Below are 72,089 nucleotides of genomic sequence, written 5' to 3'. Positions count from 1 at the left end.
CAGCAAGAGTGAACTCCATCTCAAAAAAAAAAATGAGGTCAGATGGGTTTAGGGTGGGCCCTAATCCAATGACCAGCGTCCTCAAAAGGGACAAGACACAGAGAGAAGAACACCAAGGATTGCTGGCATGCACCAGAAGCTAGCACAGGCACATGGGATGATTTTTTTTCTTCAGAAACTTCCGAGGGAGCAAAGCCCAGGTGACACCTTGATTTCAAACTTCTGGCTTCCAGAACTGTGAGAGAATAAATTTCTGTTGTCTTAAGCCTCCCACTTGTGGTAATTTGTTGCAGTAGATTTGAAAAACCAATACCAATTAGGAAATTTTCTCTTTCTTATAAAGACAGCTGCCATTTTGCAAAAATGTGTTTATCCTCTGGGTGCCTGTAATACCTTTAAAAACTAATTAGAAGACCAGGCATGGTGGCTTATGCCTGTAATCCCAACACTTTGGGACGCTGTGGCAGGAGGATTGCTTGAGGCAAGGAATTGGAGGCCAGCCTGGGCAACATTAGTGAGACTCCATTTCTATTCTTTAAAACAGAAGGTTTTTAACTCATTGATAAGCAAATTCCTCTGTCTTCAGTCCATTATCTCTAAATTAGAAATAATACTCTTTGATATTGTTATAGTCCTCTTCTCATAGAGAATGGAATGTTATTTGACCCAAGATTAATGCTTAATAGGTATGGAGTTTCATTTTGGGCAAATACTTGGAAGGGTTCAAAGAGTGCCTCATACCTATTTCCAAGATAATGTATGTGTATATGAAATAAACTGTGTGTGGATAAGGGGTTTTTAAATAACATTTTGAAATGATTTTGGATTCACAAGAAGTTGCAAAAAAATGTAGAAGGAGGTTCCACATACCGTTCACCTAGTTTCCCCTAATGATTACATCTCGTATATCTAAAATAACAATACCAAAATCAGGAAATTAAAATGGATACAACTCACAGTTTATTCTGATTTTACTACTTTTACATGCACTCACTTGTGTGTGTGTGAATAGTTATATACAATTTTATCATATGTGTAAATTCATGTAACCACTACCATAATCCAGATACAGAACTGGCTGAGTACAGTGACTCACACCTGTAATCCCAACACTTTGGGAGGCCAAAGTGGGAGAAACAGTTGAGCCCAGGAGTTCAGCATCAGCCTGGGCAACATAGTAAGACATTGTCTCTTAAAAAAAAAAAAAAAAATTAATTAGCTGGGCATGGTAGCACACGCCGTTAGTCCCAGCTACTTGGAGGCTGGGGTGGGAGGTCAAGGCTGCTGTGAGCTATGATTGTGCCACTGCACTCTAGCCTGAACAACAGAGTGAGACTCTGTCTCGAAAAAAAAAAAAAAAGAACTGTTTTGTCAGCATAAGGCTCCCTTTGCTTATTCCTTTATAGCCACGACAACTCCTTCCCCCATATCAATAATCTCTGGTAACCACTAATCTGTGCTCTCCATCTACAATTTTGTTTTGAGGCTGTTAAATAAATGAAATCTTATAGTATGTAATCTTTTTTACTCAGAAAAATTCCCTCGCAATCCATCCAAGTTATTGCATGTACCAATAGTTTATTCCTTTTTATTGTTGAGTAGTATTCCATGGTATGGCTGTATTATCACAGTTCATTTAACCATTCATGTGTTGAAATACATTTGGGTTATTTCAGTTTGGGGCTATTACAAATAAAGTTGTTATAAACATTTACATGCAGATTTTTGTGTAAACATAATTTTTCATTTCTCTGGGATAAATGCCCAAGAGTGAAATTGCTAGGTTATATGATAAGTACATGATTTTTGGTTTTTTGGTTTTTTTTTTAGAAAACTGCCAAACTATTTATAAATGCCAGAGTGGATGCACCATTTGACATTCCCAGCAGCAATGTATGATCAGTTTCTCCTCATCCTCTCCTTGTCCTCATCAGTAATCGGTATAATCACTATATTTTATCTTTAATAGTTGTGTAATGATATTTCATTGTGATTTTAATTTGCATTTCACTAATGTAGGTGTTTAATGATGTTAAACACCTTTTTACCTGCCATCTGTATATCTTCTTCAATGAGATGTCTGTTCATATCTTTTGTTCATTTTCTAATTGTATTGTTCAAGGTGTTTGTACTATTGAGTTTTGAGAGTTTCTTCCGTAGTCTAGAATAGACACAAGGCACTTGTCAGACAGATGAGTCTCAAATATTTACTCCCAATTTGTATCTTATCTCTTCATCCTCTTTGTGGGATCTTCCACAAAGCAAAAGTTTTTAACTTTGATGTGGTCCAATTTCTCAATTTTTCCTTGCATTAATTGTTCTTTTGGTGTCAAGTCTATGAACTCTTTGCTTAGCCCTAAGATCCAAATATTTTTATCTATGATTTTTCTGAAAGTTTCACAGATTTGTATTTTCTATTTTGCATGATCTATTTTGAGTTGACTTTTGAGGCTTATTTTGAGGTTCATTTATTTGCCCTTCGATGTCCAATTGCTTCAGCACTATTTGTTGAAAAGTCCATTCTTCCATTGAATCACTTTTGCAACATTGCTGGGGATAGAGTAATGAACAAAACAAAGCCCATGCCAACAATATATACACAAATTTTAGAATGTGTATCATAATGTGAAACAGTGTTAAGTGTTATAAATCAGGGTAGAGTAACAGAGTTGAGAAGTTTGCCCTTTTAAATAGGGTGGTCTTTGAGGATATGAGACATAATGAAGTGATGAGTTGAGTCATACAAATAGCTGGAGGAAAATTATTCCAGGTAGAGAAAACCGAAAGAGAAAAGGCCTCTGTGCTTGGAATGTGCTCAGTGTGTTCAGGAACACAGAAAATAGACCCCTATCGTTTAAGAGGTGGAACCTAAGGCAAAGAATGGAAACCAAGAAAACCAGAGCCTTGTAGATGTCATAGGCTGAGGATAAAAATCCCTTTGTTTGTGTATTTTGGTCAAGATAGCCAAAGAAAGACAGCATAATAAAACCTATCATTGTTCTTGGTTTTATTGGCATTGTCAATAACTTGCAACATGAGTTGTGAAACATCATTTATTCACTTGATAAAATTTGTTGTGTACTTATTATGAACAATAGATTGTGATTAAATGTCTGAAATGCAAAGCAAAATAGAATATGGCCCCTATACTTGCCCAATTCATAGGCAAGTAGGGGCACAGGGATATTCAGTGCCAGTATAATGGCTACAATGTGATCATTAGAGATCATAAATATCCAATGATTCACATATTTATGATAAGTAATGATCTAGATATTTCACAGTAAGAATGCTGTGAAAGCACTAAAGAGGAAGTCTTGGGTTATACAGAGGTTGCCTAGGGGCATCAGTAAGTGTTTAAAGGAATATTTGAATTGGATTTCGTAGAATGACTAAGAATTTGTCAGAAGAGACAAAGAATATTTTAGAGAGCGGAACAGTCGTGGCAAAGGCATGCAACCTCAGGGCTTAATCCTATCTCTGTTACTTAAAAGAGAGAATTATTCATCTTCCATTTATGGAAATGTAATTCTGACGACCAGGATTATCTGTTTGGCTGGGCATGGTTCAACAGAAAGGAACACCAAGATAATTAGAAATTCTGATAACATTGTCACTCTGAGGTCCATTATCTCAAAATTTACTTAATGTACTCAAAATGTTTTAACCCTAAACATAAGCCTAATCATTCTGCTTCATGTCACCAAACCTCTGGTTCAATAGGCAAATGTGCCTGATATTTCTCCTCTGGCCAGCCTCTAGTGATTTCTGCCCTGGGAGTATTGTTAGAAGAATCATTCCTTCATTGCTACAACTAACCATAGTCTGTGATCTCAGATTTGAGGTTCCTACTAACCATTAAAATTAAGTAAGCTTCTTTTAAAAGTATCATCATCATTACTATTTGCAATATGCCGAGAATTGTGCTAAGCTTTGAGCAGGAATAAAAAAGTTTTCCCCCCAGGACCTTCACTAAAGGAACTGACAGTGTTACTAAGGAGACAATCCTCAAAATTATGAAATAATTGGGAAACAATTACGGCCCACAAATATTGACAGAGTAGTACATTCCCTCCAACGGATATAACACATATGCTGAGGACACACTAAATGAAATTCGATGAGAAATTCACTTCTCTACATTTTCAGTATCTTTTTTGAAATGCAAATATCCAGGAAACAGTAGACTTTCTGAGGAAATTCCTGAGATAAAAGGTTCAGATGAGTTCAGGGGAAAGGCTTGATTTTCAAGTTTCACATGGTTCTGGAAGAGGTGAGCATGAAGAGGCTACCGATGAAGGTATTGGTTGTGTTGTATGTCAGCATAAGAGGAGATATTAGAAAGAAGCAAGTAGACACCTGATACAAAGCATGCCTTGCTCAAAATTTTGCACTATATCATAATAAAATTTGCAACTATTTTTAAAAATCAAAAGAAGTTACCCTTTGGACAAATAACCAAAGTTACTTATGTATGGAATAAATATGCAGTTATTAGCCATCAGAATTTAAAGTATTTAATGACATGAGAACCCATTCATGATAAGTACGGAAAACAGCTAGAAAACCAATCATAATCCAAAGGAGGGAAAATGAGAGGGAAAAAAATATACCACAATGTTAATGGTGGTTGTTTCCCACAATATATGGGGTGTATTTCCCACCCTATTGCTTTTTTTAAAAAATTCTATGATGAATATGATTTACTCTAGTATTAATAACAAAATGTATTTAAATGGAAAACAAAATTCTCCCTGACATTAATTTTATGCAGGCTTCCATGGATTTTAGAGATAAACCATTATACCCAGTCACCACTGCTGTGTTGAAAGGTCAACATTGTTTAGGTTGCTTTACCCCAAGTCAATGCATTCCTGCTCCTGACTGCTCCCCTCACACGCCCTGGATGCTGCCTTTGACTCAAGGGAGATATGTGACTTGTCCTCTGTGGCCTCACTATCTAGCTTAGAATACACACTATGTTCAAGATGGAAAGGAATTTTGAAGACTCATGGTTTAAAGTGATATGACGAAATATTCTACAGGAAACGAAGGGTGGACAGAATGCTTCTGAGCCCACAAAACAGAGGAAGTTCAAAAAATGAGTTTCTTTTTTGTTCGAATCTATTGTTTATTTTTCCTGGGTATGATATAAATCAGAGGACAGGAGACTCTCTAAAACACAAGATAAAAAAGATCTGGAGATCTGATGAAATTTACAATACTACAACTCTTTAAACATATTTTTAAATATAGGTATTTGAGATAGGGTCTCACACTTATCACCCAAGCTGGAATGCAGTAGCACAAATATGGCTGATTGCAGCCTCAACCTCTCAGCCTCAGGTGATCCTCCCACCTCAGCCTCCTGAGTAGTGAAGTACAGGCATGCACCACCACGCCTGGCTAATTTTTGTAATTCTTTTGGAGACAAGATCTCGCTATGTTGCCCAGGCTGGTCTCAAGCAATCCACCCACCTTGGCCTCCCAAAATGCTAGGATTACAGGCATGAGCTACTGTACCCAGCAAAATATTTTCAATATCTAGTAGAAAAAAGTTATTTTATCTAACTTAAAATCACAGATAAAATAAATATGAAATGTAAAGGGGTATTTAATACACATGTTGAAGGAATGACCTAAAATTGTTTTGAGTGGTTTTTATAATTTTTAATATCTATTTTTCCATATATATAACACACACATACATGTATACATACACATATACACACAAACACATATATACATACACATATCTATAAATTTAACACATCCACATTACCAATCTTTCATCTCCTTTTATTTTTTATATGACCAAATAAAGAACACCAGCACCTGCCTAAAAAATGACTTCAGAATCCCCCTGTAAACACAGACAGACAGGACCATCTAAGCCAAAGGCACACACATAGTTCCATCCCAAAGCCTGGCTGCCATTGGGTCCAATCTGACATTGCTGCCTGACTTCGTTTTGGCTTAGACACAGAATATAGTCAGAGTATTCAAAGGGTACTATGGCGTTGTGGCGTTGTGTACTGATAAGGTCCTGTCAGTATCAAGAGACTACAGTAACCTCAAACGAGTAGTGCCACGAAACTCAGATCCTCAACATTACTTAGCTTCTCTTCTGCTCTTGCAACAATTCCCAGTGCTGAGTTTCCAAAGAAACAGTGTGGTAGGGAAGCTGGCCACAAGGACCACCTGTTCTGATCATCATTAGAGTATGCTGTAGGGACCTTTCTCAGGTAAGAGGCCAACACAAGTTTAGCAAAATCAGGTGTGAAAACACTAACCATGGAAGTAAAATCCATCCACCCCAGCCACTGTGAAAGAAAACTTACAACTCCACAGAGAACACTTGACTGAGAAACCAAAACGTCCGAGGAAAGAAAACAAATGTGCCTACCTCTAAAGAACATTCGCACAAATTTAAGGCAATTAAAACTTTTTGTTGAGTTTATAATAACTGTACAGCATCAAAATTCTACTGAGTGATTTATACTTCATCTCAAATCATGCAATGTTCCAGCACCTTCATTTTTTAAATCAAGAAATAAAACACCAATGTGAATTACATAGATTCTTTGGGTTTTCAAATACATGCATTCTCCACTTGACATTAGATTTTTCTTCAGAAATTGGAATTTGATCACTGAAGAGCAAGGAGTGATGAACATATTTTCTGCAACCACTCTAACCTCAATGTTACCATCTCCCCCATTCCACATTCACTGGTTTCTTAGTTGGGGCAACCTTAATCTAATTATTTGAGATTTGTGACCACTAGGGATAAGAAAAATGACATGAATTAAAGGGGCATGAAATGAGTTTTGGAAGAATCCATAAATGAGTCTAATGTCCTAAGGATTAAACAAGCGAGAGAGAAAAAAACTGCAACATGACATACAGTCTTTTAAAAGATGTATTTTTGTTTCTGTTTAAGGACTTTTTAATCTTTAAATTCCAAGCTTCTATCTACAAAATGCAGGATATTTACATGCCCTCTGCTTGCCTCTTATTTTGCAAGAATTTACCCTCTTTTTGCAAGATTATTACCCTCTTTCTTAAACCCCAAAATGAGAAAAGTTACTTTTATGTTTAATTTTTTGTACATTCTAGTATCTGTTGAGAAACAAAGCCATGACAAAAAGGAAAAACAGGAACCCCACATCTGACAACAATAAAAAAATTTTAGTTTCAAATATCACTCAATTGGCTGACACATTTCTTTTTCCTATGAGCCAACAGCTGCATGACTCACTGATGTATGTTTTGCCTGCCTTAGCTCTGAGTGGGTTGATGTAAATAGGAAGTGATGAGGAAAATCAAATTGGAGCAAACACATTTTTTCAAGACTGTAACAGGAAGAGATAGGAAGCCCAGGAAGATACTTGATAGGTATTCAACTCTGTAGAAAGGAGGAAGTAGCATGTTGAAGCACTCGGCTAGTTATTTTGAGTTGAACGGAAACGGGATACAACAGAGAAAGGACGCAGATAGGATGCATTTTGTTGCATAGCAACACAGAGGCTAGAAGCTACTGTACATAACTGAGACCATCTGTCTGTATGAAAGACTGAGGAGAAATGGTTTAAAACAAAGAAGAGTGAGGTTAATATGTTTGCAAAGAATAGATGAGGTTTCATATTCCATCTAAAAGGCAAATTTTGTGGTTATATAATAATACCTTAATATTTAAATGTGATTTCAAGGAGTTGTTTTTGTTTTGTTTTGTTTTTGTTTTTTATTAAGATGGAGTCTCATTCTGTCATCCAGGCTGGAATGCACTGATGCGATCTTGGCTCACTGCAACCTCTGCCTCCCAGGTTCAAGTGATGCTCCTGCCTCAGCTTCCTGAGTAGCTGGGATTACAGGCACCTGCCACCATGCCTGGCTAATTTTTTTTTTTTTTTTTTTTTTTTTTTTTTTTGTATTTTTAGTAGAGATAGGGTTTCATCATGTTAGCCAGACTGGTCTCGAACTCCTGATCTCAGGTGACCCGCCCTCCTCGGCCTCCCAAAACGCTGGGATTACAGGCATGAGCCACCGCACCTGGCCAAGGAGTTGGTTTTAATACATGAAACATGATGCCTTGTGCTTCCATCTTGCCTTTGTACTACACTCCCTGCTTTGGTTCAGCCACTTGCCTGGAAATTTCCAGAAAGGTTAGCAGGTGGTTAGGTTGGTGAGGTGGGTAGTGTTTGTGAACTTTGAAAGACCCAATTCAGCCCTAAAAGTCAATGCCCAATAAAAATTGGTTATCTCAAAGACAAATCAATGGGGTGGGGGTGAGAGGTGGGGAGAGAAGCCCACCAAAGATAATGCCCACTTCTGTCCTGTGAGTTCCCCAAAAGACTTCCTGGGGAGTCACTTCTATCACAGACCCCTGACCGAATGGAAAGACAGGGAGCCACACACAAGAGTATTTCCGGCCGGGCACGATGGCTCACGCCTGTGATCCCAGCACTTTGGGAGGCCAAGGCAGGCAGATCACCTGAGGTCAGGAGTTTGAGACCAGCCTGGCCAACATGATAAAACCCTGACTCTACTAAAAATAACAAAAATTAGCAAGGCGTGATGGCACATGCCTGTAGTCCCAGCTACTTGAGAGGCTAAGGCAGGAGAACCACTTGAACCCAGGAGATGAAGATTGCGGTGAGCTGAGATCATGCCATTGCACTCTAGCCTGGGCAACAGTGATCTCAGTCTCAAAAAAAAAAAAAAAGAAAAGGGAAAAAAAGAGTATTTATTTCTTAGGAAGCCCCTAGTACAAGTGGGGAAATGTGAGAAGTAGATAAGTTTACCCATTAGGGACAGGAAGTTCTCTCCAGAAATAATGTCTGATTTCCTGCTGCCAAAGGCTGTCAGCCCTGCTGCTCATTTTGCTTCTATAGAAATATGATAGCCTGTTTCCTTCCCTCTACTCCTGATACTCCCCAAACCTGCCCTTCTCCACACCATAGGCTATCAGCAACACTTTTCCAGAGACTGTGCCGCTGTCGCCTCCTCTTCCCTGGTTGACAGACCCATCCTTGCTTCTCTCCCACAGTGGGGCACAACAGAGGGGACAAAGAATCCATGTAGTCACCCACCAGTGGCATTCTTTCAGGAGAAATTGTGGTCTCTCCCAAAAAAGCATGCATCTGCTTCATAGAAACCTTCACTTTGGCATTACACAAAGCAGAATGCCACCCCAGCAATATTCTAGTTGGAGGAGGTCTTTATACAATACCCATGGGGCAGAAAACCTCAAGGAGAATGCCAAGAATTAGAAAGAACATGAGCCAACACTGCCCTGGGAGAGGATGAGATGTAGGAGTGAATATTAGCCTATTTCCCACTGTTATCCTTTTTGGGGTAATGTTTTTATGTGCAGTATTTTTTGAGTATTAACTTCTTGCACAGTGATGTTATAGATACACAGCACATATAAGAACATGGACTTCAGTCAAAATACTGGGTTCCATGTCACACACCCCTCTTTGCCAGCCTGATGGCCTTTTGGTTTTCTCGTCTGTAAAATGGGCATAATTACACCAAATACATCATGGGTTGGGAAGGATTCAGAAAGACAATTCACACAAAGCATATGCATAGTAAGCATATGCATACACAGTAAACCCTCATTAAATATCACCAATGAGCATTCTGGCAAACCAATTTTGTCAGATAAAGTTAAGAATTTATCCATAAGTTAAGATCTTGGCCAGGCATGGTGGTTCACACCTGTAATCCCAGCATTTTGGGAGGCCAAGGTGGGTTGCTGACTTGAGCTCAGGAGTTTAAGACAAGCCTGGGTAACATAGTAAGACCCTCTCTCTACAAAAAATAGCTGGGTGTGGTGACTCACACCTGTAGTCCCAGCTACTCAGAGGCTGAGGTGGGAGGATCATTTGAGCCCAGGAGGCAGAGATTGCAGTGAGCCAAGATCTTGCCACTGCATTCCAGCCTGAGTGCTACAGTGGAACCCGGTCTCAAGAAGAAAACAAAAGATCTTAATCCATATACAATAACTAAGTCTAAAATGATGCATAATATTTGAAAATCTCTGCAGAAAAAGAAATGTGAAAAATAATTTTCCACATTGAAATATTAAAAAATCAAGATTACATGGCTCGTGCTATTTTTTTAAATGTGCTATTTTTTAGTGTGTATATTAATTAGTAACTCTGCATACACATTGAAAATTGAGCTTCAATTTTTGCTATATTAATCAAAAGTTGATTTATTATAATCAGGCATTTCTTTTGATATGCATGCTAACCCAGAAGAATCTGGATCAAGATTCCTTATAGCATATTAAGTTTTAAGCAATGGAATAATTTTTGAGTTTTAGTCCTAAATTTCTTAAACCTTAAATATATCAGCAATTTCTCAAACTCATGTGTATAGCCTCTTATTTTTACTTAACATAGCTTACATTTATTTGTTATAAAGCTCTCATGAAATGAGACAGGCAACTGAGATACATGTACTCCAGGAGTAGCCACAGCAGAATGGCCAGGTCCCTATGCCTACAGTGCACTAGGAAACCGGGGCATGGTGTGGCTTAATGTTACAAGCACTTTTATCTCCTGCAGAGTAAGATAATGTAAAAAGCCAGGTACTGGGAGTCCAGAGACCAAGTTCAAACACCAGCTCCATCACCTCTAGCTGAGATACACTAGGCCCTCTGCTTAACCTCTCAGAGCCTTGGTTTCCTAATTTTTTATGGTATAAAGAATACTACTTTGTAGTATAGAATTTTTTTAATAAAATTAAATGGGAATATGAAAGTACCTAGCACAAAGGAGGCATTCAACATGTGTTAATTTCTTTCCATCCTACAATTCATAAAACAAATTTCCTGTCCACATTGCTTTATCAGATACTTAAATGCAAGCACTATGTGTTCTTGGTCCTCAAATGACAGAAATGAAGTAACATTAAATGAGAGAACTGTCTCAGTAACTGTCTCTCTCCTGTACAGTAAGGAATTATCCTTGGTACATCTCACATGACTCTATAATGTGTGGGGAATGGGCTCTACAGGGACCACTTCATGTGTCTTAGTCCCTCAAGTGTAAAAAAGAGATGGACCTTAGTTTCCATGCACTGCCTCATTTTATGCTTATTTTAATATATATTTTTCTCATAAGATGATTTTAAAAGTTAGACTGTCTTTTATGCATATGTGATATTAGTTCATATCAAACTGTCTACCATACATGTGGTAGTTCTAGTTACATAATTTGCAGATCAATTTATGTCAACATAAACCTGCCCCCCACAGGGAAATCTCAGAGATTCATACTTGGATCTCCTAAAAATCCTCACCTCTACTGTGTTCCTTATCCCCTACTTCAAGTTACACAGTAGTAATCAAGAAAAGGTGAACTCTGACAATCATACAGGCCAGGAATAAAGTCATGATTAGATTTACTAATTAAGAAAAGATATCTGTGTTAAAATATGTTCATCCTGCCTGGTTAAAAGAAAGCTATTGACCGGGCTTGGTGGCTCACACCTGTAATCCCAGCACTTTGGGAGGCCAAGGCAGGCACATCACCTGAGCTCAGGAGTTTGAGACCAGCCTGGCCAAGATGGTGAAACCCGTCTCTACTAAAAATACAATTAGCCAGGCGTGGTGGCACATGCCTGTAATTCCAGCTACTCAGGAGGCTGAGGCAAGAGAATCGCTTGAACCCAAGAGGCGGAGGTTGCAGTGAGCTGAGATCATGCCATTGCACTCCAGCCTGGGCGACAAGAGTGAAACTCCACCTCACAAAATAAATAAATAAATAAAGCTATTGCTCTGAATAACACTCTCAGTAACGACCATATCAAACCTAACTGCTGTCACATAAAGAACTTTTAGTTACGACTGAAAGGGGTTTCTTTTTCTATAACAGGATTTTCATTACATGAATAACTCCATATTTCAGAGATTTGATATAACATTAAAAGAAACAGGCTTAGTCCACTCAGCCAGTCATAGTTTTAAAGTATAGATTTGATGTCAGATCCAGCAACGTGTTCTCTAAGATAATTTTTCTGAAAAGTTTGGGCCAGACATAGTGGCTCACGCCTGTAATCCTCCAGCTACTTGGGACGCTGAGGCAGGAGAATCGCTTGAACCCAAGAGGCGGAGGTTGCAGTGAGCCGAGATTGCACCACTGCACGCCAGCCTGGGCAATAGAACAAGACTCCGTCTCAAAAAAAAAAAGAAGAAGAAAAAAGAAAAGTTTATAATCAGTAGCACACTAAATATCTCAGTTTTAAAATATGAGTCCTGCAAATTAGTAGGAAAACCCTAATTCCAGTTGGCCAATAATGAAAATTGTGCTTAATTATAAGATGGACATATCTCTAAGAGAGAGAGAAAGAGAGTGTATAGAGAAGGAGGAGGAATGAAATGGGGAGGAGGGAAAGGAAGACTACGAGAGGAGAAGTGGGAGAAAAAGGAGGAAAAAAAAGAAGAGGTTGTGGACAGCATGGACATAAATCTGAGGTTGGACCTCAGAGTCAGCCAGATGAACATGAGTTTATGTTCTGTCTCTGACCCTTGCGAGCTGCAGGACCTGTTACAAGTTATTGTAAACTCCATGCCCCTGAGTTTCCTCTTTTGCAAGGGAACAATTTTTTCTACTTAGTAAGGATGTCTCAGGGCCTGGCACAAAGATGATGCTCAACAAACAAACGGCAGCTACCAGTGTCCATTTATACTGCTTTTACATACATGTATTTTCATATATTTATCTCATGTGCCCCTTAGATTATTCCCCTCTTGAATACACAGCCTATTCATCTCATTCTTCTTCCCCAAAGAACCAAAGACAATCTTCTGTGCACAATGGACCATTGTAAAAGAAGCTTGTGCCTCATTCATAAATGTTTTTTAAATGCTTACATAATAAAAGTCGGTGTTTATTTTATTTATTTATTTATTCATTTCTATTTTATTTTTGGAGACAGAGTCTCACTGCTTCGCCCAGGATGGAGTACAGTGGTGCCATCTCGGCTCACTGCAACCTCCGCCTCCCAGGTTCAAGCGATTCTCGTGCCTCAGCCTCCCAAGTAGCTGGGATTACCGACGTGTGCCACCACGCCCAGCTAATTTTTGTATTTTTAGTAGAGACGGGGTTTCACCATGTTGGCCAGGCTGGTCTTGAACTCCCAACCTCAGGTGATCCGCCCACCTTGACCTCCCAAAGTCCTGGGATTACAGGCGTGAGCCACCCACGCCAGGTTGGTGTTTGTCTAGAAGTTTATAATCTTGTACATTACATGATTTCGTCACCGGTAGAGGGTCATGACTGCAAGTTGTCCAGGTTCTTGGCGTTTTGAACAAAGAATTGGACAAAACGCCCAGCAAAGCAAAGAAAGGATGAGGCTATGAAAGAAGGAAAGCAAGGACTTATTGAAAACGAAAGTACACTCCAAGGTGTGGGAGCGGGCCGAGCAGCAGCTCAAGGGCCAGATAGGGAATCTTCTTGGGTCCAAATACCCACTAGAAGTTTCCCACTGGCCACTTCATGCTCACCTCATGTAAATGAAGTGGTAGCCCGCAATCAGTCTGATTGATTACAGAAAACAGCCAACCAGAGGCTGAAGTGAAGTTACAAAGGTCGCACTCCTGTACAAACATCTGATCGGTTGCAAAACCAGTCAGAGGCTAGGGTGAAGTTACAAATTTATACTTCTATGCAAACGAAGGCTCAGCCTGCACTCAGTCTGATTTGCTGCGGACAGCCAATTTCCCACCTGCCGCTCAGAAAATGTTCGGGGGACTTGCAAACTGAGTAGCCTCTGGTCCTTTTGTTACTTAGACAGGAAAAGTTAGGGTTTTCCTTTCAATTTCATTCTAGGAAGTCAGCGTGAAACAGCCTTAGGTTCCCTGCCTCCAGACCCTATTCTCCTGCCTCAATTTGCATCCCTTCCTTTTGGGACTGAGTCCCAACCTCCCCAGCCCCGCCCCATCCCACCCCAAGAAGAAGGCAGAACAAGTATTACTATCCGCATTTTACATCTAAACTTAGGGTGCCAAAGGCTAAGGGATTTGCCTCAGCTGTTGCAGGCAGCAAGTGACTTGGTCTTCTGGCCCTGAATTCTTGCTCCTCCTAGGGCAAGCTGGGCTTCTCCTGGGAGTCTGAGTTTACAGAAGCTGATGCTGCCTAGCACCCATTTAATCTCCTTCACTTCCGTGGATAGTGTGCATGTGAGTACCAGTTATTACTATGCACAATGTAATGGAGCATTTAAAAAAGAAGATACCATCTTACCCTAATGATCACCTTTCTGCCTATGGTCAGATTAAAATCCCCAAGAAAAATAGAGTATTTCAGAAGATGAAGCACAAATAGCTTCCCTTGTTCACAGCATTTGATTCTATTTTATTTCCTTTCCCTAATACTGTTTGAAATGAGCATACGGCTAAGCAGTCATTTTCTGAGGCATCCAGTATGTAATTGTTGAGGAAATAACTTTGTTGAATCTGTCTTAGCTAATTTATTGTCATGTACTGTGCTGGGCTGAATTGCTACAAATAGTGACATTGCTGGGTTCGTGTAGAATGCTGGGCTCCCCACCCCCACTCCCCCAGAGCACCTCCACCTCCTCCTCTAGTGTGTATGTACTGGGTTTTTACATGAAGTTTGTTTGAATAAAAGATGTTGCAGTTTTTTTTAAGGTGGGGTTGAAATCTATTATTCTAGATGATTATAAATTTAACCAAAAGAGAAACTTGAAATGGAAGCAAGAGTCCCTAGACATAAAAAAGAACAGGACACTGGATGATAACAAGAATAAAATTTTGCTGGGCAGGGACAGTGGCTCATGCCTGTAATCCCAGCACTTTGGGAGGCCCAGGTGGGCAGATCGCCTGAGGTCCGGAGTTCGAGACCAGCCGGGCCAACATGGAGAAACCCCCATCTCTACCAAAAAAAAAAAAAACAAAAATTAGCTGGGTGTGGTGGCGGGTGCCTATAATCCCAGCTACTCAGGAGGCTGAGGCACGAGAATTGCTTGAACCCAGGAGGCAGAGGTTGCAGTGAGCTGAGACTGCGCTACTGCACTCCAGCCTGGGCGACAGAGCTAGACTCTGTCTCAAAAAAAATAAAATCTTGCATTTTTAAATTATTTACTTTGTAGAGGAGCATATTAAACCTTGCAGATATTAATTTAGTTCTTACAGTTTCTTTCAGTTAACACAGAATTTTTCTTTCTAGAGTAGAACTGTGGAAACTGAGGGACAGCGAATTGCAATATACCTGCAGGAGTGTTATGGAGCAGCTGTTTGATTTCTGCCCTGCAGTGCTCTCAAGAAGCAGAGAAGAAAAGCAGAGAGTTAACTAGCTAGGGGCAGAGGTGACCCAGAGCAGGCAGGAGGCAAGCTCCTGTGACTCATTTGGGGCTGTAGCCCTTAGACCAAGGTTTGACAAGTGAGGGCAGTGGGAAGTTGCATAAACAGACCCACCACACATTGTGCGGCTTCTCCAAGTGAGAGGAAGAGAGAAGGAAAAGCCGATGTCTACCTACCCAGACAGCCATCTCACTAAGTGGGGCAGTCTCTGCATCTGTTTCCTGATGTACTAATGATGTCTTCCTGTGGTTCCCCGCCTTTTTTCTTCATGTCAATTATTTTGCATGTCTTTTTAATGCTGCCTTTTTAAAAGCTTCTTACATTTGTCTTTTTAAAAACAATATAAATTAAAATTGTATACAAATTAAATTCATTTATATGCTCACTTAAACGTTCCCTGAGTACTTATTCTATACAAACAGTGTGTGCCAGGGATATGGCAATGAAGGAAGCAGAGACAGTCCCTGCCTCCGTGGAGGAGTCTGTGTCTGTGCTAGGAAGGTAACAGGCTGCAGATAGCCTTGCTTTCATTTTCAAGAAGCATCCATTTTTTTAAATCAAATTAATACAAATCTTACCTATATTAATGGGAAAACTTCAGTGTTTAAAAGTTATGGCAAAAAAAAGTTTAAATTTTTACTATGTACTCAAAGGAATTCAAAGGAAACAGAGGCTCCTCCGTTTTGGTGGACGAAATCCACCCAAACTGGATGCCGTAATAAAGTCCCAAAAACCTCCATTATCTTACCTTAAGCATTTTTTCTTTTTTTTTTTTTTTTTGGAGACAGGGTGTCATTCTGTCACCCAGGCTGGAGTGCAGTCGTACCATCACAGTTTTCTGCAGCCTCGATTTCCCAGGTTCGAGCAATCCTCTCACCTCAGCTTCCCAAGTAGCTGGGGCTACAGGCGCACACCATCACGCCCAGTTGATTTTTTCTGTTTTTTGTAGAGACAGGATTTTGCCATGTTGCCCAGGCTGGTCTCGAGCTCTTGGACTCAAGTGATCCTCCCACCTCAGCCTTCCAAAGTGCTGGGATTACAGGCATGAGCCACTGTGCCTGGCTCTTAAGTATTTTTGACAAGACAGAGGCATTCAAAGTGTGGTCTCCAGACCTGTATCATCAGCATTACTTGGAAACGTGTTTGAGAGGCACGCTGTCTCGCCCCAGCCTAAACCTACCAAATCAGAAACTCTAGGGGTAGGGCCCAGCAACTCGTGTTTTAGTAATCCCTCCAGGTGCTTTTGATACATAATAAAATGTGAAAGCCATTTCTATAAACTGTCAATCAAAGCCACTCCTAATGACAAGGCTCTATGCCTCAACAGGTTGCTATTCCCCACACCTGGAACTGTTTAAATATCATTTATAGGCCAATTTTTAGCACCTGGTCCTTAGGCATGACAAATTTGAGAATAAAACAAGCTTTACTAGGGTTCCCTATGAGCTCTGAGTTCTGCTTTGAGCAACCTCATCCTTTTTGTATTCGCTTGACCAAGCCTTGCTTTATTACTCAGTTGCAATAACCCTGCCATATTATTCTTTGTAGCCTGTTGCAATAGTCCCAGCTAATATCGTGACCTCCTCATTTCCTAAATACACTAGGTGACAGCCTCCTAGCCTTGAAAACCAAGGTCAAGGTTTACCATTTCATACCTGTCTGCCAAACTTCAGTCTGATTCCGACGTACTATAGGATCCATTGCCTCCTGCTTGCTATGCAGTCTCTGTGAGTGGTGTTTCGTCACATGTTAAATCTTCCACCTGCTGATGGTAGCCATTGCTTCCCTGCCCACTTGGACCTCTGCCTGCAATGTGACTTTCCTAAGGTCACAGGTATTCATGACAATCAGTTGAAACACCCACCTGGCACTGGACAAGAGACCCGAAGCGTGTTCTATTTGCAGGTCTTAGAGACTAGTGGATAAACATCTTCCTATAATTTTATTCGAGAAATAAAATTATATTGTAGGAGATGAAACAGTAGATAATTGTGGTGCATAGGAAATCCTGTATCAAATATCTAATATTCTACAATATATGGAAGTTTTATGGGAAAAACCGTATTGACAATCCAACAATCTACGTATTATTTACAGAACAAAGATTACCTTCAAAGTACCACCTTGATTCAATTACCTAGACTGAGGTTCCCACAGTCACTGGTAGAGTTCATGTCTATGTCATTCTCTGCTGCATCTCAGTATCTAGCACAATATGTGGCAACATATAAACACCCCAAAAGTAGGTGTTGAATAAATGAAGGCATAGTCTATTCCCCTTTTCTTGCTTTCCAGCTATTTTTTTCTTTAAGAGACAGGGTCTCCCTCTATCACCCAGGCTGGGGTGCAGTAATGCAATCATAGATTACCACAGCCTCAAGCTCCTGGGTTCAGGAATTCTCCCACTTCAGCCTCCCAAGTAGCTTGGATTATAGGTGCAAGCCACTGCACCCCACTAATTTTTTATGATTTTTTGTAGAGATAGGGTCTTGCTATTTCATCCAGGCGGGTCTCAAACTCCTGGCCTCAAGCGATCCTCCCACCTCAGCCTCCTAAAGTGCTGATATTAAAGAGCTAAGCAACCATGCCAGGCCTAGCTAATTTTCAAATTAGCTTTATCATCATGATCACCTATTTATTAAATATCATTATATGAAACGTTAGAGCTGAAAAGGAATGCTAATTACACAAAGAGAACAAACAGAAAGGAGTGGGTTAAATCGAAACACATGTACACTGTCCTGGGAGTCAGACAACCTGGATTCATCTCTCAGTTGAGCCACTGGTTAACCAAATTACCTGAGCATGTAATGTAATGCCTGGGTGTCTCACTTTCTTCATCTGAAAAAGTATGAAGCTGGATTCCCCTTCTGGCTCTATCATTCTAGTATCATAAAATGGACCAAGTCCCCCTGACTTTTTGTTACAGTGTATAAATAATGTAATTATTATAAACTAGACTGCCCAGTGTTATGTTCAGCTAAGAAAATCCTCAGTGAAGGTTTAATGTTGAACACCCCGATACACATGAGAAAAGTGGAAGACACTCATTTTTTTCTAGCTGCTATCAAATGTTTATGCATGCTAGTTGTTCTAAAATGAGAAACTGGCCTAATGCTCCCCCACTGTGCCTAATGCAAGTAAAGATACAGGGAGTTTTTGTTGTTGTTGTTTTGTTTTTTAATACTGCTTAACTGGCTTTCTGGGTGAGTGTGGTGGAGGAGAGGAAATAAACCCCTTATTTGCAATGTTTGCCAATTACTGTGGTATAAACTCCCACTATGATCAATTTCAAGCTACCAGCATGAAGCCACTGGAGGCGGAATTGGGAAGAGATGTACACAGTTCCGTCTCCAAGGCCAGAACAAGCCAGTTTCAACACACCACTGGCTGAATCTCACCAATCATTTTATTTATTTATTTATTTTGATGTATCTGAGTATTTTTAAGTGTTTTAAATTTTATATGTGTATTCTAGGAATATGCACTCAGATTCTTTCATTAGGCATGTGTTATTAATAACATTCATCTTTTTTTATTTTTAATATAGAGACAAGTTCTCTAAGTTAAAGAGAAAGTGGAAAGGAGAAAACAGAGACATCAAGGATAAGAATAAATATTATTGGGTTTAGACCAAGCACACTTTGAAATCAGGTCAGGACAACCTCTCACACCGTCAAATCCCCTTCATATGGCCTGTCAGACTGCATACAATTCAGCCCCTCCTACTTATCCAGCCTATCTCCTCCCCAGTTCCCTCACACACTCTGGACACAGGGACCTGCTAGTCCGCAGAGACACCAAGCTTGGTCCCGCTCCAGGGCATTTGCACAGGCCCTTCCTCTGCCTAGAATGTCCTTTCCCCTATTCTTGACATGGCTGACTTCTATACATCATCCAGGCCTCTACTCAAATAACACCTCCTGTCCATGCTATTCAATATTGCCTGCCAGTTCAGTCACTCTCTACACTCCTTCCCTGATTTGTCTCCCAACACTTATCTGAAATTATAGGGGTTTTTTTAGTGGAAGGATGGGGTGTGGAGGAAGAGGGATTTGGGGGTTTATTTTTAACTTTTTATTGTCTGTGTTTCACACTCCAAATAAGTCCTTTAATAAGAGGGTTTAGGTTCATCTCTACTCCATAAATACTTGTAAAATAAATCAATGAATGAATGAGTGTACAGTTTTTCATTATCCATTTTAGGGGACAAAAGTGTAAAAAGGCTTTAAACAAAAGGAATCAAAATGATTTAGCTAAACTACATAAAATAGGCTCCATAAAGAAAGGTTAAAAGAGGATGGGTGCAGTGGCTCACACCTGTAATCCCAGCACTTTGGGAGGCCAAGGTGGGAGGATCACCTGAGGTCGGGAGTTCAAGACCAGCCTGACCAACATGGAGAAACCTCGTCTCTATTAAGAATACAAAATTAGCCAGGTGTTGTGGCTCATGCCTATAATCCCAGCTACTCCAGAGGCTGAAGCAGGAGAATGGCTTGAAAGTGGGAGGCAGAGGTTGTGGTGAGCCGAGATCGCACCATTGTACTCCAGCCTGGGCAACAAGAGGGAAACTCCATCTTAAAAAAAAAAAAAAGATACTTACATCATGAATAATGACAGAAATGCAAAATAACCCACAATAATATTCTATTACACACCCACCAAGAGTAACATAAATTTAAATTTCTACCACCACCAAGTATGGCCAGCAAGGGAGGTACAGAACTCCCCTGCACTGCTGGTGGGGGTGTGATTTAGTGCAACCACTTTGAAAAACATTTGGCATTGCCTAGTAATGTTGAAAATGTATATGTCCTTTACCTTTACAATTTCAGTCATAGTTATATGCCCTGTCCCATACCATACTATAAGAATGTTCATAAGAGCATTATTAGTAACAGCCTGTAATAGATGAAAAATGAAAAAATTACATATAGTGTGATTCAATTTACATAAAGACAAAATGAAAATACTGTATAATATTTAGGGATCACTAAAGAGGAATGTGTTTGGGGAGGGGCATACAGGAGACTTTTAAGATACTGGCATTGTTCTTTTTCTCCATTTGGATAGCAATTACAGAAGTGTTCCTTAATTTTTTTTTTTTTTTTTAGACAAAGTCTTGCTCTGTCACCTATGCTAGAGTGCAGTGGTGTGATCTCAGTACACAGCAACCTCCACTTCCCGAGTTTAAGTGATTCTCCTGAGTTCAAGTGATTCTCCTGCCTCAGCCTTCCAAGTAGCTGGGATTACAGGTGGGTGCCACTATGCCCAGGTAATTTTTGTATTTTTAGTAAAGATGGGGGTTTCACCGTGTTGGCCAGGCTGGTCTCAAGTTCCTGACCTCAGGTGATCCATCCAACTCGGCCTCCCAAAGTGCTGGAATTACCCAAACGTGAGCCACCATGTCCAGCCAATGTTCCTTAATATTTTTTAAACCATATATATGTTTTACACCTGTTTGTGCTAATATTGTGTTACAGCCCCCATTTCTCAGTGGCATATAAGGACAACCATGTGTTTTTCTTGCTCCAGGGTGTGGAAGGTTGGCTGGTCTTGACTGCAGACTGTGGGTTGTGTTCAGGTCAGCTCCACATGCCTCCTCGTGCTCCCTGGACTAGCATCTGCTCAGAGCATGTTCTCAGGGTAGTTGGCAGAAGCACAAGGAACCAGGGCAAATCAGAGGAAGATTTAAAACCTTTGCTCACATCACAGCCATTAAGATTCTGCCACAGGGCTGGGCACGGTGGCTCACGCCTATATTCCCAGTACTTTCGGAGGCCAAGGCAGGCAGATCACTTGAGGCCAGGAGGTTGAGACTAGCCTGGCCAACATGGTAAAATCTCGTCTCTAATAAAAATACAAAAAGTAGCCGGGTGTGGTGGCGCACACCTGTAGTCCCAGATACTTGGGTGGCTAAGGCAGAAGAATCGCTTGAACCTGGGAGGTGGAGGTTGCAGTGAGCCGAGACTCCAGCCTGTAGTGAGACACTGCACTCCAGCCTGGGCAACAGAATGAGACTCCGTCTCAAAAAAAAAAAAAAAAAAAATCATTACAAGTTCAACATCATTCCCCATTTGCCATTAGGGAAAGGAAAATCAAAGCCACAATAAGATACAACTGAACACCCACTAGGATGGCTACAATCAAAATGACAGACAATAATGTGTGTTGACAAGGATGTGGAGAAATTGGAACCCTCTTACACTGCTAATAGGAATGTAAAATACTTCATCTACTCTGGAAAACAGATTCATAGTTCCTTAAAATGTAAAAGAGTTACCATATGACCCAATTCTACTCATAGGTATATACCAAAGAGAGAAATGAAAACATATATACAAATTTGTACACAAACGTTCATGGCAGCATTATCATAACAGCCAAACAGTAGAAATAACCCATACATCTATCAGCTGATGAATGCATAAACGTGGCATGTCCATAAAACAGGATATTATTTTTCCATAAAAAGAAATGAAGTGGCCAGCGTGGTGGCTCACACCTGTAATCCCAGCACTTTGAGAGGCCAAGGTGGGTGGATCACCTGAGGTCAGGAGTTCAAGACCAATCTGGCCAACATGGTGAAACCCCGTCTCTACTAAAAACACAAAATTAGCCAGGCATGGTGGCACATGCCTGTAGTCCCAGCTACTTGGAAGTCTGAGGCAGGAGAATCGCTTGAACCTGGGAGGCAGAGGTTGCAGTGAGCCAAGATCATGCCATTGCACTCCAGTCTGGGCAACAAGAGCAAAACTCCGTCTCAAAAAAAAAAACCAAAAAAAGAAAAAACAGAAATGAAGTGCTGATACATGCTACAATATGGACGAACTTTAAAAACATTGTACTGAGTGAAAGAAGCCAGACACAAAAAAACCACATAGTGTATGATGCTACTTACATGAAATGTTCAGACTAATCAAATCTGTAAAGACGTGGTTGGTGTATGAGAAGGGAGGAATGGCGAGTGACTGCTAATGGGCACGTGGTTCCTTTTTGGGAATATGAGAATGCTCTGGAATTAGATAGTGGTGACGGATGCACAACATTGTGAACATGCTAAAATCCACTGAATTGGACACTGTAAGTGGTGAATTTTATAATATGTAAATTTTGTCTGAATAAAATATTGGACTCCATTGGCCAAAGTAAATCAATGAGAGAAGAAAATACATGTCCTCCGCTTAATGTAGGAGGGACTGAAAAGTCACACAGCAAAGGCTTGGCTATATAATCCGTAACTGGAAGAAGTGAGAAGTAGGAAAAATGATCCAACCTACTAAAAATAATTTTATGTGTTTTTATGAATTTAAACATTTCTTCAAAATTTTTAAAGCAGGATTCTAAACAGAGAAATTTGGGAATGTCTAAACTTAAATATGTGTTGGGGGGGGCAACATATTTCCTGTAGAAATCCTTGTTTTGGGAGCTTTTTGAAATAAGATGGAAATAACCCATATAAAACTTCATTAATTCAAGATGAGAAACAATTGGAATTTGTGAAGTATCTGAATTATAAACATTCTTGAAGTTCACTTTTATTCTGTTCAGGTACAAACAACATAAACTAATCCAGAGGAAAAAAAAATAACCTGGTAGAGATCTTTAGAGAATTAGTTTAGTGAGAAGATTTTGAATTATAATTAGCACGTAAATTATCCATGCATAAATCGTGCTTCTGAAATGCTTTGTGGAATTTTTTAAGTGCCTCAAAATATTTTATTCTGTTGAACAACTTAAAAATCTCTTCCTGCCTCCTAGTTTTATTTACATATTTAATGTGTGTTTTCTGCAAATTAAGTGTTTGCTTAGCAAAATAAATCTCAGTACTGCTCCTGACTCAACCATCGCCAATTGGAAATTACTCAAGTTTCAATTCTACTTGGTTTTACTCAAAGTAAATCACGGTAAAACACTGAATGGGAGGCCAGGTGTGGTGGCTCATGCTTGTAATCCTAACACTTTGGGAGGCCAAGGCTGGAAGATCACTTGAGCTTAGGAGTTCAATACCAGCCTGGGCAACATGGAGAAACCCCATCTTTACAAAAAATGCAAAAATTATCTCAGCATGGTGGCATGTGCCTGTAGTCCCAACTACAAGGAAGACTGAGGCAGGAGAATCACTTGAGCCTGAGAGGTCAAGGCTGCAGTGAGCCATGATCACGCCACTGCACTCCAGCCTGGGTGACAGAGTAAGGCTCTGTAAAAAAAAAAAAAAAAAAAAAGCAGTTGTATTAGTCCGTTCTCACACTGCTGTAAAGACATACCCGAGACTGGGTAATTTATAAAGAAAGGAGGTTTAATTGACTCACAGTTCCGCATGGCTGGAAGACCTCAGGAAACTTACAATCATGTTGGAAGGGGAAAGGGGAAGCAGGCAACTTCTTCACAAGGCAGCAGAGGAGACAGCGTGTGAGAGCCCAAGAAAAACTATCATTTATAGAACCATCAGATCTCATGAGAATTAACTCACTATCATGAGAACAGCATGGGGGAAACCACCCCCATTATCCAATCACTTCCCTCCCTCTATACGTGAGGATTACAATTTGAGATGAGGTTTGGGTAGGGACACAGAGCCAAACCATATCAGCAGTGAATGGGAATAACAAAAGATTATAAATTCAGCTCTCAGAATTAATGTGCCTGGATGTTCTGATTCCTGATCCAGTGTTCTTTTCCATACACCTGGCTTATGCTGGCCAATGTTAATATTCACCTGAAAACAAAATGCTCTCCTACACAGAAATTTTTCTGTGAAGCACAACTCATTAAGTCTTCTTGGCTTTATCTAAAACTGATCTGATTGTGTTACAGTTAAACTCATACCTCTCTCATCTCACCATAACCTAAGTTATCCTAGGTAGTTAGAAGCCAGTCTGAAAATGATCAACATGCTCCAAAGGAATCATTCTTTGGTTCAAGATCCAAGAGAAACTGGGTAGAACCTCTCTACACACAGAACCCTACTAAATTGCAATTACCACCTTCACATTCACTGCTCAAAACTCAGCTCTTAAGAAGGGGGTGCACCATGGGCTCGAGAACCCTTGATTTCACGGGTTACCAGAAAATATCAAGAAGGAAAATGAGCAAGGTAAGGAAAGAGAGAGCAGCAAATGTGTTAGAGGCAATTCATATACTAACAGACAGCAGAACTACTATAGTATTGAAACCAAAGAGAGAGAAGAAATGCAAGAAAACAATTAAAAGAAAAAGATGAGACACTCCCTAGTCCAGGGCCGAATAGCTAGGCTAGTTCTGTCCTTTCCAATAGGAGGCCTCTACTGCAAACATGCTCTGCCAGATCCTCAGTCAGGCAAAGAAGCACCTGAGGTTAATCCCTCTCCTTGAATTTATTGAAGCTGGAGGTACTGGAGCAACACTGGATGTCTTGCATCTGGCATTGTTCAATCCAGGTGTTAATTGAGACAGAAACCATAACCCAGAACACTGGAACAAACTGGGTCCCAATGATTGATACAAGCTCTATTCAGTGAATGTGGATTATCACAAACTGAAGAAGGTCCAGATTTCTTTTTTTTTGTTTGTTTTTGTTTTTGTTTTTTGTTTTTGAGATAGGGTCTCGCTCTGTCGCCCAGGATGGAGTGCAGTGACGCGATCTTGGCTCACTGCAACCTCTACCTCCCAGTTCAAGTGATTCTCATGCCTCAGCCTACAGAGTAGCTGGGACTATAGCCATGCACCACCACACCTGGCTAATTTTTGTATTTTTTAGTAGAGATGGCGTTTCACCATGTTGGCCAGGCTGGTCTCAAACTCCTAACCTCAAGTGATCCTCCTGCCTCAGCCTCCCAAAGTGCTAAGATTAAGGCATGAGCCACTGTGCCTGGCCAGAGGTCCAGATTTCTAAATAAAATATTTCACCATAAAGCTGCTTAGAATGAAGGTTTTCCAGAAGCCACTCACAAAATTTTCCACTTATGTAGGAAATATTTCTCCTCTAAATGCATGAAATCATGTTGATGTGTTGGAGATCACACTGATTAATAAATATCTGAAACTTAAAAAAAAAGGAAAAAAGAAACCCATTTTTCTGACAATTAAAACAAAAGGAAACTGAAAGAAAGCAAAAAGGAGGAAGAAACTGACAAATGCATAACAGGAAAGGCATACACTATTTTTTCTTTTCGAGATGGAGTCTTGCTCTATCACGCAGGCTAGAGTGCAATGGCACAATCTTGGCTCACTTGGCTCTCAGGTTCAAGTGAGCGTCCTGCCTTAGCCTTCCAAGTAGCTGGGATTACCGGTGCATGCCACCATGCCCGGCTAATTTTTTTGTATTTTTAATAGAGACGGGGTTTCATCATGTTGGCCAGGCTGGTCTTGAACTCATGACCTCAGGTGATCCTCCTGCCTCCACCTCCCAAAGTGCTGGGATTACAGGTGTGAGCTACTACTCCTGACCTGCACACACTATTTTATGTTATAAAGATAATGTGGACAAAGTACCTGATCACACATGGTAAAAACTCAATCATATTTGTTGAATAAATAAATTAATGACTGACTCACTTTGAAGTAACTGCAATAAAATCAAACTCACTATTTTATCTCCAAAACTCATTATTTGCTGACTTCCCTTCTTCTGTAAAAATGTCATCATTTTATGTTACTCAAGTCAAAACCCTGGAACCATCTCTGCTGTTCTTTTTGCCTCTCCCCTCTCAGCTTCGATTGTTTAAGGATAACTAATTCTTCCCTCATCAGGTCTATTTTATTCATCCCTTTCTGTGGACTCTGATCACCTGAGTCCATATCTCAATATGGATTAAACAAGCATTTACTGTATGCACATTACATGTCCTGAACCCGTCTACTAGTTATATATCCTACACCAGTCTATAATTGGAGTTACTTCTTGCCTTCAATGAGTTCAAATCAGACATATAAATAATACAATATGACAAAAGTAACCATGGAGCTATTTATAAGGAAAACGCTAGTTGACCAACTCAACCAATTTATAATCATCTTCCCTGTCTTGTTCTCTTTAATCTCTTCCCTTTCAGATAAAATTTTTTGCTATGTGTACCTTGAAGGATTACTATGCACCAGGCATTTCTGTAAGTAACAAGTGTTTTACATAATTCACCTCATTCACTCCTCACAATAGCTCTAGAGATAGGTGGTGTTATTATTTAATACCTCCATTTCAAAAATAAAGGAGCAGTGTTTTTTAATCACAATTAAAAATGAAATTTTTTTTCTCACCCCAGTTAGGACAGCTATTGTCAAAAAGACAAAAAATGATAAATGAGGGTGAGGAAGTAGAGAAAAGGGAACTGTCACACACTGTTGGTGAAAATGTAAATGAGCACACCCACTGTGGAGAACAGTATGGAGCTTCCTCAAAAAACTACAAACAGAATTACTGTATGATCCAGCAATCCCCCAGTTGGGCATTTATCGAAAGGAAAGGAAATCATTATATCAAAGAGAAGTCTGCGCTCCCATGTTTATTTCAGCCATATTCGCAATAGCCAAATTATTGAATCAACCTAGGTGTCCAACAACAGATGAACAAATAAAGTAAATGTGGGATATATGCACAATGGAATACTATTCAGCCATAAAAAAGAATGAAATCCTGTCATTCGTGGCAACATAGATGGAACTGGAGGAAATCCTGCCATGTGAAATGAGCCAGAAACAGAAAGTCACACATCACATGTTCTCACTCACATGTAGAAGCTAAAAAAGTTGATCTCATAGAAGTAATAAGTAGGACTGAGGTTACCACAGGCTGGCAAAGGGATGGAAAAAGGATGAATAGGGAGGGATAAGTAAGGATTTGTTAAAGGATGCAAAATTACAGCTAGATAGGAGGAATAAGTTCTAGTGTTCTATTCCACTGTAGGATGACTACAGTTAACAATAATATGTTATATAGTTTCAAATACCTAGAAAGAGGATATCGAATGTCCCCAGTACAAAGAAATGGTAAATGTTTGAGATGATGGATATGCCAATTATCCTGATCTGATCACTATACACTATATTTATTGAAACATCACTATGTAGCCCATGAAAATGTACAATTTGTCCATTTAAAAATTAAAATAAATAAATCATTTTAAAAATCAAAAAAATCAATTTTTTAAATGAGAGAAATAAGGCCCAGAATGAATAAATTACTCGCCAAGTTTACACAGCAAATAAATAGCCAAGGCAGTGTGCCTAATTCATTCAGCACCCAGACCCTTCACCACTGTATTGTACTGCACGTTATCACCAGACTCATTTTCTTTTTTTTTTTTTTCTTTTTTTTGAAACAGAGTATCACTCTGTCCCCCAGGTTGGAGTCCAGTGGTGTGACCTTGGCTCACTGCAACCTCTGCCTCCCAGGTTCAAGCAATTCTCCTGCCTCAGTCTCCTGAGCAGCTGAGATTACAGGCATGCACCACCATGCCCAGTTAATTTTTGTATTTTTAGTAGAAATGGGGTTTCACCATGTTGGCCAGGCTGGTCTCCAGTTCCTGACCTCAGGTGATCCACCTGCCTCGGCCTCCCAAAGCACTGGGATTACAGGTGTGGGCCAACATGCCCAGCCTGGATTCAGTTTCTTAAACTATTCTGTCACTTGCTCTTCCAAAACCCATTTTCCACAGAATCAAATCCTTAGGAATTTTCAAGGCCCTTTTTATCTAACCACAACCCACTATATTAACCTTATTACTTCCCAATGCAAGCTCCATTCTCTTCAGGATGAACTCCATATTATTTCCACATGTATCGGCTCATTTCAACCTGCTCCCTTTCCAGCCTGACTTGGCCTCCTCCTCTCCAACTGTTTAAATTTTGTTTGTGCTTCAAGACCCAGTTTAAGTCACTTCTCCATAAAAATTTTCTCAACCACCAGAAACCCAGCTTCATGACCCTCTCCTGTGAAGTCTCAAAGCTTACTATCTGCCACAAACAGAATATTTAATTATATACTACCTTACACTGCTATTTAATTTACAAGTGTCGGCTGGACATGGTGGCTCATGCCTGTAATCTCAGCACTTTGGTAGACTGATGAGGGAGGATTGTTGAGCACAGGAGTTTGAGACCAGCCTGGGCAATGTAGTGAGACCCCATCTCTGTAAAAAAAAAAATTAAAAATTAAATTTAAATTAAAATTTACAAGTGTCTAAAACTTAACTATGAACTCCAAGAACCAAGGATCCTAATCTTACATTTCTTTTTTATTATTTTTTTATTTATTTTTTTTTTGTGGTTTTCTTTTTTTTAATTTTTTCATTATAGTTTAAGTTCTAGGGTACATATGCAAAACGTGCAGGTTTGTTACATATGTATACATGTGCCATGTTGGTGTGCTGCACCCATTAACTCATCATTTAACATTAGGTATATCTCCTAATGCTATCCCTCCCCCCTCCCGCCACCCCACAACAGGCCCCGGTGTGTGATGTTCCCCTTCCTGTGTCCAAGTGTTCTCATTGTTCAATTCCCACCCATGAGTGAGAAAATGCAGTGTTTGGTTTTTTCTCCTTGTGATAGTTTGCTGAGAATGATGGTTTCCAGCTTCATCCATGTCCCTACAAAGGATATGAACTCATCATTTTTTATGGCTGCATAGTATTCCATGGTGTATATGTGCCACATTTTCTTAATCCAGTCTATCATTGTTGGACATTTGGGTTGGTTCCAAGTCTCTGATATTGTGAATAGTGCCGCAATAAACATACATGTGCATTTGTCTTTATAACAGCGTGATTTAAATCCTTTGGGTATATATCCAGTAATGGGATGGCTGGGTCAAATGGTATTTCTAGTTTTAGATCCCTGAGGAATCGCCACACTGACTTCCACAATGGTTGAATTAGTTTACAGACCCACCAACAGTGTAAAAGTGTTCCTATTTCTCCACATCCTCTCCAGCACCTGTTGTTTCCTGACTTTTTAATGATCGCCATTCTAACTGGTGTGACATGGTATCTCATTGTGGTTTGATTTGCATTTCTCTGATGGCCAGTGATGATGAGCATTTCTTCATGTGTCTGTTGGCTGCATACATGTCTTCTTTTGAGAAGTGTCTGTTCATATCCTTTGCCCACTTTTTGATGGGGTTGTTTGTTTTTTTTCTTGTAAATTTGAGTTCACTGCAGATTCTGGATATTAGCCCTTTGTCAGATGAGTAGATTGCAAAAATTTTCTCCCATTCTGTAGGTTGCCTGTTCACTCTGATGGTGGTTTCTTTTGCTGTGCAGAAGCTCTTTAGTTTAATTAGAACCCATTTGTCAATTTTGGCTTTTGTTGCCATTGCTTTTGGTGTTTTAGACATGAAGTCCCTGCCCATGCCTATGTCCTGAATGGTATTGCCTAGGTTTTCTTCTAGGGTTTTTATGGTTTTAGGTCTAACATGTAAGTCTTTAATCTATCTTGAATTAATTTTTGTATAAGGTGTGAGGAAGGGATCCAGTTTCAGCTTTCTACATATGGCTAGCCAGTTTTCCCAGCACCATTTATTAAAGAGGGAATCCTTTCCCCATTGCTTGTTTTTGTCAGGTTTGTCAAAGATCAGATGCTTGTAGATGTGTGGTATTATTTCTGAGGGCTCTGTTTTGTTCCATTGGTCTATATCTCTGTTTTGGTACCAGTACCATGCTGTTTTGGTTACTGTAGCCTTGTAGTATAGTTTGAAGTCAGGTAGCGTGATGCCTCCAGCTTTGTTCTTTTGGCTTAGGATTGACTTGGCAATGTGGGCTCTTTTTTGGTTCCATATGAACTTTAAAGTAGTTTTTTCCAATTTTGTGAAGAAGGTCATTGGTAGCTTGATGGGGACAGCATTGAATCTATAAATTACCCTGGACAGTATGGCCATTTTCACGATATTGATTCTTCCTACCCATGAACATGGAATGTTCTTCCATTTGTTTGTATCCTCTTTTATTTCATTGAGCAGTGGTTTGTAGCTCTCCTTGAAGAGGTCCTTCATGTCCCTTGTAAGTTGGATTCCTAGGTATTTTATTCTCTTTGAAGCAATTGTGAATGGGAGTTCACTCATGATTTGGCTCTCTGTTTGTCTGTTATTGGTGTATAAGAATGCTTGTGATTTTTGCACATTGATTTTGTATCCTGAGACTTCGCTGAAGTTGCTTATCAGCTTAAGGAGATTTTGGGCTGAGACAATGGGGTTTTCTAAATATACAATCATGTCATCTGCAAACAGGGACAATTTGACTTCCTCTTTTCCTAATTGAATACCCTTTATTTCTTTCTCCTGCCTGATTGCCCTGGCCAGAACTTCCAACACTATGTTGAATAGGAGTGGTGAGAGAGGGCATCCCTGTCTTATTCCAGTTTTCAAAGGGAATGCTTCCAGTTTTTGCCCATTCAGTATGATATTGACTGTGGGTTTGTCATAAATAGCTCTTATTATTTTGAGATACGTCTCATCAATACCTAATTTATTGAGAGTTTTTAGCATGAAGGGCTATTGACTTTTGTCAAAGGCCTTTTCTGCATCTATTGAGATAATCATGTTTTTTGTCTTTGGTTCTGTTTATATGCTGGATTACGTTTATTGATTTGCATATGTTGAACCAGCCTTGCATCCCAGGGATGAAGCCCACTTGATCATGGTAAATAAGCTTTTGATGGCTGCTGGACTCGGTTTGCCAGTATTTTATTGAGGATTTTTGCATTGATATTCATCAGGGATATTGGTCTAAAATTCTCTTTTTTTGTTCTGTCTCTGCCAGGTTTTGGTATCAGGATGATGCTGGCCTCATAAAATGAGTTAAGGAGGATTCCCTCTTTTTCTATTGATTGGAATAATTTCAGAAGGAATGGTACCAGCTCCTCCTTGTACCTCTGGTAGAATTCAGCTGTGAATCTATCTGGTCCTGGACTTTTTTTGGTTGGTAAGCTATTAATTATTGCCTCAATTTCAGAGCCTGTTATTGGTCTATTCAGAGATTCAACTTCTTCCTGGTTTAGTCTTGGGAGGGTGTATGTGTTGAGGAATTTATCCATTTCTTCTAGATTTTCTAGTTTATTTGCGTAGAGGTGTTTATAGTATTCTCTGATGGTAGCTTGTATTTCTGTGGGATCTGTGGTGATATCCCCTTTATCATTTTTTATTGCATCTCTTTGATTCTTCTCTCTTTTCTTCTTTATTAGTCTTGCTAGCGGTCTATCAATTTTGTTGCTCTTTTCAAAAAGTCAGCTCCTGGATTCATTGATTTTTTGAAGGGTTTTTTGTGTATCTATCTCCTTCAGTTCTGCTCTGATCTTAGTTATTTCTTGTCTTCTGCTAGCTTTTGAATGTGTTTGCTCTTGCTTCTCTAGCTCTTTTAATTGTGATGTTAGGGTTTCAATTTTAGATCGTTCCTGCTTTCTCTTGTGGTCATTTAGTGCTATAAATTTCCCTCTACACACTGCTTTAAATGTGTCCCAGAGATTCTGGTATGTTGTGTCTTTATTCTCACTGGTTTCAAAGAACATCTTTATTTCTGCCTTCATTTCGTTATGTACCCAGTAGTCATTCAGGAGCAGGTTGTTCAGTTTCCATGTAGTTGAGTGGTTTTGAGTGAGTTTCTTAATCCTGAGTTCTAGTTTGATTGCACTGTGGTCTGGGAGACAGTTTGTTATAATTTCTGTTCTTTTACATTTGCTGAGGAGTGCTTTACTTCCAACTATGTGGTCAATTTTGGAATAGGTGTGGTGTGGTGCTGAAAAGAATGTATATTCTGTTGATTTGGGGTGGAGAGTTCTGTAGATGTCTATTGGGTCCACTTGGTGCAGAGCTGAGTTCAATTCCCGGATATCCTTGTTAACTTTCTGTCTAGTTGATCTGTCTAATGTTGACAGTGGGGTGTTAAAGTCTCCCATTATTATTGTGTGGGAGTCTAAGTCTCTTTGTAGGTCTCTAAGGACTTCCTTTATGAATCTGGGTGCTCCTGTATTGGGTGCATATATATTTAGGAGAGTTAGCTCTTCTTGTTGAATTGATCCCTTTACCACTATGTAATGGCCTTCTTTGTCTCTTTTGATCTTTGTTGGTTTAAAGTCTGTTTTATCAGAGACTAGGATTGCAACCCCTGCCTTTTTTTGTTTTCCATTTGCTTGGTAGATCCTCCTACATCCCTTTATTTTGAGCCTATGTGTGTCTCTGCATGTGAGATGGGTTTCCTGAATACAGCACACTGATGGGTCTTGACTCTTTATCCAATTTGCCAGTCTGTGTCTTTTAATTGGAGCATTTAGCCCATTTACATTTAAGGTTAATATTGTTATGTGTGAATTTGATCCTGTCATTAAGATGTTAGCTGGTTATTTTGCTCATTAGTTGATGCAGTTTCTTCGTAGCCTTGATGGTCTTTACACTTTGGCATGTTTTTGCAGTGGCTGGTACTGGTTGTTTCTTTCCATGTTTAGTGCTTCCTTCAGGAGCTCTTTTAGGGCAGGCCTGGTGGTGACAAAATCTCTCAGCATTTGCTTGTCTGTAAAGGATTTTATTTCTCCTTCACTTATGAAGCTTAGTTGGCTGGATATGAAATTCTGGGTTGAAAATTCTTTTCTTTAAGAATGTTGAATACTGGCCCCCACTCTCTTCTGGCTTGTAGAGTTTCTGCCGAGAGATCAGCTGTTAGTCTGATGGGCTTCCCTTTGTGGGTAACCCGACCTTTCTCTCTGGCTGCCCTTAACATTTTTTCCTTCATTTCAACTTTGGTGAATCTGACATTTATGTGTCTTGGAGTTGCTCTTCACGAGGAGTATCTTTGTGGTGTTCTCGGTATTTCCTGAATTTGAATGTTGGCCTGCCTTGCTAGGTTGGGGAAGTTCTCCTGGATACTATCCTGCAGAGTGTCTTCCAACTTGGTTCCATTCTCCCCGTCACTTTCAGGTACACCAATCAGACATAGATTTGGTCTTTTCACATAGTCCCATATTTCTTGGAGGCTTTTTTCATTTCTTTTTATTCTTTTTTCTCTAAACTTCTCTTCTCACTTCATTTCATTAATTTGGTCTTCCATCACTGATACCCTTTCTTCTAGTTGATCGCATCGGCTACTGATGCTTGTGCATTCGTCACGTAGTTCTCGTTCCATGGTTTTCAACTCCATCAGGTCATTTAAGGACTTCTCTATTGTTTATTCTAGTTAGCCATTCATCTAATCTTTTTTCAAGGTTTTTAACTTCTTTGCCATGGGTTCAAACTTCCTCCTTTAGCTCGGAGAAGTTTGATCATCTGTAGCCTTCTTCTATCCACTCATCAAAGTCATTCTTTGTCCAGCTTTGTTCCGTTGCTGGTGAGGAGCTGCGTTCCTTTGGAGGAGGAGAGGCGCTCTGATTTTTAGAATTTTCCGTTTTTCTGCTCAGTTTTTTCCCCATATTTGTGGTTTTATCTACCTTTGGTCTTTGATCATGGTGACGTACAGATGGGTTTTTGGTGTGGATGTCCTTCCTGTTGGTTAGTTTTCCTTCTAACAGACAGGACCCTCAGCTGCAGGTCTGTTGGAATTTGCTGGAGGTCCGCTCCAGACCCTGTTTGCCTGGGTATCAGCAGCGGAGGCTGCAGAACAGCAAATATTGCTGAACAGCGAATGTTGCTGCCTGATCATTCCTCTGAAGTTTCATCTCAGTGGGGTAACCGGCCATGTGAGGTGTCAGTCTGCCCCTACTGGGGGTGCCTCCCAGTTAGGCTACTCGGCGGTCAGGGACCCACTTGAGGAGGCAGTCTGTCCATTCTCAAATCTCCAGCTGTGTGCTGGGAGAACTACTACTCTCTTCAAAGCTGTCAGACAGGGATATTTAAGTCTGCAGAGGTTTCTGCTGCCTTTTGTTTGGCTATGCACTGCCCCCAGAGGTGGAGTCTACAGAGGCAGGCAGGCCTCCTTGAGCTGCAATGGGCTCCACCCAGTTCGAGCTTCCCAGCCACTTTGTTTACCTACTCAAGCCTCAGCAATGGCGGGCGCCCCTCCCCAAGCCTCGCTGCTGCCTTGCAGTTCGATCTCAGACTGCTGTGCTAACAGTGAGTGAGGCTCTGTGGGCGTGGGACCTTCTGAGCAAGGCACGGGATATAATCTCCTAGTGTGCCGTTTGCTAAGACCATTGGAAAAGCGCAGTATTAGGGTGGGAGTGACCTGATTTTCCAGGTGCCATCTGTCACAGCTTTGCTTGGCTAGGAAAGGGAATTCCCTGACTCTTTGCGCTTCCCGGGTGAGGCAATGCCTTGCCCTGCTTCAGTTCACGCTCAGTGCACTACACCCACTGTCCTGCACCCACTGTCCAACAAGCCCCAGTGAGATGAACCCAGTACCTCAGTTGGAAATGCAGAAATCACCTGTCTTCTGCGTCGCTCACGCTGGGAGCTGTAGACTGGAGCTGTTCCTATTTGGCCATCTTGGAAGCACCCTAATCTTACATTTCTTTATATCCTCCTCCCTATGTCTTTCACAAAAAGGTATTTAAATGATCAAAGAAAGAAATGAATGAATACTAGGATGTTAATAAACAGCTGACAACTTGGCTAACACTATTTGAGGGTCATAGGAAATGAAAATAGAAGATTAACGCTTGCTGAAAAGATAAAATGCATATCGGCAAGAAAATGTTACCAAATAACTATAGCATTGAGTATATATACATACTAGCAAAATTAATTCTTCAGTAGACATAAGCATATTATTAAATATGATATTATCATAACTACACTAATGAAAACGGCCATACAAAATTTCAGCCTAATATAGTATTTAGCCACAGAGTTATACTTTTTGTGTGTGTGTGTGACAGAGTCTCACTCTGTTGCCCATGCTGGAGTGCAGTGACACGATCTCAGCTCACTACAACCTCCGCCTCCCCAGTTCAAGCGATTATCCTGCCTCAGCATCTCAAGTAGCTGGGACTACAGGCACCCACCACCACGCGCTACCAATTTTTTTATTTTTATTACAGACGGTGTTTTGCCATGTTGGCCAGGCTGGTCTCGAACTCTTGGCCTCAAGTGATCTGCCCACCTCAGCCTTCTGAAGTTCTCAGATTATAGGACTGAGCCACTGTGCCCAGTCAGAGTTATACATACATTTATTTATTTATTTATTTATTTAGAGACGGAGTCTCCCTTTGTCGCCCAGGCAGGAAGGCAGTGGCACCGTGTCGGCTCACTGCAACCTCCGTCTCCTGGGTTCAAGCTATTCTCCTGCCTAAACCTCCCAAGTAGCTGGGATCACAGGCACCCACCACCACGCCTAGCTAATTTTTATATTTTTACTAGAGATGGGGTTTCACCATGTTGGCCAGACTGGTCTCGAACCCCTGACCTCAGGTGATCCACCTGCCTGGACCTCCCAAAGTGCTGGGATTACAGGCGTCAGCCACCGCACCTGGCCAAGTTATACCTTTTTAATAATATTAAAAGGTGTTCAGCAATGTAAATAATTAACACAACTAAGATTTGTTGTCAGAATTTTCAGTCTAGTGATCGCTTTGCTTTGGCAGCATACATACTAAAACTGGAAAGATACAGAGAAAATTAGCTTGGCTCCTACGCAAGGATGACACGCAAATTCATGAAGCATTCCACATTAAATTTTTTTAATAAAGTAAAAATATATACATTTTAAAAGAGGCCAGGCTCAGTGGCTCATGCCTGTAATCCCAGCACTTTGGGAGGTCGTAGTGGGTGGATCACTTGAGGTCAGGAGTTTAAGACAAGCCTGACCAACATGGCGAAATCCTGTCTCTACTAAAAAGACAAAAATTAGCCAAGAGTGGTGGCACACGCCTGTAATCCCAGCTATTCAGGAGGCTGAGGCAGGAGAATCGCTTGAACTCGGGAGGTGGAGGTTGCAGTGAGCCAAGATTGCGCCACTGCACTCCAGCCTGGGTGACAGAGTGAGACTCTGTCTTAAAGAGAAAGAAAAGAATTTTCAGTCTAGGCATCAGGAGAAAAGAAAAACTGAGAAACAACTGTTTGCCACAAGGTATTTCTTTCTTTTTTTTTTTTTCTTTTTTTGAGACAGGATCTTGCTGTGTCACCCAAACTGGAGTACAGTGGTACAATCAGAGCTCACTGCAGCCTCCACCTGCCAGGCTCAAGCAATCCTCCCACCTCAGCTTCCCATGTAGCTGAGACTACAGGTGCATATCACCATACCTGGCTATTTTTTTTTTCTATTTTTTTGTAGAGATGGTTGGGTTAGGGGGTGGGGGTCTCACTATGTTGCCCAGGCTGGTCTCAAACTCCTGGGCTCAAGTGATCCTTCCGCCTTGGCCTCCCGAAGTGCTGGGATTACAGGCGTGAAGCACCATGCCTGGCCTCACAAGATATTCCTTATTCTTACCCCACTGAAGACAGCAGGAAAGGAAAGACACAAGTAAGATATAAGGAAGAACTCCCTTGTTCAACAACGTACTTCTGAGAAAAGTTACAGAATCATTTTTTTGAAGTCTCTAAAAAATGGGATATAGTTATAATTATTTCAAATGTCCAAGGCATAAATTAGGTGATTTCTAAAGAACATTTCCAAATTCTTCTTTTTTCCTAAGACATGAGAGTTGGGAACTTTTAAGCCGTACCTCAACCATTGGACCGCTCTTTCCTGTTGCTGATTCTCCCTCCTAAGTATTGGAAGAACTTGATATTCCTCATAATACACCCAATACCCATTACCCAAAAAATAGTGTTCTCTGAGTTGTGGATCTCTTAAAGTTTCCTGCAGTGTGAAGCCAAATCACAGTTCCCATGTCAAGTATTCAGCAATACACCCAACACAGCAACACGTTTAAGCTTTAATCAGAATGATGCAATTTCTGCCATGCAAATAGAACCTACTTCCTATGGAGTATCTGATATCAGTGTATTCTATTTGCACTAATAATACCTTATTTTATCTGCATAATACATTGCACTTAACCTTCCTTGGAAATAGTGTGTTTTCTATTTCATAAATTGGTTAAAGATAGCTCGTTCATGACAAGGATTTGATTTGTTTGAACCCTGCTACTATACTTTGAGAGCCATAAGTGAAAATTAGGACATTATAGCCAAGGTAAAAAGCACATTTATTGTAGTCATTGTCAGCCCTCTCAACCTGAGAAGGAATTGTTCCTTGACACATAGGATGGGGGAGAACATGGTGTGTATTAAAATATGTGTGTGTGTGTACAGGACTTGTCACTTATTAGAAGCTACGAATATTGAAGGTAGTATCACTTCCTATATAATTATAAATTGTATTTTTATAATTATAATTGTAATTATATTAAAAATTATTTAAAAATAATTATCACTATTATTTCTGTCATAAGAATTATTAATAGAAAAGGCAAAGAGCACAAATTCACCCAAAATGAAGTAGAGTTAAAAAAAAAAAAAAGTCAGAAATGCACTTTAAGGAGAGTGTCTGGTTCAGAAACTTACAATGAACTGATTTGATTGAATTTTTTTTTCAAATCAAATATGTCTTTAGAATTAGTTCCTGGAACACCTGGGTCTTCAGTTTTGTACAGTTCCTCTTTTCTTACGCACCCTCTACCTATCAACTCCTACTCTCAAAAAACAGTAAGACATCAGTTTTAAACAAATGTGATACCTCTCCCAGAGGCATTTACTCTTTAAGCCCTCCAGGCATTTTGAAGACATTTTCAGCAACAGTAGGCAACTGAGGACTTCCAGGAAAAAAAAAAAAAAAAAGTAGATTTAGTCATTTCATACTAAAACTACAGTTTTAAAAAGCACAAAGTTTTGTAAAAGTCATAGCTCACATTAACAGATGGAACTGGAGGCCAGCCGTGGTGGTTCACACCCGTAATCCCAGCACTTTGGGTGGCTGAGGCGGGCCGATCACTTGAGGTCAGGAGTTTGAGACCAGCCTGGCCAACATGTTGAAACCTTGTCTCTAGTAAAAATACAAAAATTAGCCTGGTGTGGTGGCATGTGCATGTAATTCCAGCTGCTCGGGAGGCTGAGGCAGGAGAATCTCTTGGATCTGGGAGGTGGAGGTTGCAATGAGCGGAGGTTGCAGTGACCCGAGATTGAGCCTGGGTGACAGAGCAAGATTCTGTCTCAAAAAGAAAAAAAGTTTTGAAAAATTAGAAGCATGAGGGATAACTGGCAGCAGAATCCCCAAGTTGGCAGTAGGAAAACATGGAAAGCAACCCAATTTAATCAAAAAGTCTCAGGAATTGGTGGCAATAGTTATCCCAGTAAGGGGTGAAAATGAGCCAAAAACAGAAGAATTGTTTGCACGTTTGTTTGAGAAGCAATTAGACCCTGGGTCCCCTGCCCCACTAGGTACAGTTGCGTGACTGTCCTCCCCACACTCCTGCAGAGGGGTGAAGTTGATTCTCTGGGCTCTGGACTGGACAATGCCAGGCACAGTTGAGGAATGAGTATTATATTAACAAGAAACTTTAGTGAAATACTGGCCAGCGGTGGTGGATCAAGCCTGTAATCCCAGCACTTTGGGAGGCCAAGGCGGGTGGATCACCTGAGGTCAGGAGTTCAAGACTAGCCTTGCCAACATGGTGAAACCTCGCCTCCACTAAAAATACAAAACTTAGCCAGGCATGGTGGCAGGTGCCTATAATCCCAGCTATTCTGGAGGCTGAGGCAGGAGAATCCCTTGAACCCGGGAGGCAGAGGTTGCAGTGAGCCGAGATCGTGCCACTGCACTCCACCCTGGGTGACAGAGTAAGACCTTGTCTCAAAAAAAATAAAATAAATAAGAAATTTTAGTGAAATACTATCAACTGAAGATTGGAACCACCACTGCTTCCCCTACTTGGCTACCAAAACAATGGCAACCAAGAAAGAGATTAGAATATTATTTTCTAACCAACTCAAAGGGAAAAAAGATAATGAAATTGGGGCTTGCCCAATTAAACAAGCAGTCAGCTCACACTAGACTAAAGTGTATAGAACAGCAATAAGCAACTGCACACAAAACTTCCAATCAGTGTTTTGGGTTTTTTTACCCCATTCTTAATTGTGAACAAGACCCAGAAATCACTAGGCAGCTAAGAAAAAATCTCCAACATAGGAAGAGAGAGTGAGGGGAAAAAGACAGCATGAATGAAAAAGAAAGAAGAATGAAGGCAGAGTGAGCAGGAGCAGAATACATAAATGAAAAATAAAACAACTTAAAGAGAATAGTCTATGCCAAGATAAAAACTTCAAAGAAACTATCATTAATTTCCTCGGAGATATGAGAGTATACTGCTACAAGAAATAAGAAAGGATGGTATTAAAAGGCAACTGTCAGAGAAAAAGAGCTCTTAATAACAATTTTTTTTTTTTTTTTGAGACGGAGTCTCGCTTTGTCGTCCAGGCTGGAGTGCAGTGGTGCAATCACGGCTCACTGCAAGCTCCGCCTCCCAGGTTCAAGCAATTCTCCTGCCTCAGCCTCCCAAGTAGCTGGGACTACAGGTGAGTGCCACCATGCCCAGCTAATTTTTTGTATTTTTAGTAGAGACAGGGTTTCACCATGTTGGCCAGGATGGTCTCGATCTCTTTTTTAAAGGATAAAAATAAACAACTCAGTAGAAGAGTTTTAAAATATAGTTAAGGAAATATCTATGTAAGTAGAGCAAAAACACAAAACAAAAAGTGGAAAAAGTAAAGGGAAGCTAAGAAAATTCAAAGATATTCCATCCACAATACTAGATATATGAATAATAGGAGTTGTAGAAATAGAGAAAGAGAATAGAAATAAAGAAATCATCATGGGCTAGGCACAGCTGTAATCCCAGCCACTCAGGAGGTTGATGGGAAAGAATCATTTGAGGCCAGGAGTTCAAGATCAGCCTGGACAACACAGTGAGAGCCCATCTCTACAAAATAAAATAAAATAAAAGTCAGCCAGGCATGGTGGCATGCACTCATAGTCCCAGCTACTCAGGAGGCTGAGGCAACAGGATTGCCGGAGCCCAGGAGGCCAAAATTACAGTCCGCCCGCTCTGAGCTCTGATCACACCACTTCACTCCAGCCTGAGTGACAGGGTGACACCCTGCCTCAAAACATATATATATGTTGTTTGTTTGTTTGTTTATATATATAGCCTAAGAAATTACCGTGGATATAGTACATGAAAATTCTCCAGAATTGAAGGACCTGGGTACCTGGATTGAAAGAAGCAGTCAACTGCTCAGGACACTTGAGTGGATAAAAATAGACTATATTATAGCACATGATTGTACAACTTCAGAACACTGGAAATAAAGAGCTACAAGATGAAAAAAGGAGGTGGTATGGAGGACCCACATGAATGGCTTTGAATTTCTCAACAATACTACAAGCTAGATGACAACAGTGTTCCATACCATGAGAATGTTTAATCAAGTGCCATTTTTAAACATATCAAAATTTATTGTATGGAGGTAAATAAGTACTTAAAGGGAAATGTTTTAGCTGTGAAAATGTAAATTAGAACAGTAAAATAAAGGCCTGGTGCAGTAGCTCACACCTGTAATCCCAGCACTTTGGGAGGCTGAGGCAGGAGCATTACTTGGGCCAGAGTTCAAGATCAGCCTGGCCAACATAATAAGACCATGACTCTACAAAGAAATTCAAGAATTAGCTGAGTGTGGTGGCATGTGCCTGTAGTCCCAGCTACTCAGGAGGCTTAGGCAGGAGGATCACTTGAGCCCAGGAGTTCAAAGTTACAGTGAGTTGTGATGGCACCACTGTGCTACATCCTGGGTGACAGATTGAGACCTTGTCTCTGGAAAAAGAAAAGAATGGAAAACAAAATATTTCAAATAGTCTAAGCTTCCATCTGAAGAAACTATAAACAGAAGAGCAAATTAAATTCAAAGCAAGGAAAAGAAAGGAAATAAAATTAGAGTGGAAATCAATGAAATAGAAAACAGAAACAATGGAGAAAAGTCAATGAAAACAAAGGTTGGTTCTTTGAAAAGATCAATAAAATTGACATGCTTTTAGTTAGACAACCAAAATCCATTTAAGTACTTACTCTGATATGAGCTGTGTAAAACAGTTATACATACGCTCTACCTCTGATAGTTTTATATTCTAAGTGACTATAAAATAACTTATACGGAAGTTAATTAGACCAAAAAAGATATCGTAAATTCAAGGGTGATGATGGTCCTTGACAGTAGGATGATACCTCAAACCTTTAAGGCCTATGAGTGGCATAAGGTCACTCCCAAACACGTAAGGATGGTTTTATGACCCTTGTTTAACTTTTTTTTTATAGATGGGGTCTTGCTATGTTGCCCAGGCTGAAGTGCAGTGGCTATTCACAGACACAACTATGGCACTTTAACCTCAAACTCCTAAGTTCAAATGACCCTCCTGCCTCTTGCTTCAGCCTCCCAAGTAGCTAGGACTATGGGCACACACTATTGCATGGCTTTATCTTTGTTTAAGTTCTGTTTTCCTATATATGTGTTCAACTGTACCAGATAAGGGGGAAACTCGATTTAAAAATAGTAGGCAACAGAGGAGTATATATTCTATAGATATTAAATAGATTTGTTATGTATATTTGATATATTCAGATAATTTTTCTTTCATTATTTCACCTTTGTATTTTTCAGTCCATAAAGTCTATGTAATGCCTAGAAGGTTCATTCAATTTTTTTCCCCTACTTAAATCAATATCCATGGCTACAACTGATCTTAGAGCATTTTTGGAATATCAATGGTGGTTTTCTAAAATTTTTATGACTTCAGTTGGAGTTTTGCTTCTTTCTCCTTTTGGTTTAAATTCTGGGTTTTCTGAGTAATAATCTATCATCTGGCCTCCCTGTATGTGCCTTGAGTTTCTTCATCTTACACTGATGTAATTCTTTTGTGGATGAGAAAGGAGTGGGAGAAACAACTGAAAAGAGGCCAGGTATGGTGGCTCACGCCTGTAATCCCAGCATTTGAGAGGCTGAGGTGGGAGAATTGCTTGAGCACAGGATTTCAAGCTTAGACTGGGCAACATAGTGAGACCTTATCTCTCCAAAAAAATTAATTTGCCATGCATGGTGGCACATGCCTGTAGTCCCAGTTACTTGGGAGGCTGAGGCGGGAGGATCCCTTGAGCCTAGGAGATAGAGGCTGCAGTAAGCCATAATTGCACCACTGCGCTCCAGGCTGGGCAACAGAATGAGATCCTGTCTCAAAAAAAAGACAACTGAAAAGATGAAAAGTAAGGAGTTGTGAAAACTACTGTTTCTTTCTTCTGTGTGTGTACATATGTGTGTGCATGTTTGTATGTGTATATGTATTCAGATATGTGTGCATAAACACAGTTCCAGTTGCAGGGCTGAGAAGCAATCAGCTATATATGTGTGTCATACATATATACACAACTATATACAAACACATACATGCACACACACAGGATAAAGAAAGAAAAATCACAAGAATATTACAGAATAGAGGAAAAAAGGGGATGTGATTGGAGAGAGCCACAGAGGGGGATTCTATGGTACTGGCAATGATCTATATCTTTCTTTCCTTTTTTTAGAGCCAGAGTCTTGCTCAGTCACCCAGGCTGGAGTGTAGTGGCATGATGGCATGATCATGGTTCACTGCAGCCTCAAACTCTTGGCTCAAGTGATCCTCCCGCCTCAGCTTCCAGGGTAGCTAGGATTACAGGAATATGCCACTATGCATGTTTACTTTTTGTAGAGATGGGGTCTTACTATGTTGCCCAGGCTGGTCTCCAAATCCTGGCTTAAGCTGTCCTCCCACCTCAGCCTCCCAAAGCCCTGGGATTACCACTGAGCCCAGCAATATCTAATTCTTTATTTATTTATTTATTTATTTATTTATTTATTTATTTTGAGACGGAGTCTTGCTCTGTCGCCCAGGCTGGAGTGCAGTGGTGCAATCTCCACTCACTGCAAGCTCCGCCTCCTGGGTTCACGCCATTCTCCTGCCTCAGCCTCCCGAGTAGCTGGGACTACAGGTGCCCACCACCATGCCTGGCTAATTTTTTGTACTTTTAGTAGAGATGGAGTTTCACCGTGTTAGCCAGGATGGTCTCAATCTCCTGACCTTGTGATCCACCTGCCTCGGCCTCCCAAAGTGCTGGGATTACAGGCGTGAGCCACCGTGCCCAGCCTATATTTTTATTTTTTTGAGGTGGAGTCTCGCACCATCACCCAGGCTGGATTGCACTGTCACAATCTCGGCTCACCACAACCTCCACCTCCTGGGTTCAAGCGATGCTCCTGCCTCTGCCTCCCGAGTAGCTGGGATTACAGGCATCTGCTGCCACACCTGGCTAATTTTTGTATTTTTAGTAGAGGCGGGGTTTCACCATGTTGGCCAGACTGGTCTCAAACTCCTGACCTCAGGTAATCCAGCCACTTTGGGCTTCCAAAGTTCTGGGATTACAGGCATGAGCCACTGCGCCCAGCCAGATGCAGGAACTGTTAATACACATTTTAGCCACTGAACCATTGGCATAGCACTGTTAGGTTTTCCTTGTAACCTCTTTGTAGGCCCGCTGGATCTGTTTCTCATCCTTCAGTCTCCCTGCCCTGGGATTGTTTCTCCCTATAAAGCATTCATGCTTATATCTTGTTCAGGCTCTGTTGTTTAGAGAACCTTGGCTAAGCCATGAGCTGTTTACTTTTTTTCTCTCTGTTTTTTTTGAGACGGAGTCTCACTCTGTCTCCCAGGCTGGAGTGTAGTGGTGCCATCTGGGCTCACTGCAACCACTGCTTCCCGGGTTCAAGCAATTCTCCTGCCTCAGCCTCCCTAATAGCTGTGATTGCAGGCATGTGCCACCACACCCAGCTAATTTTTTTTTGTATTTTTAGTAGAGACAGGGTTTCATCATGTTGGCCAAGCTGGTCTTGAAGTCCTGACTTCAGATGATTTACTGGCATCAGCCTCCCAAAGTGCTGGGATTACAGGTGTGAGCCATTGTGCCCGGCCTTTTCCTCCCTTTTGTGAGACTTGCCTGTGCATAGTCTTAGTCTTTGTCCTTTTTCCTTTTGGGATATTTATATTTTGTCTAATGATTTGCAATAGCCCTTCATCAGTTGGAGGCCATTAAGTTTTGTTTTAGTATGTTTTAAAATTAAAAAGTACTATTTATTTTTATTTTTTTGCATTTTTGGGATACTTTTTTGTTTTTATTATTTCCTTACGTTTTAATTGTGAACTCTATTAAAATATAGAAGAGTATCCAAACATACATCAACCAATAGCATAATAATAACATGCTAAAATGAACAACTGTGTAATTATTTGTTAAGAATTAGATATTGCTATTTTGAAAACAGTAAACAAGTCCTTATTTCCTCTATAAATCATATTCCCCTACAGTCCTATCATCTTATGGCTCCAGGGAAAGGAGTTCAAATGCTGCATCCACATGGGGAATGATATGACCTGACCATACAGAAAGGGGAAAAAATAGAGAAAGCCCTTCATCTTCTAGAGACGGAGCAAAGTGGTCAGAATTCAACGGGTGAGACGAAGTAAATCTAAATAAACATGACTAGGTCTGAGAACACTAAGGCTCATAGTAGACATATAGAAATAGCATTGGCAGAAAGAGGGTTCTAGCAAGGTAGACATAATCAACACTGTGCACAATGTACAGAAGAGCCAGAGGTTCCCACCTGCTCAGGGGAGCAAGGACACGCTGGAAGGACTTAAGAAATGGCAGGGACTTTGAGCCAGAATGCAGCAGCCACAGGACCAGAGACTATGGTGGAGTCCAAGCTCAGCAACAGCAGATGCTAACACACACCAAAGACCAGATGAGACTAGTTCTATCGCTGATGGTTTAGTGAGAACATAGGTTGACACACACAGGGAAAGGCAAAGGACACCTCAGCTGGAGACAAGCAAGAACTCAGAGGACAGCATGTGTATCTTGCCTCCATCACCTCCCAACCCCCAGATGCACTTCTCCCATCACATGAGACAAGTTGGCTTTCCTCCGCACCCTGATGCCTCGCGAGGAGGAGCCAGGAGTGGAGAGAAATCTTGGAAGTCTGAGTTAACCTGAAATGGGCGTAACTGGAAGAAACTGAGCCAACACAGATTGTCAAACAGATGTTCCAACCACAGCATCCATTGCTACCCATGCACAGAAGCTATACATTTTTGGCATAATATGAATTACAGACTATTACATTTACACCAAATTACAGTGAAATTTGAAACTCATTTTGAAGATTCAATGAACATGACTTAGTGATAGTTTGGATATTAAAGTATGAGAGAAAAGAAGAGTCATTTATGGCCCACAGATACCTAGTTTGCTTGCTGAACAGGAGATAATACCATTAACCAAGATCTAAATGGAGAACATTTGAGATAGGAATAATAGGAAAAAAAATTAACCAATCTAATTTTGAATCTGTTGAATGTAAGGGTCTTTGGCACATCCTGGTAAATGTTTCAGGAGGCAGCTGGAAATTCTGATTCAGAAAAAGGTTTTGGAAGTCCATCATCAGGAACAGGTAGAATTCTTGTGCTTCTGTAACCAACCCTCTGTAAATTTTTTTGTTTTTTGAGACAGAGTCTGGCTCTGTTGCCCAGACTAGAGTACAGTGGCAAACCCCGCTTACTGCAGCCTCAAACTCTTGGGCTTAAGCCATTCTCCCACCTCAGCCTCCCAAGTACCTTGGACCACAGACACACACCACCACACCTGGCTAATTTATTTTATTTTATTTTATGTTATTATAGAGATAGGGCCTCACTTTGTTGCCCAGGCTGGTCTTGAACTCCTGGACTCAAGGGATCCTCCTGCCTTGACTTCCCAAAGTGCTGGGATTACAGACTTGAGCTACCATGCCCAGCCCAACTCTCTGTAATTAAGCTCTAACTGGGTGGTAATCTCATTCCAATTACAAACTCCAAGAAAGTAAAAAAAAAAAAAAAAAAAAAAAAAAAAAAATATGTCTTATAGATCCCCAATTCCCATCAGATTCTGCTGAGCATAGGCTAAGGCCCTGTGGATACCCAAGATCGAGCTATTAAACACTTGCTTTCTCGGTGGGTGGTAAACAGTGAGTACAGGTGGTATTTTCAGAATAAAAAGGATCTCAGGTTGGCAGAGATAGTTGCTCCTTTTATGTGCCTTCCCTTGAGATGGTGAGGTGCTTGTGCTGTGGAAAACAATGCCTGTAGATCTTGGAAGGTGTGCAGATATGAACCAAAGGCTCTCTTGAAATCAGAGGTCTGAAGTTACAGCCTAACACCACCCACCAAATGAGTCATTCACAGCTCTTTACACAGTTCCTTCCACTCACACAAGCAAATAGAAGCAAAATGCTTCTAGTTTGTCTTAGTCAATATATTGTGAACATGTTAAAGGCATAATCTATAAATATCCTAGAGATTCATCTTAACCCACTCCACAATAGAATGAAAGGCTACTAGGTGTAGGGTCTATCTTGGATCATTGTTTATTTAAACACTTCAGAAGGCAATAGACAGAAGAAAAGTTCACAGAGTAGGTTCAGAAATAAAACATAAATGGGGCTCAAAGCAATACACTCACATACTCCTTTTAGTTTAGTTACACAGAACTCTTTGCCTTTCTCCCAAAACTCTTACTCCCAAACATATGCTGTTTCCTCTGCCTGAAAGACCATTAGGTTTCTTTTTTCTCTGGAAAACTCCAACTCATTCTTCAAGACACAGCTCAAAGTTCCTCCCTTCTGAGACGAGTTCGCTAGGCAGGGTTGGTGACACAGTGCTTCAACATAGGGGTTTTTTACATTCCATTGCCACCTATTTATATTTGTTTTGGCCAGGCATGGGGGCTCATGCCTGTAATCCCAGTACTTTGGGAAGCCGATGCAGGTGAATTGCTTGAACTTAGGAGTTCAAGACCAGCCTTGCCAACATGGCAAAACCCGTTCTCTAAAATAAATAAATAAATATATATATACATACACACACATATATATACATATATATACACACATATATATACATATATACACACACATATATATACATATATACACACGCACATATATATACATATATATATACACACACATATATATATACACATATATACAAAAATTAGCCAGGAGCAGTGATACGTGCCTTTAGTCCCAGCTACTTAGGAGACTGAAGTGGGAGGATGGCTCAAGCCCGGGAGGCAGAGGTTGCAGTGAGCCAAGACTGTGCCACTGCATTCTAGCCTGGGCAATAGAGTGAGGCCCTATTTCAAAAGAATAAAAAAATTTCCCCTACTAGACTTTGAACTCAAGGCTAGAGCTATAGGGGAGGGAGACCATTAGGACAAATATCTAATGCATGCAGGACTTCAAACCTAAATGATGGTGGCCAGGCGCAGTGGCTCACGCCTGTAATCCCAACACTTTGGGAGGCCGAGGCGGGTGGATCATGAGGTCAGGAGATTGAGACCATCCTGGCCAACATGGTGAAACCTCATCTCTACTAAAAATGCAAAAAATTAGCCAGACATGGTGGCATGCACCTGTAGTCCCAGCTACTCAGGAGACTGAGGCAGGAGAATCACTTGAACCTGGGAGACGGAGGTTGCAGTGAGCCAAGATCGCGCCACTGCATTCCACTCTAGCCTGGTGACAGAGCAAGACTCTATCTCAAAAAAAAAAAAAGAAAACCTAGATGACAGGTTGATAGGTGGTGTACCAAACCACCATAGCACATGTGTATCCATGTAACAAACCTGCACGTTCTGCACATGTATCCTGGAACTTAAAGTAAAATAAAATAACAAAAATTACAGGCTGGGCACAGTGGCTCACAGCTGTAATCCCAGCAGTTTGGGAGGCCAAGGCAGGCGGATCACCTGAGGTCAGGAGTTCAAGACCAGCCTGACCAATGTGGTGAAACCCCGTCTCTACTAAAAATACAAAAAAATTAGCTGGGTATGATGGCAGGTGCCTATAATCCCAGTTACTTGGGAGACTGAGGCACAAGAATCACTTGAACCCCGGAGGTGGAGGTTACAGTGAGCTGAGACCATGCCATCACACTCCAGCCTGGGCAACAAGAACAAAACACCGTCTCAGGAAATAAATAAATAAATAAAATAAAATAAAATTATAAAAAACTAATAAAGGGAAAAAAAAGACTAGAACTATATAATTCATTATTTTTTAAACCCAGAACCTAAGTACACATGAACTAAGGTAACTTAGATTCTGGGTTAAGTTCACATGTACTAAGTAAAAAAATTACTACACATTGTTAGCAGAAGCTGCTCAGTAATTTGAATTATGCCTCTGGTCCTCTACTCCAGGTCTGTAGTCTGATGCCTTGGAATCAACTTACACAGAGAGGAAAGAGTGAATTCAGGTATAAGTTATACAACTCATTGACTGTAACCTCTCTCTCTCTCCCTGGAAAATATAAAACACTGTGCAATAAACACCATATGCAAATGTTTGGCAGATTTAATTATAATACTAAAGTTTCTAGAGAAGCACGTCTGATATTCCTTCATTAATTTTCTGAGTATTTGAAGACAATAAAAGGTGGAAGGTATTTTTGGCTTTATCTGACAACATTGTCATAATGCATTTTGACATTTTTAAATGTATTTGAAGCTGATGAAATGGAAATTTTGGATTTTGGCAGTAGAGAAAGAATTTGAATTTCAGCCAGTGGATTCCCAAGATAAGTATTAGTGACTTATATTGAAAATGTAACTGAATACAGGGTCAGCTGCTAGCAGCTCAAAAGCCAAACTTGAGAGACAAGGGTTGGTGGGAGGAAAAGTAGGTTTGTTTGGAAAGCCAGCAAAACCAAGAAGATGGTGAACTAGCATTCTAAAGTATCATCTTAATCAGTACGAATTTCAGGTTCTTTTTATGTTAAGGGCAGGGGAAGGCAAGGGGGTTGGGATCAAGAGGTAACCAATAAACACAGACATCTGGGTGCCAGCCAGGGTCCAGTGAGGTTGGGAACTTCATTGTCTTTGGTCAGGTCACAATGCTCCTATAAATCTTTAAGAAAACATAGTTCATTGTTTACATATTTCTCTTTTAATCCCAGAGTTAGCCCTTAAAACTACATTATTGCTATTTTTGTATATTATCTCAGTGTTCTAGAATTATCCTTGCCTATGTGCAGGAATGGGTAAATGCCACCTAAACAATACTGGAGTTAGTTATGGTAGTTTTTTTTTTTTGCTGTTTCACTGTTACAATTCTCCACTGTCAAAGACTCATTCCACAATCTTGTGAGATTAGGGACACTGGGACATTTTCTCTCAACTGGCTACTTCCAACTGAACAGGGCCAATGTACTGCAACTGTGGAATGAAACCATTTGACTTGGCAAAGAGCTGATATTCAGGTCCTTGTAAGAAAATGGGCTGGGCACAGTAGCTCACACTTATAACCCCAGCACTTTGGTAGGCTGAGGCAAGAGAACTGTTGAGTCCAGGAGTTTGAGACCAGCCTGGGCATCACAACAAAAGCTTGTTTCTACAAAAAATTTAAAAATTACCCAGGCATGGCGGCACATGCCAGTGGTCCCAGCTACTTGGGAGGCTGAGGTGAGAGAATTGCTTGAGCCCAGAAGTTCTACACTATAGTAAGCTGTGATTGTGCCACTGCACTCCATCCTGGGCAATAGAGTGAGACTCTGCCTCAAAAAAAGAAAAGAAAAGAAATCAGACATTCAAAAACAATTTCAAGGTCCCCTCATTGTCTTCACTGTCAGAGGGTTAAAACGTCTTTACAAGGCTGGGCGTGGTGGCTCACACCTGTAATCCCAGCACTTTGGGAGGCTGAGGCAGGTGGATCACTTGAGGTCAGGAGTTCGAGACCAGCCTGGCTAACATGGCAAAACCCCGTCTCTACTAAAAATACAAAAATTAACCAGACATGGTGGTGGGGACCTGTAATCCTACGTACTCAGGAGGCTGAGGCAAAAGAATTGCTTGAACTCAGGAGGTGGCGGTTGCAGTAAGCTGAGATCACCCACTGCACTCCAGTCTTGGTGACAACAACAACAATAAAAAGTCTTTGCAGTGGCTACACAGGTTATAGTTCATTACAATGTCATGTTAGACCAACCATACTCAACCATAATGTCATGTATGATTGCATTTTAACCAACTGAGAGGTGACTTGTAAGTAATCTATTACAAATAATAAAATACCAACATTTATGTATGATATTTTATACATAAATTACTGTATACCCAAGATAGTCCCTATCAATATATTATTATTATTATTCCTTGGAATTTGTTATTTTTTCCAAATTAGAGATGAAAAGTTATAGTTACAGATAATTCTGTAGGAAATATATGTAAACTGCCACCTACCCTGTCTATAACGTGGTCCATAGTTAGGAAGTAGCACTAGCTTCAATGGAAATTATGAATTATTTAAGTGCTTTGTTTCTCCACAATTTGAAGGTGAAGAAGAGATTTTTCAAAATGTAAGTATGCTCATAAGGGTAAGTTACATCTATTAATGTTGATATGTATGTTAAGACAGAAAACAATAAGTACCTTAAAATTCTAGAATGCCTATTAATGAAAATAATGGCGTGAAGAAATAAATTTCTTTAGCCAGTAGTCTTAACCTAATTCCATGTTTCTGTTATTTTGGGATTAGAAGGAGAATTACCTTGAGGGAGGGATGTCTAAACTTAGTTAAAGATAAGAGCTCTGAACTCAAAAAACTTTTGTTTTTTGTGATTGGTGTTTTGGAGTTTTGTTTTGTTTTGTTTTGTTTTAGACAGGGTCTCACTCTGTCGCCCAGGCTGGGAGTACAATGGTGCAATCTCGGGTCACTAAACCTCCACCTCCTGGGCTCAATCAATCCTCCTACCTCAGCCTCCCCAGTAGCTGGGAGTACAGGCACTGACACCATGCCTATTTTTTTTTTTTTTTTTTTGAGACGGAGTCTCGCTCTGTCGCCCAGGCTGGAGTGCAGTGGCACGATCTCGGCTCACTGCAAGCTCTGCCTCCCAGGTTCACGCCATTCTCCTGCCTCAGCCTCCCGAGTAGCTGGGACTACAGGCGCCCGCCACCACGCCCAGCTAATTTTTTTGTATTTTTTAGTAGAGACGGGGTTCCACCGTGTTAGCCAGGATGGTCTCGATCTCCTGACCTCGTGATCCGCCCGTCTCAGCCTCCCAAAGTGCTGGGATTGCCTGACTAATATATATATATATATACACATATATATATGTGTATATATATATATATATATTTTTTTTTTTTTTTATCATTCTTGGGTGTTTCTCGCAGAGGGGGATTTGGCAGGGTCATAGGACAACAGTAGAGGGAAGGTCAGCAGACAAACAAGTGAACAAAGGTCTCTGGTTTTCCTAGGCAGAGGACCCTGCGGCCTTTCGCAGTGTTTGTGTCCCTGGGTACTTGAGATTAGGGAGTGGTGATGACTCTTAACGAGCATGCCGCCTTCAAGCATCTGTTTAACAAAGCACATCTTGCACCACCCTTAATCCATTTAACCCCGAGTGGACACAGCACATGTTTCAGAGAGCACAGGGTTGGGGGTAAGGTCATAGATCAACAGGATCCCAAGGCAGAAGAATTTTTCTTAGTACAGAACAAAATGAAAAGTCTCCCATGTCTACTTCTTTCTACAGACACAGCAACCATCCGATTTCTCAATCTTTTCCCCACCTTTCCCCCTTTTCTATTCCACAAAACCGCCATTGTCATCATGGCCCGTTCTCAATGAGCTGTTGGGTACACCTCCCAGACGGGGTGGTGGCCAGGCAGAGGGGCTCCTCACTTCCCAGTAGGGGCGGCCGGGCAGAGGCGCCCCTCACCTCCCAGACGGGGCAGCTGGCCGGGCAGGGGCTGACCCCCCACCTCCCTCCTGGACGGGGCGGCTGGCCTGGCAGGGGCTGACCCCCACCTCCCTCCCGGACGGGGTGGCTGCCGGGCGGAGACATTCCTCACTTCCCAGACAGGGTGGCTGCCGGGCAGAGGGGCTCCTCACTTCTCAGACGGGGCGGCTGCCGGGCGGAGGGTCTCCTCACTTCTCAGACGGGGTGGCCGGGCAGAGACGCTCTTCACCTCCCAGATGGGGTCGCAGCCGGGCAGAGACGCTCCTCACATCCCAGACGGGGTGGCGGGGCAGAGGCGCTCCCCACATCTCAGACGATGGGCGGCCGGGCAGAGACGCTCCTCACTTCCTAGATGGGATGGCGGCCGGGAAGAGGCGCTCCTCACTTCCTAGATGGGATGGCGGCCGGGCAGAGAGGCTCCTCACTTTCCAGACTGGGCAGCCAGGCAGAGGGGCTCCTCACATCCCAGACGATGGGCGGCCAGGCAGAGACGCTTCTCACTTCCCAGACGGGGTGGCGGCTGGGCAGAGGCTGCAATCTCGGCACTTTGGGAGGCCAAGGCAGGCAGCTGGGAGCTGGAGGTTGTAGCGAGCCGAGATCATGCCACTGCACTCCAGCCTGGGCACCATTGAGCACTGAGTGAACGAGACTCCGTCTGCAATCCCGGCACCTCGGGAGGCCGAGGCTGGCGGATCACTCGCAGTTAGGAGCTGGAGACCAGCCCGGCCAACACAGCGAAACCCCGTCTCCACCAAAAAAATACGAAAACCAGTCAGGCGTGGCAGCGCGCACCTGCAATCGCAGGCACTTGGCAGGTTGAGGCAGGAGAATCAGGCAGGGAGGTTGCAGTGAGCCGAGATGGCAGCAGTACAGTCCAGCTTCGGCTCGGCATCAGAGGGAGACCGTGGAAAGAGAGGGAGAGGGAGACCGTGGAAAGAGAGGGAGAGGGAGACCGTGGGGAGCGGGGAGAGGGGAGAGGGGAGAGGGAGACCATGGGGAGAGGGGAGAGGGGAGAGGGGAGAGGGAGAGCAATATTTTTTAAATATATTTGTGGAGACCAGATCTTATGATATTGCCCAGGCTGGTCTCATACTCGTGGGCTCAAGTGATCCTCCAGCCTCATTCTCCCAAATTGCTGGCATTATGGATGTGACCCACCACACCCAGCCAAGAGCAGCCAACTCTTAAAATTTTCTCCTTCTTTCCCAAGAGGAGGAGAACTTGTGGCTGTGCTTTAGACATTATAAATAAATGTAAGTTAAAATTTTGTAGTTATTTATAGAGATACTTGATAGTTTTGTACCTCTCTAAATATTTTCCATTCTCCGGGGCTGAAAAAAAAAAGAAAAAAGATTTGATTTCCAGGGAAATGGTGTTGAAGGGGAATTTTATCTGTATTTTATTACCAGTATTCTGAAGTTATTCATGCAATGTAAAAAAATTAAAGGATCACAGTTGTTATTTTAGAAATGTTCCCTCCTCACCTATTGTGTGTCTTGCCCTTTGGCCTCCTTCATTTTTCTTGTCTTTTATGACTTCATGTTGCTACTCTCGTCATCATTTATCCCTTTCCTTTTGATCCATCCCATAAATTACCCCCTGCCCTTGGTCTGAATTTGACATCACCAAGACCAGGTTATGCCTCTCTACTCTTCATTTTCATTCACTTTCTTTCCTGTGGTCCTCTTTGCCCTCTAAATCCTGTACCTTCTACAGAATCCTTGAGGTCAACACTGAGATTCAAGTGGCAAGAGATAATGAGTTTTAAATGTCAAATGTTCTATGAAAAAGAAAACTTTAAAGATGTATTTTGACTTAAACTCTTTTTTCTTTGATATATTTCTACTGTCATAAGAAGTTATGATTTCAAAGAGCTAGAGATCTATTTTCATCCATGAAAGATGTCTCATCCTACGCAAAGGTCACCAAGCTTTAGGAAACATTGGGAGATGAAAACATATGCTTTTGAGAACATAATAAATACATCCTATTGAAAACAAATTTTTCTATACTTTTCCATAATTTTTAATTGTTTATGATTACTACTTAATACTTACTGAGGTTTCAGCTGAAATTTTACTGTAGAACAGCCAGCTTCCTTTCATACTAAAAAAGCAAGCGTTTATCAACCACTTACTATATACTTGTCATTGCTCAAAGCATTGGGAGATACAGAAAAATAAATATATAATCTCAGAGGTCTCAGTCAAATAAGAAAAGCAAGTCTATAAATATGTAAGCAGCACAGTGTAATAATACATGCATACTCCAATATTTGCCAAAACAATGATGGAACCATGGTGTTAGGAGATGCAGAGGTAGATTAGACATGGATCCTGCCCTTAATGAATTTACAGTCTAGTGAAGAAGAAAAGATAGGTACATGACAAATAAAACAGATTAGAAAATGAAACCTTGTTAAATTTTCTTAAAGGGGCTGTGAAATTTTGGAACAGGAAACTTTTATTTACAACTATGGGAAATCAGAGAAGATTTCATAGAGATAATGATATGGAAGCTGGACCTTGAAGACATAGCAGTGGGAACTCTATTGTTTCCACTTAGTATTGCTGTGAACCTAAAACTGCACTAAAAAATAAAGTTCAGTGCAGAGCACGGTGGCTCAAGACTGTAATTCCAGCACTTTGGGAGGCCGAGGCAGACAGATCACTTGAGGTCAGGAGTTCGAGACCAACCTGGCCAAAGCAGATTATTTAATCTCTCCCTTCTTCCACTCATAGTAGCAGCTTCTATTGGATTGATACACACTGAAGAAGTTTGCCTGGGCTCCACCCCAAAGAACTGCAATCAGCTTTCACAATTCAGTTGGTCACAGTTGGTGCCATATTGGACACTCCTCAGCCCACCTACCGCCCTGGGTGAGGGAAGTGGGGAAGATCTCTTTTGCAGAACTTTCCTGGAGGTACAGAATTTCAGGTTCTCCTGATAATAGTTAGGCTCAACCAGTTTTTAGGGCATCCTCATTAGGCATATGCATGGCATGGGAAATGGGATACAGAGACCTCCTTTGAGACACTATTCATACTACAGCTTGCTAATCAGGGTGCTAAAATATACTGGTAAACAACAAATGGATTACAGGCATGCTGAGAGATACTAATCTCCTTGGCACCCACAGCAACTAAGCTGGCGTGTCGCCAAGAGAGTCACCCCCAGCCTTAAGCAGCCTTCTTTGAGGATCTTCAGAGAGTTGAAGGAGCATGAGCAACTGGGCTGGGAGCAGGGGCTCAAACCTATAATCCCAGTACTTTGGGAGGTCAAGGCAGGAACTTGAGGCCAGAAATTCCAAACCAGCCTGGGCAACATAGCGAGACCTCCATCTCTAAAAAAAAAAAATTTTTTTTAATTAGCCAGGTGTGGTGGCACATGCCTATGCTCCTAGCTACTGGGGAGTCTGAGGCAGGAGGATCACTTGAGCCCAGGAGTTTGAGGCTGAAGTGAGCTGTGACTGCACCAGTGCACCCCGTCTATTACTTGGATATTGACTTTAGGAGCCAGCTCTCTACATTATTTCAAAATAATAATAGAGCTACATTTTAAAGAATGTGCCTGCCTTTTTAGAGTGGTCACTTAGAACACACCAATACCAATGAGCATATAGACGTATTTAATATATGCAACAACAAAGATTCAACTACTGTCTGCCCAGTGCTTGCCATCAGCCTTGTTGCCATCCTCCACCCTCATCTTGCTGGAGGGAATGCTCTTAGGAACCTATTACATAACTCTTCCTGCAGCTCCATGAACCCCTTGTTCCAGGAGTTTGGATGGGGACTCCTGACAGGCACTGGACAGCCAGCAACTTAAATATCTGTCATCACGTAAGTCAGACACACCTCCCTATTTGCTATTAATGGTTTCTAAGTGACCATCCCAACAATGCAAATGCCTTCTGCAAAATTTTGCTTTATTATTATATCGAAATACCTGGTATGGAAAAGTTTTATAGAAATCACATTATCATAAGAAATTTCAGTGTTACAATTATAAGGAGAAGATAAGGAAAGGCTATTATTTCCAATATAATTCAAGTGTTATAATTATTTTAAATAATTGTGAAGATTGGTTTAAATTTTGTCATATATTTGTGGGAAGAGAATCTATTGTTGAATATAAAAATATTGAAGAGAATATTATTTAAAAGTCTTAATCAGAAATTACATAAAGCCATTCAACTATAACACCTAATATGAAAAACTTACAGTCACGAAAGCAACTTTACGGCCTCATTAAAAATTATGAAAATAGAGCTTCCAGATAGCTGAATACATGGAGGTTCCTGGAGGGTGGTGCACCCAGGGAGGGTATGGAAGCTCCATTCCCCTTCCCCCATATCTTACTGTATGCATTTCTTCGTCTGTATCCTTTGTAATATCCTTTATAATAAACTGGCAATTTTTTTTTTTTAATTTAAAATAGAGAGAAAGCCAGGCGTGGTGGCTCACACCTGTAGCCACAATGCCTGGCCGGTAAATGTTTTTTACAAGGAAGCCAAAAACCTAGAAAGAGACGTTTGCTTTATTGATATTGTCTGCAATGAAATTCCAGAGCACTACGACAAAGAATCTGAGGATCCTAAACACTTCAAGTCAGAGAAGACAGGATGGGGACAGTTAAGGGCAGGCTGAATAGATAGACATCAGCCCATCATGTGCTTCTACAAGCTGGAGACCACCAGTGAGGTTGGAGGTCTGGAGGCTTCAGACCAAAGTAGGGCAATTTGTACACAAGTCAGTCAAAGACGACATAGGCTTTTGCACGGGTTGATGAATGGTACGTGATAATGGATGATGTTCAGGAATATGAAAAAAACATGCCTGAGCAAACTAACATAAAAAGTTTGCAATCAACATTCCTCGCCTGCAAATGACATAGTGAGTCATGCCCAAACAAGTACATGACAACTGATGAAGTCTGATAATTTGAACTAGCCATTCAGGAAGCCATCAAGAGGAAAATTGGCATTGTCCCACCTGCAATTTCTAGCTCAAGCGTTCCCCGACTGCCTTCTTCTGGCAGCAGTCCCCTTCTAGTGCTTCATCACTCCGTCACCCCTCATTCCACAGATGTACCTGAATTGCTGTCAGGTCCCAAATATTGGCCCCAGAAAAAGTCTGCCCCAGTAATGCTCATGCTTCCAGACCCTGAGAAAAAAAGCCACCCTGAATGTACTTGGCACATACTCTTCAGATAAACGACGTCAGCGTAAATCAGAGTTACTTCATATGGATATCTCATGGGGTTTTATATTTTCATTTTGGCTTGTTTTAAAAAAAAAAATCTGATATAGAAAAAGATGCTTTGTCACACAAACATGTTCCTTCAACCTCTGAGTGTGCATATGATTAAGTAATTTCACATATGATTCCCTAAGTATGCCACACAGCATCACATAAGATGTTAGCTGTAAGATTTGCAAGGGACAGAAGGAATCTTCTGTGGTCATAGCAGTAAGCCTGGGAGGAGGCCTTGTTATTGGGCATTTGATGAGGTTTGCAAGGACTCTGAGCATAAATAAGAGGCCGAGCACGGTGGCTCACGCCTGTAATCCCAGCATTTTGGGAGGCTGAGGTGGGCGGATCACCTGAGGTCAGGAGTTCGAGGCCAGCCTGACCAACATGGAGAAACCCATCTCTACTAAAAATACAAAATTAGCCAGGCTTGGTGATGCAGGCCTATAATCCCAGCTACTTGAGAGGGTGAGGCAGGAGAATCGCTTGAACCCGGGAGGTGGAGGTTGTGGTGAGCTGAGATCGTGCCATTGCACTCCAGCCTGGGCAACAAGAGTGAAACTCCATCTCAAAAAAAAAAAAAAAAAGAATTAATAAATGAAAACTTTGCACCACTTTGTTACAAGGTGTGGTAATACATAGTAAAGGTGGCTGGGCACGGTGGCTCACACCTGTAATCCCAGCACTTTGGGAAGCCAAGTTGAGTAGATCACTTGAGGCCAGGAGTTCAAGACCAGCCTGGGCAACATGATGAAATCCCGTCTCTACTAAAAAAAAAAAATACAAAAATTAACCAGGTGCAGTGGTGCACATTTGTAATCCCAGCTACTCGGGTGGCTGAACCCTGGAAGGCGGAGGTTGTGGTGAGCCAAGATCACACCACAGCACTCCAGCCTGGGTGACAGAGTGAGACTCTGTCTCAAAAAAAAAAAAAAAAAAAAAAAAAAGTAAAGTCAATTTCCACTCATCAAACCTGAAATTCTCCAAAATACTCTCAGGCATAATATACTTAATTGTTAAATTTTGAACTGCTGATCATCAATATTTGAATGCCAATAGTTATTAAGGTCCCTATGTTGTTAAGTGTGACTCAGGATTTGGGGCCTAATAACTCTTTAAACTTTTAAAAATTTTAATTATCAATCTTTAGAGGCTCCAAGTGCAATTAATGATAACTTATTTATGCTTTCCACAGAATTTAATAAAGATTCCACTTAGAATAGAAAAAGAAGATAGTGCACAAAAGGATTTGGTTAGAAATTGAATCAATTTATGGCAATGAACTGCTTCCTGCTCTGTATCAAGAAATGATTCATTTGGCTGAGGATGCACTTCCCTGCAAAGGGGAAACCAATATTGTGCAGTGGAGACGCCTAGGTTTTGAAGACCGACAGACTGAGCTCAATTCTAGCTTAAAAATTTGCTACGTGTATAACCTTGGTCAGCACCTCCAAATGTCAATTTTATTAATTGTGATTTACCTTTTATTTAATCAACAAAAAATGCTTAAGGGGCACCTTCTTTGTACTGGGTATTATTCCAACTGCTGTAAATTCAGCAATAAAAGATACCTGTCCACCACAGAATTTACTTTTTAATCCTTTTTTTTTTTTTTTTTAATTGAGACAGAGTATCATTCTGTTACCCAGGCTGGAGTGCAGAGGTGTGATCTCGGCTCACTGCAAGCTCTGCCTCCCAAATTCAAACAATTCTCCTTCCTCAGCTTCCCGAGTAGCTGGGATTACAGGTGCACACCACCACACCTGGCTAATTTTTGCATTTTTAGTAGAGATGGGGTTTCACCATGTTGGCCAGGCTGGTCTTGAACTCCTGATGTCAAGTGATCCACCCGCCTTGGTCCTTGATACAAAGTAAGTGCTCAGAAATGTGAATTTTTTCCTATTTCTCTAATATACTACCTTTTCAAAATTCATAAACATCTCAAAGCAAAAAAAAAATATCCACTTGTTTCTGTCTTTTAATAAATAACTAAAATAAAAATTATGAAAATATTTTATTGGTTTTCTATTTAATATGTCCCCCAGTGCTGTGTAATTTCTCTTCTCTTCATAATCATTTAATATAAACAATAGTGAGTTGTTCCCCTGGCTTCACATAGACACCCTAAGTCTTCTTCAGTTTACCCCAGTGTGTGGCACAAATATCACTTTGGGGCCAGGAGAAGTGGCTCATTCCTGTAATCCCGGCACTTTGGGAGGCCAAGGTGGGCAGATCATTTGAGGTCAGTTGTTCTAGACCAGCCAGGTCAACATGGCGAAACCCCATCTCTACTAAAAAAAAAAAAACATACAAAAATTAGCTGGGCATGGTGGTGCACATCTGTAATCCCAGCTACTTGGGAGGCTGAGGCATGAGAATCACTTGAACTCGGGAGGCAGAGGTTTCAGTAAGCCGAGATAGTGCCACCACACTCCAGCCTGGGCAACAGACCAAGACTTGGTCTCCAAAAAAAAAAAAATCACTTTAGTGTGTGTGCCATGACATGGAAAAGCTTAAGAGACACTGATTTATACTGATACACATTGACCATAAGATTTGCAGAAAATATGCAAATGAGGAACATTTGCTAGAGTATGGATATCTTTATCAGTGCATTCCCTGGAAAGGCTAGCCTTCTCTTGTAACTATTTGGAAATGAAGCAGAAATCCTGAGATTTATAGAGTAACCTTGATTCTTCAATTCTTTCTTCTCCCAATTCCTAAGTAACATGTTCTCATCTAATTCTTTTCGATTTTTCAGATCTTGCCAGTAAACTAAATTGATGGATTTTCTGCTTATCTTATATCCAGTATTCAACTATGTACCTGGGAAGAATACAGAAAAAAAAAAAAAAATGGTACCACAGACACTTAGACTTTGAACCAACCTTAACCACAAGAGTTAAGGAATGGGGGTCCCAGAAGGGAGGTTGGAAATGGTCTAAAATGGAACAGGTACATGAGAAGCAACTTTACACAAAAGATGAGGGCAATGCAGCCCCAGAGTAAACTGTGACCCACTGTAAGAGAGCAACTTAAAATGCAGCTCACAGCATATGAAATGTCTCCAGTTGAATTCGAAGGACTAAAGCCCAGGACAAAGCAAAGAGAGAAGCCTAGGATCTTGGCCTATGTAATTTTCTGTGACTCCAAGATCAAGTAAATAAATAATGGGCAATAACCGACTTCATTTGGAGCCATTTAAAATGATTGCCTCCTTCAGCAGTGGTGTAGGACACCCAGCACACAGATAGGACCTGACAGGCAGGCGGTCAGGAGATGGCACTGAGCGTGAAGCTATTGGTAGGAAGGTATCCGGGAAAGGAAAAGCACTTGCCTGAAATCCCCAAAGCTTTCTCCATTAATGCCTGTTTTAAAATGCCCAGAGCATTTCTGTGAACTATTAAGGGGAGGCAGAGTTACCTAATGAGGCTGTTAAATTCATTAGTTGTGTGCTTGATCTATGTCTGCTTCAAATGTGCATTGGAACAAGGCCTAGGATGTTAAGTCTGTCAGAGGTCATAATCAATAGCAATGTGGTCACTCGGTCCTGAGCCATAGTGAAAGGTTGAAGTCTCCTCCTAAACCCTTTCTTTGAAAATGCAAATGGTTAATTACTGTCATTTGCATCTGCAGCTATGCAAGCTATGATAATGATGTGCTATAATGAAACCTATGCCTCCGGCTATAAGCTGATGACCTGAGGGGCTGAGGGAAGATTCTCTCCACCTGTGCACAGGGATTTCAGATTCTAAAGCATGTTAGAAAATTTGGGGAATTGTTCATAATTTAGGGCAAGCTTCTAACGGTAGACAAGTTATGTTGGATCTTACTTTCATAACTTCCAGGAATTTTACATGCCAGGGTTTGTTAATCTCCATGTTGTCAAACACTCACAGAATTTATTTGGGTCAAATACTGTTTAATCATGATTGGATCCTAATTTATAAGGCGCTATCAAAATATGTGCATCAAGGACACCTTGATTCAAGTCTATTTTTTTCTATTAGACAAAAAAAAAACACAACTCTGCTCTTTATATAAAGACAATGATATCCTTAATATTCTCTTTTTCTTTTTCTTTTTTTTTTTTTGTGATGGAGTCTCACTCTGTCACACAGGCTGGAGTGCAATGGCGCAATCTTGGCTCACTGCAACCTCCGCCTCCCAGGTTCGAGTGATTCTCCTGCCTCAGCCTCCTGAGTAGCTGGGATTACAGGCATGCACCACCATGCCCGGCTAATTTTTAGATTTTTAGTAGAGATGGGGTTTCACTACGTTGGCCAGGCTGGTCTCGAACTCCTGACCTTAAGTGATCCGCCCACCTCGGCCTCCCAAAGTGCTGGGATTACAGGCATGAGCCACCACGCCTGGCCAATATTCTCAATATTCTTTAAGTAGAGTTGTCATAATTTTCTCAAATCTTGGGCTCTCAAGTTGCATATTTATTAATCACGTCTTAGAAATGGAGCTTTCTTTGTGCTAATGCATTCTTAAATAATCAGTTGTATATTGTACAAAGCAAGCAGCTTCATAACAGGCTTAAAAATAACAGGGTGTGTTAAAAAAAGTGAAAAAATCTATCAATCGTTTAGGGTGTGTTAAAAAAACTGAAAAAGTGTATCAATCATTTAGGGTGTGTTGAAAAAAAGTGAAAAAATCTATCAATCTATCAATCCAAAACAATGTTACTCATCTTGATATTTCAAAATATTAATTTTTCACTTATCATCCGGAAATGTGGGAGTTGGATAGCCTTCTCTTAGCCGTTTTGACTATTTTGTTAGGCAAATTTTAATAACTGTTTCATCAATTGCAACTTTGTTTATTGCATTAGTCACAGTAAAACTTTGGAAAGGGGCCAGGCAGGCTGAGGCCGGTGGATCGCTTGAGCCCAAGAGTTCGAGACAGCCTGGGCAAAATGGTGAAACCTCGTCCCTACCAAAAATATAAAAATTAGCCAGTCTTATAAGCCAGTCTCTAAATAAATAAATAGATTAACATTTTAGGCCAGGTATGGTGGCTCACACCTGTAATCCCAGGACTATGGGAAGCTGACAGGGGAGGATCACTTGAGGCCAGGATTGGAGACCAGCCTGGCCAACATGGCAAAACCCCAACTCTACTAAAATTACAAAAATTAGCCAGGCGTGGTGGCAGATGCCTATAATCCCAGCTATTCAGGAGTCTGAGGCAGGAGAATTGCTTGAACCTGGGAGGCAGAGGCAGTGAGCCGAGATCACGCCACTGCACTCCAGCCTGGGCAACAGAGCAAGACTCTGTCTCAAAAAAAAAAAAAAAAAAAAAAAAAAAAAAGACTTTGGAAGAATTTGAAGGTGAAACAACACACTGGGATTTTTGTTATTGTTGGGAGTGGAAGAGACGGTTGCTCATTTTTATTTCATTTTAACCCTCAAAAGATTTTTTTAAGACTCCTAAATTTCATTCTTTCTTTTCTCTCGTTCCATGTGTCCTTTCCTTCACCTCTACTGTTTTCTTATCATTGTGGCTCTCTTCTTATATCCTTACCATAATCATAATAAAAGCTACCATATAGTGAATGGCTAATATAACCCAGTCACTTTATGCAGAAAAGCCATTTATCTAAACTTTTTTTTTTTTTTTTTTTTTTTTTGAGATGAAGTCTCACTCTGTTACTCTGTTGCCCAGGCTGGAGTGCAGCGGCGCGATCTCAGCTCTCTGCAACATCTGCCTCCTGCGATTCTCCTGCCTCAGCTTCCTGAGTAGCTGGGATTACAGGCACGTGCCACCATGACCAGCTAACTTTTGTATTTTTAGTAGAGACGGGGTTTCACCAGGTTGGCCAGGATGGTCACGAACTTCTGACCTCAGGTGATCTGCCCGCCTTGGCCTCCCAAAGTGCTGGAATTACAGGCGTGAGCCACTGTGCCCAGCCTTATCTAAACTTTTAATACAAATGTTGACAAGCAGAAGTTAAGTAACATGATGAAGACATTCAGGATTTGAACCTAGATCATTTTTACTATGAAGCCTAGACTCTCTCTACTTCTACTGTTTTTCTTTTTTGTTTTTTTAGAGACAGGATCACTCTATGTGGCCCAGGCTGGAGCACAGTGGTGCAATCATAGCTCACTATAGCCTCGAGCTCCTGGGTTCAAGGGATCCTCCTGCCTCAGCCTCCCAAGTAGCTGGGACTACAGGAGTGCCACCATGCCCGGCTATACTATTTTTCTTTTTATTGCTCTCAACTCAGACCCAATACAACTTACTTCACGTGTATGTTTTGATAAAACAGTTTGCATAAGAGTGATTAGGGGTTGGAAAACTTGGAATAATGGTGAAGAAAGGAGAAAAAATTACTCTGACCTCCCCCCCCAAGCCTTTGTTGTCATACCTTTTTATGCTCTTTAGTGTTATACCCTTGAGTCATGCTTTCTCCTAACACATATGAACATTTTTGTACCCGTATTTTCAGTTTACAAAGAACTTTTGCATGTATCTTCTAACACAGTTCACCTCAGTTGATGAAAAAAAAAGAAAAAAAGTTATACAAAAAACTGTTTGTTACAAATTGAAATTTTGTAATAAATGTTTAATAAATAAGATTTTCTTCTATCCTGGTAGGATTGCCAGATTCAGCAAATAAAAATACAGGACACTACATTAAATTTTAATTTCAGACAAATAATAAATCATTTGTTTAGTATAAATATATCCACACAATGATTGGAACATATGTATACCAAAAAATTGTCATTTTTCTGAAATTCAAATTTAACTAGGAATTCTATATTTTACCTGGCAACCTTTTTATTTTATTTTAAATAAAGACAGGGTCTTACTCTGTCACCCAGGCCTGGAGCACAGTGATGCAGTAACAGCTCATTGCAACCTTGACCTCCAGGGCTCAAGTGATACTCCTGCCTCAGCCTCCCAAGTAGCTAGGATTATAGGCACACACCACCATGCCCAGCCCTGGTAACTCTACCAGTAAAGAGTAACCAAAAATTTCTCTTCTACACAGGCTTTCTAGCAAGTAATTATTTCAGTAGAAAATACTAGCAGGGCTCCCTTTTTTAGCAAAATCTGGATAAGTAATTTAGTAAAGCAAAGATTTCCTCTATAAAACAACTGTGAGCTAAAGTGTCTTTTTGCATGTTTGTATTTAGGTGTAATATGTTTCTCGAAGTAGTCTACACCTTTAAAACTATAATTTTAAAAAAATAAAAGCATAATTTTAAAATAGAAGAAAGAATCATTCTTGTTTGAGTTTGCTTCAGATTCAACCAACATAGAAACACATTTATAAAACTATTTCGGCAGCAAAAGAAATATGAACTTCAGTTATCATAAAGATGAAAACAAAATATTAAAGCAAATGAGGAAGAAAAACTGCCTTTCATAGACATCATTTTAATCAACTAGAATGATTTAGTCCATTATATTTTGTTCTGTAAATACAACATATTAAGATCTTCCTCTGTGCTTGGCAAAAGGTATGAGATTTATATAAGGTAAGCTTAAGACTATTGAAGACAGGGGATTCAGAAATTGTGATACTGCATGTCAGGGAGATGACTAGATAGGATGAGTCTTAAGAAATCCATGACCGGACCCAGCAATCCCATTACTGGGCATATACCCAAAGGAATATAAATCATTCTACTCTAAAGACACATGCACATGTATGTTCATTGCAACACTATTGACAATAGCAAAGACATGGAATCAACCTAAATGTCCATCAGTGACAGACTGGATAAACAAAATGTACATACACACTGTGAGACACTATCTAGCCATAAAAAAAGAATGAGATCATGTCCTTTGCAGGAACATGGATGGAGCTGGAGGCCATCATCCCTAGCAAAGTAATAAAGGAACAGAAAACCAAATACCACATGTTCTCACTTATACGTGGTAGCTAATGATGAGAACACATGGACACAAAAGGGAACAACAGACACTGGGGGCTACTTGAGGGTGGGAGGAGAGAAAGGATCAGAAAAGATAACTGTTGGGTACTAGCTTTAGTACCTGGGTGATGGAATAATCTATACATCAAACCCCCGTGAGCCAAGCTTACCTATATCACAAACACTCCTGAACCTAAAATAAAAGCTTAAAAAAACAACAAAAAAAAGAAATCCACAGATGTACAGAATTTGAAGTACTCAACACAGAATTGAGGGATGATTTCAGTCACCCTTCAAAATGTCTCTGACATCTATCTCCATCAATTCCTTCTCCGTTACTATTGTCAGAAAAACAGCTTTCTATGTGACACAGTGCTGAGTAAGCCCAGTGTTTGTCAGGGTCTCATATTCAGAGTAAAAGTTGCTCTCATTGAAACTATTACCACCAAAATCTTATAAGCAGAACTGACTTGGAGAAGGAAAAACTGAGGTCACATTCACCTCAGACCTACGCTGTGTTTAGAAAAAGATATGAGGGGGGATGATCTCCCAACCCATCCTTGGGAAAGTGCAGCTGCCTCCAGGGTATAAACATGGGCCATTCACCTCCCTTTGTGACTTATAGGATGAGCATTCTCATAAATAATACATGCAGGAGGCTGCAACTGTATTATTTTGATGTTAAAGGTCATCAGTATTCTTTCCAAATTATCACAGTGGTGATTTTATTTTCCCAGAATTTGCTTGTTTAGAGAGGTTAGTCTATAATTGTTTGCATTTGTTTAGGACGTGAGGATCATGACTGACCAACATAAACAATCAAAGGGCAGGTCATTCATTTGAGATAAAACCAGACTAGGGAAACAACTCACAATATTTAGGATTAGGCTATCTTCTCCATGTAACAGTGTGAAACAGAGGAGCTCTTGTTACACCATAGCAGCTCTCAGGGATCTAAAATCTGTGGCTATTTAGATTGACTTAATTATTTGAATAAGAGTAAAAAATAAAATTTCTTCTTTTCTTCTTTAATTGCCACTCTTTTTTTAATTCTTGGACGTTTTAGTCTGCCTGCTTACGACTCAGTGAGAATAGACAATTGTCAAACCAACAAAAAAGTACATAGCACTTACCATGAACTTGGCAACGTGCTACATCCTATGAGGAATTAAAAGACAAATGAGGTATAGTTGTCCTCATGGAGCTTACAATGTAGCAGGGATTTAGACTGCAAAAGCAGAACTAACTATACTATAAATATAGAATGTGGTAAGTGCACAGGGAGAGAAGCAAAGTGTTATGAGGATACACAGAAAAAAAAAAAAGTTTAATTTAGGTTTTCCAGAAGACATATCTTCTAAGTCTTAAGAAGTAGGTAGGGTTTCTGTTGGTAAATTTTGGAGAAAAACAAAAATTCCAAATGTGCATTGGATCAAAAGCATAGCTGTAATTTATGGTACAGCATAGTCACAAAACTGTTGGATGTAGGGTGGCTGAAACAGGACATGATGGATAAGTTTGAGGATATAGTATAAATAATAGACTGTCTGTTGTACTGGACTTTTAGTTTGCTTTTGTTTTCCTTTGTTGTTTTAGTTTTCTTTGGGGGGGTTTGTTTGTTTGAGACGAAGTCTCGCTCTGTTGCCCTGGCTGGAGTGCAGTGGTGCAATCTCGGCTCACTGCAACCTCTGCCTCCTAGGTGCAAGCAATTCTCCTGCCTCAGCCTCCCAAGTAGCTGGGATGACAGTTGTGTGCCACCACGCCCAGCTAATTTTTGTATTTTTAGTAAAGAAAGGGTTTCTCCATGTTGGCCAGGCTGGTCTTGAACTCCCGACCTCAAGTGATCCACCTGCCTCGGCCTCCCAAAGCGCTGGGATTACAGGCATGGGCCACCACGCCCGGCATCCTTGTTTATTTTTTGCATGGCCAGTATCTGTTTCCAGCATCCATTTTCCTTGCTCTGGCAACAGCTCCTGACTTTTCCTTTAGGGAACCTCCCCAGTAATCAGTCACTATTCCAGTAGGGCTAAAGAGAGTGTAGAATACGAAGAAAAAAATCTAAGAGGCAGCTTCAATACACTTGTATTAGTCCATTTTCACACTGCTGATAAAGACATACCTGAGACTGGGCAATTTACAAAAGAAAGATGTTTATTGGACTCACAGTTCCACATGGCTGGGGGTGCCTCACAATCATGGTGGAAGGTGGAAAGTGAAAGGCACATCTTGCATGGCCGCAAACAAGAGAAGAGAATTTGTGCAAGAAAACTCCCTCTTATCATGAGAACAGCACAGGAAAGACCTGACCCCCATGATTCAATTACCTCTCACTGGGTCCCTCCCACAACATGTGGGAATTCAAGATGAGATTTGGGTGAGGACACAGCCTAACCATATCAACACTCAGCATTTAATAATTGTATGAAAGAAGGTGAACCCACAAAAGAAACAGGGAAGAGGTAGCAAAAGAGGTGGGAGTAAGATTAGAAGAGTTTGTATCGTGAAGAACAAAGCTAGAAATGTTTCTAGAAAGAAGGATGGTCAGTAGTGTCACAGTCACCAAGAGGCCAAATATAATGGTGACTGAAATATATCCATTAAGTTTATTGACAGGAAGGTCATTGATAACCTGAGAGAGAAACAGAGAGGTGTTTCTGAAGAGTTCTAAGGCTGAAAGCTGGAATGAAGTGGGTTGACATATAAGTAGCAGGTGGGAAAATGGAGGCTGCCAGGATGGACAGTTCTTTCAACTTTTTTATTTTAACTTTGATTTTATCTTCAGGGCACATATGCAGGTTTGTGATGTAGGTAAACTCATGTCATGGGGGTTAGATGTACAGATTATTTCATCACCCAGGTACTAAGCCTAGTACCCAATAGCTATTTTTTCTGCTCCTCGCCCTCCTCCTACCCTTCACCCTCAATTAGGCCTCAGTGTCTTCTTTCCCCTCTTTGTGTCCATGTGTTCTCATCATTTAGCTCCCACTTATAAGCAAGAATATGCAGTATTTGGTTTTCTGTTCCTGTGTTACTTAGTTGCAGAGGACATGATCTCATTCTTTTTAATGGCTGCATAGTATTCCATGGTGTGTATGTCCCACATATTCTTTATTGAGTCTTCCATTGGTGGACAATTAGATGGAGTCTATGGCTTTGCTATTGTAAACAGTGCTGTATTGAACATACACATGCATATGTCTTTATGATAGAACAATTTATATCCCTTTGGGTATATACTCAGTAATAGGGTTGCTGGATCAAATGGCAGTACTGTTTTTTAGCTCTTTAAGGAATTACCACACTGCTTTCCACCATGGTTGAACTAATTTGCACTCCCCCCAACAAGCATTCCCTTTTCTCTGCAAACTTACCAGCATCTGTTGTTTTTTAACTCTTTAATAGTAGCCATTCTGTCGATGTGAGATGATATATCATTGTGGTTTTGATTTGCATTTCTGTAATGATTAGTGATATTGATCTTTTTTTCCATATGCTTGTTGGCTGCATATATGTCTTCTTTTGAAAATTGTTCATGTCCTTTGCCCACTTTTTAATGGGATTGTTTGTTTTTTTCTTGTAAATCTGTTTAAGTTCTTTATAGATGCTGGATATTAGACCTTCTTCAGATGCATAGTTTGCAAATATTTTCTCCCATTTTGCAGGTCGTCTGTTTACTCTGTTGACAGCTTATTTTGCTATGCAGAAACTCCTTAGTTTACTTAGATCCATTTGTCAGTTTTTGCTTCTGTCATATTGCATTTGGTGTCTTCATCATGAAATCTTTGCCAGTTCCTATGTCCAGAATGATATTGCCTATGCTGTCTTCTAGAGTTTTTATAGTTTGGGGGTAAGTCTTAAAGACATGTAAGTCTTTCATCCATCTTGAGTTGCTTTTTTTATATGGTGTAAGGAGGGGGTCCAGTTTCAATCTTCTGCATGTGGCTAGCCAGTTTTCCCAGCAGCATTTATTGAATAGGCAGTCCTTTCCCCGTTGTTTGTTTTTGCCAATTTTGTCAAAGATCAGATAATTGTAGGTGTGCAGCCTTATTTCTGGGCTCTCTATTCTGTTCCATTGGTCTATGTGTCTGTTTTTGTACCAGTACCATGCTGTTTTGGTTACTATAGCCCTGTAGTATAGTTTGAAGTCAGGTAGTGTGACTTCAACACCCCACTGACAGTATTAGACAGATTATCAAGGCAGAAAATTAACAAAGATATTCAGGACACACTGGACCAGATGGATAAGTTAGAAATCTACAGACCTCTACACCCAAAAACAACAGAATATATATTCTTCTTATCTGCACATGGCACATACTCTAAAATCAACCAGGTAATCAGACATAAAACAATCCTCAGCAAATGCAAAAGAACAGAAATCACAAGAACCACTCTCTTGAACTACGGTGCAATAAAAATAGAATTTAAGACTAAGAAAATCACCCCAAATCATACAATCACATGCAAATTAAACAATTTGCTCCTGAATGACTTTTGAGTAAATAATGAAATTAAGGAAGAAATCAAGAAATTCTTTGAAATTAATGAGAACAAAGATAAAACATACCAGAAACTCTGGGACACGGCTAGGGCAGTGTTAAGAGGGAAATTTATAACTGTAAATGCCCACATAAAAAAGTTAGAAAGGCCGGGCATGGTGGCTCACACCTGTAATCCCAGCACTTTGGGAGGCCGAGGGGGGCGGATCACGAGGTCAGGAGATCGAGGCCATCCTGGCTAACACAGTGAAACCCCATCTCTACTAAAACTACAAAAAATTAGCCGGGCATGGTGGCCGGCGCCTGAAGTCCCAGCTACTCGGGAGGCTGAGGCAGGAGAGTGGCGTGAACCGGGTAGGCGGAGCTTGCAGTGAGCTGAGATGGCGCCACTGCACTCCAGCCTGGGCGACAGAGCAAGACTCCGTCTCCAAAAAAAAAAAAAAAAAAAGTTAGAAAGACCTCAAATTAATAACCTAACCTAACATCACAACTAAAAGAACTAGAGAAACAACAGCAAACCAACCCCAAAGCCAGCAGAAGACAAGAAATAACCAAATCAGAGCTGAACTGAAGGACATTGAGACACAAAAACCATTTAAAAGATCAAAGAATCAGGGGCTGGTTTTAAAAAAAAAAAAAAATTAATAAGATAGAAAGACCACTAGCTATACTAACAAAGAAGAAAAGAGAGAAGATCCAAATAAACACAATCAGAAGTGACAAAGGGGATATTACCACTGACCCCACAGAAATATAAACAAGCATCAGAGATTACTGTGAACACCACTATGCACAAAGACTAGAAAATCTAGAAGAAATGGATAAACTCCTGGATATATACACCTTCCCAAAACTGAACCAGGAAAAAATTGAATCCCTGAACAGACTAATAATGAGATCCAAAATTGAATCAGTAATAAATAGCACCTACCAACGAAAAAGAGCCCAGGACCAGATGAATTCATAGCCAAATTCTACCAGATGTACAAAGGAGAGCTGGTGCCATTCCTACTGAAACCATTCTAAAAAATTGAGGAGAAGGGACTCCTCCCCAGCTCATTCTATGAGGCCAGCAATATCCTGACACCAACACCTGGAAGAAACACTACAAAAATGCTGGGTGTGGTGGCTCACACCTGTAATTCCAGCACTTTGGAAAACCGAGGAGGGAGGATCACTTGAGGTTAAGAGTTCAAGACCAACCTAGCCAACATGGTGAAACCCTGTCTCTACTAAAAAATACAAAAATTAGGCCGGGCATGGTGGCTCACGCCCATAATCCTAACACTTTGGGAGGCCAAGGCAGGTGGACCGCCTGAGCTCAGGAGTTCAAGACCAGCCTGGGCAATATGGTGAAACCCTGTGTCTACTAAAATACAAAAAAAAAAAAAATTAGCCAAGTGTGGCAGCATGAATCTGCAGTCCCAGTTACTCAGGAGGCTGAGGCAGGAGAATCACTTGAACCCAGGAGGCAGAGATTGCAGTGAGCTGAGATTGTGCCACTGCACTCCAGCCTGGTGACAGAGCGAGACTCCGTCTCAAAAAAAAAATATATATATATATATATATATATACACACACACACACAAAAATTAGCCAGGCGTGGTAGCATGCTCCTGTAATCCCAGCTACTCAGGAGGCTGAGGCAGGAGAACTGCTTGAACCCAGTAGGCGAAGGTTGCAGTGAGCTGAGATCATGCCACTGTACTCCAGCCTGGGAGACAGAGCAAGACTCTGTCTCAAAAAAAAAAAAAAGAAACACAACAGAAAAAGAAAACTTCAGGCTAATATCCTTGATGAACGTTGATGCAAAAATCCTCAACAAAATGCTAGCAAACAAAACCCAGCAGTAAATCAAAAGCTAATCCACCATGATCAAGTAGGCTTTATCCCTGGGATGCAAGGTTGGTCCAACATATGCAAATCAATAAACATAGTTGCTCACATGAAGAACTAAAGACAAAAACCACATGTTTATCTCAATAGATGTGAAAAGGTTTTTGATAAAATTCAACATCCCTTCATGTTAAAAACTCCCAACAAACTAGCTACTGAAGGAACACACCTCAAAATAATAACAGCCATATATGACAAACCCACAGCCAACATCATACTGAATGGGCAAAAGCCAGAAGCATTCCCCTTGAAAACTAGCACAAGATAAGGATGCCCTCTCTCACTACTCCTCTTTAGCATAGTATTGTTACTATGGAAGTTGTGGCCAGAATAATCATGCAAGAGAGAGAAATAGAGGGTATCCAAATAGGAAGAGAGGAAGTCAAACTATTCCTGGTTGTAGGTGACATGATTCTATATCTAGAAAACCCCATAGTCTCTGCCCAAAAGCC

The 72,089-nt window shown here is 40.8% G+C and overlaps 1 non-coding gene and 2 pseudogenes across 1 annotated transcript; all 3 read left to right on the top strand.

Moving 5' to 3' along the window:
- Nucleotides 1–24,635: 24,635 nt before the first annotated feature.
- Nucleotides 24,636–36,941, top strand: LOC107973801 (cytochrome c oxidase subunit NDUFA4-like; annotated as a pseudogene).
- On the top strand, nt 35,804–35,906 carry LOC112207014 (U6 spliceosomal RNA). The gene has a single exon (XR_002941498.1). It is a non-coding gene; the product is annotated as a U6 spliceosomal RNA (small nuclear RNA).
- A 4,483-nt stretch (nt 36,942–41,424) lies between the features above and the next one.
- On the top strand, nt 41,425–57,398 carry LOC100614049 (cytoplasmic phosphatidylinositol transfer protein 1-like; annotated as a pseudogene).
- Nucleotides 57,399–72,089: the final 14,691 nt, after the last annotated feature.

The sequence above is a fragment of the Pan troglodytes genome, chromosome 1 (assembly GCF_028858775.2).
Source record: "Pan troglodytes isolate AG18354 chromosome 1, NHGRI_mPanTro3-v2.0_pri, whole genome shotgun sequence".
Lineage (NCBI taxonomy): Eukaryota > Metazoa > Chordata > Mammalia > Primates > Hominidae > Pan > Pan troglodytes.
The sequence above is the reverse complement of the archived record's forward strand: the minus strand, read 5'-3'. Positions and strand labels throughout refer to the sequence as shown.